At 33.1% G+C, this 72,089-nt stretch overlaps 1 long non-coding RNA gene across 1 annotated transcript; it reads left to right on the top strand.

Moving 5' to 3' along the window:
- The first annotated feature begins 49,980 nt into the window (after positions 1-49,980).
- LOC126264225 (uncharacterized) lies at positions 49,981-58,509 on the top strand. The gene is made up of 2 exons (XR_007546989.1): positions 49,981-50,180; positions 58,208-58,509. It is a non-coding gene; the product is annotated as an uncharacterized LOC126264225 (long non-coding RNA).
- Positions 58,510-72,089: the final 13,580 nt, after the last annotated feature.

Genomic DNA, 72,089 nt, shown 5'->3' with positions numbered 1-72,089 from the left:
ATAAATGTGGTTCCCAAATATTTAAATATAATATAACTTTCCAAATGAAACTACTTTGTTTAAGTTTTGTGGCTAATTTAATTAATTTTAACCTCCAATTAGTTAGTGGAAAGAAGTACTTAAAAGATATATGCGACATAATTTTTTAGGAAACACATTTACTGATTACAGTACAGATTAAATTTTAAGGAAGAATTACTTCGGCACTATTCTAAAATTATAATTATAATAAACAAGCTTAATTCTCAGATGTAGGATGAGTTATAAGGTAGGTCCATACTATCGAAACATGGGACTCGAGATGGCGATCTGTGGTACAAGAATTGAACTTCTATCCAAAGAAAATTTCGACACGAGGCGGATTCAGGTAGAGGCGTAACTTACCAAAATCGATACCTGGAATTTCGTTAATGAAGTATCAAAGTCAGTTAGATGTCAGGGTGACAAAAAAAGTGAATCAGCGCTTAAAGCGTGGATGTAAATAAGATAAAAAGGTAAATGCGGACATAATCCTATACATAAGCCCATCGGACCTCAAGAGTATCAAAGGATGCGAGATTTCCAAAGATGTATGGCACTTTTGAAACAATTATTTTATATATTTTATATATTTTATATATTTTATATTATTTGATTAAGTATAAATAAAATTGGATAACGATAAATTACCCACGTGGTGTGGCATATATCAATGAGGTAAATATGCAAGGACACCCTTTACTGCCAGAGAATTAAAAAGTAAGCAGTTACTGAATATTGTTCATTCAGACATCTGCGGACCAAAGCGAGTTAGAACCAGAGGTGAATCAAGATATCTTCTAACATTTATAGATAATAGTGGATGGTGCAAGGTGTATTTTCTCATGTCAAAAGGAGAATTTCTTGAAAAATTTAAGGAGTTCAAAAGAACTGCTGAAAAACGAACTGGTAATGAAAGTAAGCGAGAATTAGCTGAGAAATTGAAGATCAAAGAATGCTAGGTTTTTTTTTGGAATAGAAATTAACCAAAGTAAGAAAAGAGTAACACTTAAACAAAAAAAATATATTTTAGAAAGTTAACAGAGATTTAAAAATGTTCAAAGACTCCACACGATACAGAGAATTAATTGGTACTCTAATGTACTCTAATCCAGCCGATCAAAACTGGGGCTTTACAATAATTAGCTGTGTCTTTCTGACAATCGAACCTGGATTTGAGCCGCCTTTTCATTTTCTTATTTCACGGTTTTTGTCTCTTAATAGGAACTTCTTCTGAAATGAAACTGGCGATGTGCCGTGTGGCCCCAATAGGACTCTGAAGCACTCAAACTTCTTGCAGGCACGCTTGCTGTTTACTCATTTCATGACCGCTAATTCAGTTATTAAACTGTTTATAGTACGAAAACCTAAACTTAATTCAGTTGTTTCTTGGATTGGTAACCAAGGTTACCAACCAGGTAAACAAATTTTTTTATTTGTCTGAATTTAGTAACTAACTAAATTCAGACCAATTCAGTTACCATATTCGAAAGAGGAGAGTTGTTAATTTGGCTGGTAACTTCGGTTACTAAATCAATAAACTATGTGCGTGAACTATGTGTAGTGTCCGGAAAAGAGACAAGCTAAGTGAAAATCTCAATAAAAACCAAATGTCTGCCGACGTTTCCAGAGGTACCCGATTTCCTTAGTGTTCAAATTTATGTATATTGAATTGTATTAAATCATTGCATATTCTTCAGACAACAGAAGTATGTTTTACTTTTGATTAATAAGCATATCGCCTTCATTGCTGTTGGAACCTGAATATGTACAAAATGTAATTTGATTTCAAAACTGAACTTGAACAATTATTTGGTAACTTACAATTTCGTCGTTGAAAAGATGAAAACTACAAAAGAAATAAGTATTTAGTCTTTACACGTGAGCTGTTTATTTCGTTTTTTAGCTTTCAATGCAAACACAAATTTAAGCAATATCGTTTTGTCATGAGAATATTTTGGTTTATATTCAAAAAATAATAATAATTTTCTCCAGAATGATGTTTTTAATGAACTCAGAAGTCAGATTTATCTACTAATAGAGGTCCTTATGATATTCCTTCTACAGCATTGAATGAATTGTGGATTATCATTAACAAAGCCTCTAAAAATGGAATTTAACTTGTTTTTAAAATGTGCTTTATTTCCTAATGTACAGAAAAAATCATTTATTACACCTACCTTAAAGAATGGAGATAGTTTACTTGTAACAAATTTAGGCCTGTATGAAAAATGTTTTGTATTCCATAATTGTCCAAAAAAATTCATTTTCAAAATAGTTCCAAAATATTATAAATGAGAGTCAACATGGATTTTGCAAATGTAAATCTTCTGCGACCAACCTTCTTATTTATAACAATTCGACAGTTGTTGCTCTTGAAAATCATTTACAGGTTGATGTTGTTTATACAGACTTTTAAAGGGCATCTGATAGAATCTATTTACCTGGAAGAATATCATCATCTAACACATGTCTGATCGGTATTCCAAATAAATGCCTTTCTAAGAAAATTGTGTCTCAATTCTTGACTCTGTTATAGCGTAGGCTTTATTTTCAATAATAAGATGTTTTTTCGCATTGTAAATTAAATTGTATAAGAAGAATGCTTCACTGTTAATTATCACAGGAGGATAGCTCCTCGATTATTATTATAGAATCCTGTGTTCAGAATATCTCGACAATTTAGAATATCATCTTTCTATATTTGGTATCGCCAATATAAAATCGACCAACAAGCAAAATGAAATAACTGAAATATCAGTTGTCAGTTAGTTGTCAAAACTAACGTACAGGACCAGAGTTCTCAAAAACTTATTCTCCTGTTTTAAGAAATTGTTAGTAAATAATTTCATTATTTATTCCATATGGTATTACTCAAGCCTTAACCATTATGTTAAACCCTACACATTTTCCATTTAAATTTAATCCATTGATGTTAATCAAAGTTGACTTTTTTTAGAAATTATGTGTTATTCCTTATGAATTACTTCTGAAATAAATTGATGGCGTGTATGTAGTTGTTGAGTTTTTGAATGATGACCTAGTGTTCTCAAGTTTCACAGCATCTCTTGAATGTTGAAATTGTTAATATTTGAAATTAAGTTGTAGGAACAATTGTAAATAACAGTTGCGAATTTACAATAAGTGTTGTATTGTTTTTTAAATTTGAATTCCCTTAATAATGTCACATAGGGACGATAGGACACATAAATAATCCTTAATCATCAACATACGAACATTGCCCCTAGTGCGATTATTGCTTTCGCATAATGTCTTGATTGGCATTGTCAGCACCAACACATTCCGCTGACTTGCCAAGACTCAGCGGTATATCTGGGTCACGCTTTACTAGTGTCAATAAACTATTGTAATGTTTTGTAATAACAGACTATAAATAAAAGCGCGTCAAAGATGACAGGGGACAGAAGTGTGTGAACTAGAACAGAGGTCACGAGTCGCCCGGTGGATACCAGTGAACCCCAAGAGCAGCCCTGAAGATGGTCCCTTACTTATTACTGTAAGTTAGATAATTCGTAATGTGTTTTTTTTTTATATATAAACTATGAATAAAATTGTATTTACTCTGTACTGGTGTTTATCTGAGCTACTCCCCAACCCCCAATAAGTCACGGGTGTGACATGTGGTGGAGGCGCCTAAGGTTTCGGTTGGGGCTAATTCTCCATAATTAGTTCCCGGCCGGCACACTCGTAGGAAAATTGTGGTTGTGTTGTCTTTCTTACAGGGAAAATAGTAATTTAGGTTCCAGCAGGAGCAGCAGCGCTTCACAAACAATGCCAACTCGCACAATCTAACCTCCCTTTCCTGGTCGGTACTTAACATTTTTTTTTATGGCAAACAAAATAGTAACCCGAGCCACCTCAGCAGCTTTGAAAATACCAGTTCTCATAGAAATATCGTAGCGGAAATTGGCGTACCGCAAAACCCCTTTTGAAAGAAGTTCAAGGCTGTCCCGATCACCTAGTAGGGAAACCGTAAATACTCCAACAACGCGGGAGCGGATTCTCGAAACTTGTGACGAATCAGCGGAGGAAGTAGTCCAGAAGGAATTATCAAAAGGAGAAGGTCAGAACCAACATCCAATAGCATACATCAGCAGAAGTCTGTCCAAGGCGGAAAAGGAATACACAATCACGGAACTGGAAGGGCTAGCAGCGATATGGGCACTAGGATACCTGCGACATCTGATATACGGAAGACCAGTAAAGATAGTTAGTGATCACCACGCGCTATGTTGGATAAGGTCATTGAAGGATCCCACAGGAAGATTAGCGAGATGGTCACTAAAACTTTCCGAGTTCGATTACACCATCGTACACAAAAGTGGCGCTAAACATCAAGATGCGGATTGCCTATCTAGAAACCCGGTCCTAACACCAGAAGAAGCGGAGGAAAACATCGACGACATCCCAACGTTTTTACTAATGCCTACGGACCTGGCACAAGAACAACAGAAGGATGTTGGACTGAAAGAGATTATATCAGCAATAGAGGACCCGTCAAACAGCCCTATAGGAACAGCAAAAAGAGCAAAAAACTTTCGGTTAGTGGATAACGTACTATACAAAATCAACCCCATGTCAACAGGCCAGGAAAATGTGTTGGTTATCCCGGAACACCTAGTGGGAGAAATATTGCATTCCCACCATTCGGAACCACTGTCAGGACATCTAGGAGTAGCAAAAACGCTACATAAAATAAGAAGTAGATACTACTGGGAAACCCTAAGCAAAGATGTAGAAAAGTTCGTCAAGGGATGTCCAGACTGTCAAGCGAGGAAGGGCCTAGAAGGAAAGAAACCCGCAGGACTTTTACAGCCCATACCGGTGGAAACACCATTCGTAAGAGTAGGGATCGACATATTGGGACCATTTCGAAAGAGCAAAAAAGGAAACACCGTAATAATCGTAGCAACGGATTACGCCACAAGATGGGAGGAGACACAGGCACTACCGGATGGTAAAGCAAGGAACGTAGCCAAATTTATAATGGGAAAAAGTACACGGAGCGCCAAGAAATCTTTTAAGCGACAGGGGGACCAATTTTAGGTCAGAGTTGGTGAGGGAGGTAGTCAGCAGATTAGGAACGTACAACCAGTACACGACTGCTTACCACCCAAACTGTAATGGACTGACAGAAAGATTGAATAAAACCCTAGCGAATATATGTATACAAACACACAGCAACCAATTTTAGGTCAGAGCTGGTGAGGGAGGTAGTCAGCAGATTAGGAACGTACAACCAGTACACGACTGCTTACCACCCAAACTGTAATGGACTGACGGAAAGATTGAATAAAACCCTAGCGAATATGTTGTCGATGTATACAAACACACAGCAAACAGACTGGGACGAATACTTACCCCACGTGACATTTGCGTATAACACAGCGATACAGGATACAACAAGGTATTCACCGTTTATGTTAGTTTATGGCAGAGAAGCAATCCTACCGACCGAAGCGAACCTGATGGAACCCTGCAACTCAACTGATGCGGAACAAATTAGGGAAAAGGCTCTTGCGGTGAGGAGTGAAGCGGTGGAAAATATTAGGAAGAGATAGAACTTTGACAAAGGGAGGTACGACAAGGACCACCGACATGTGGAGTTCTCAATAGGAGATAAAGTTAAAGTTTTCACACCGGTTAGAAAAGTCGGTCGAAGTGAAAAACTACTGCTGAGATGGTTTGGACCGTATTATATTACTAAGAAAGTGTCAGAAGTAGATTACGAGGTTAGGAAAGGTGAGGCTAGTAATGCCAAAAAAGAGGTGATACATGTAAGTAGGATTTTAAGCTACCACGACCCATGGACGCCGAAACCGAAAGAAAGGGAAGAGGATAATGGAAAAGAGTAAGTAGAAAACAATAATGGAATATCGCGAGTTAAATACTCTGTACGTTCTAATACCAAAGAACGTGTCGGATAAATATAAATTAATGTAAAGATCGTAAAGAGTATTAGTATAATTAATTAAATAGGTTTTGTTTTAATAATAGTGTATAATAAACAGCAATGTAAAGTCAATCATAAACAACATACTGCGTGAAAAATATTTTGTTCTAGTTAGCAATCCACACTAATCCTAGGGTTCACCATCGTATGGCTACAACACGGAAGCGGAACCAAGCTAATCTAATACACTCACCACAGTACCACAGCCAGTCGAAAGGACAAATCAAGGTGGACAGACCGAGACAGGCCAGGGTAGAGTGACTTGGTGTGAAAGTGTAGAAGAACAATTGTTTGCCCGCGCAATCCGGGAAGCCAGGTGGTAACCCACAGGAAGAATTAGTGTGGAAGGACTTATAATCTTGTGATCACGTGATATGGACCTTGTGAACGTAGAATAGAAATTTAAAGTTGGGGGCCAACTTTAGGATGCCGGGGGGACATGTCACATAGGGACGATAGGACACATAAATAATCCTTAATCATCAACATACGAACATTGCCCCTAGTGCGATTATTGCTTTCGCATAATGTCTTGATTGGCATTGTCAGCACCAACACATTCCGCTGACTTGCCAAGACTCAGCGGTATATCTGGGTCACGCTTTACTAGTGTCAATAAACTATTGTAATGTTTTGTAATAACAGACTATAAATAAAAGCGCGTCAAAGATGACAGGGGACAGAAGTGTGTGAACTAGAACAGAGGTCACGAGTCGCCCGGTGGATACCAGTGAACCCCAAGAGCAGCCCTGAAGATGGTCCCTTACTTATTACTGTAAGTTAGATAATTCGTAATGTGTTTTTTTTTTTTTATATATAAACTATGAATAAAATTGTATTTACTCTGTACTGGTGTTTATCTGAGCTACTCCCCAACCCCCAATAAGTCACGGGTGTGACAATAATTTATTGCAGTTAATCAACCATATTGGAACAGTTACACTAAAACAAAATATATCTATTTTAGAGCTCTGATTTCAAATAGTGTTAATTAATCATGAAATTCTCGGAAATCAAGCCACAAGAAAAATTTCCGTGGGCTTTAATTTTACTGAATCAAAATATTACCAATCATATTAAAATTCATTTAAGTAAAGTTAGGCATATGATATATTATCAAAACACCAAAATGTATTAGAAACTGTAAAAGGGAATCCCGATTTGTATATATAAATATCAAAAGTTAACCAAAGTGATAAAATATTACAGAGTACAGAGAGTATTTAGTGTAAAATATCCTGTTATACAGTATCAAAAATGATGAACGTGTCTACTCGCATATTGAGACGGAACATCAACACCCCTTTGTAAACAAAAAAGAAAGATATACATGCAATTATGTGGGCGGGCCGGACTGACTAGAGGGGATCATTTGGTTTTGCTGAGTTTAGCATGCGGTTCGTCTCCGTAGACGAGTCGGTGTCTTTGAACAGTTTATTTAATTATTTTTAGTTTTTTACTTATGCATTTATTTATTTTATTTAATTTTTGGGATATTTTTTATTTTGAAAAAAGAACTTTATTTTTAGAATACTTATTTTTGTTTTTAATATCGCATATAGAGAGTTACTAAATGCATTCGCTAAGATTAATTTATATTGTGCGCAAGCGCGCACTTGCACTAGCATTTTTGCACTGTATATAGCCCCTTTGGTTGACTGAACCAACGTACTACAACGCCGTATAATCAAATTGAGACATCCCTAATTAAAAATCGCTCCGTTATTTTCCTTCTTTCAAAAAAATCTTTGGTCACTGTGTTTTTCATTCCCTTCTACAATATGATTTATTCAATCAATTTTTGAAGATAATTTTTGCAATACCCTCAAAAATTATTTCTTTTTACAGATTGCAATTTTAAATAAAGTATCTTAAGAACTCCATCTACATCCCAACGCATATGGAAAGTTACTACCACGATTTTAACATATTTTTAAAGCAAGTATGGAGCATATAGGTAAAGCAAGTAAATTGTGTCTCACTTCTTGAATGTCTATAAGAGCATAAACTTTCTTTTCAATTATGATATACCTTATTACAGATATTTTAGAAGAATACTGCTTAATAGGATACAAAGCTCCGCGATGTTTGGTTGTATATAATTACTTCTTTCCATGATCGGTATCGCGATTATATGATAACCGAATAAGCAGAACGAAAATACTACAACTTTAGTTCTCGATGATGTTGTCAGTGTTTTGTCAAAACATGCCTACTCCCAAGAAAATATGGAAACACTAAAAATATATATGCACTAAAGTAGATGAAAGTTTTAAAAAAACTGCAACAGATAAATCTATTAATTATAAATTTCAACCCAACAAAGATTTCAAATCTTTATTTCCCCAGAAAATTGTGAAATAGAAATCACTATTTCATGATTTGGTTTATAAATTGTGTTAATATTATTTGAACTTGTCATCCAGACATGAAGAATCTAAATAATTTGCGACATAAAATTATCAAATATGGAAAGATTGGTAAATTAGTGTTGTTTGAGGGTGATAATTAAAGGTGAAGGAGAAAAATTCAGTGCATAGTTGAAATCTGTCGCTCACTTATTCAAGCTGAAAGAGTCAACTACGTGAATTGATTGATTTAAAAAGGTGAAATATTTAAACAGTTACAAAAATAGCAACTTACCGTCTGAAGGTTTAGATTACGAGCCCTGCAAGTCACTGAAATCATATCAGTTGCAGATCTCTCGTCGACATTTATTTTCGACAGGTAATTAATATGTGATAGGTGAGGGATAGAATTGAAAACAAGATAACTAGCCTGATGTATATACACATAAATAAAATTTTAATTAATTTGTAATTAAAAAATAAAGCGAGTGAGTGTGTGATTGAGTGACATTTTGCAAACAAGTATCAATAGCAACGAATTGTTTGTCAAAAAATAAAATAACATGTCAAATTACGTTTCTTTATGGCATATGTCAGAAGTATGTAATTTATAAAAAAGTTGTCTTCTCTCAAGCATATTTGATTTGATTCTTACATTGTATTAATATAACACCCAATTGTGGTTCAGTTATATCTTTTCTTATAATTCGTTTTAATCCACTGTCTCAGCAAATTGACAGCAGAGCAAAGGAATATCGTGATGATTTTTCAATTTGTTATAATATTTTTGATGGTAGAACTGTTTCGAATCAATCTCATCCTTGTATTTCAACCTACAGTGGATGACCATAAATGATATTCCCAAATATTTAAATATAACATAACTATACAAATAAAACTACTTACTTTGTTTAACTTATGTCGATATTTTAATATTAGTTTGGTGTTATAAAATGGTTTCGACACATTGCCGATTTTTTCAACATCCAATTATTCAGTGGAAAAATATACAGATATACAAAATATAATTATTTATGAATCACATTTTCCGTCATAAATTACAGATTAAAATATAAGCAAAAACTACTACGGCACAATTCTAATATTATAATTACTATAAACATGCTTAATTCTCAGATGTTAGATGAGTTGAAACGTATGCCCATACCATGGAAAACTTTCCATAAAATGAAAGTACCTTCTTTATGCACAGAGAGATATGTGGAACTCCAACGGGAACATTCCTGTCCTCAGCCTTTTTGATAGAACTTTTGAAGACGGTTTCTTGGTATTGCTGTTTTCTCCTTTATTGTGACTTTTTCTTGACCTTTTTTCGGATTTTTTGCATATTTTTTCATATTTCATAGCCTCAGAGAAAATAGCATGCCCTCAATCTCCGGAGATCTATCTTTCAACACTCTAATCCGGAGATTGCATGCTTGCATGATATCCAACCCTGTGAATCCGACAGATACAAGAGACCTTGTCTCTCGGCTGTCCAGACCTCTGCGTCTCTTTTGAACATCTTTTCTTTACTATGTAGCGATTGTTACGTACCTCTTTGGTTTTCCCTTCTATTTTCCTAAACCTTTATGGTTAACTACTCTTAGGTCATGATCTTCGAATCATTGCCCGGAGAGGGGTTTTTAGTCGGTAAAGTCCGGCACTACGTCTTGTAGATTTCCCCCACTTTGCTCCAATAAAAAAAAATCATAATTTATTCTGAAAACAAATCAATGTGTTATTTTATGAAGCCTTATTTTGTGTTTAGTTGGGAATTCCTGTAAATATAAATAATGAATTTAGCCAAAACTATTCCCTAAAAATAACAGTTTGGTACGATCGGTTTCATTTCTAGCACTACTGTACATAAGTATTTCTGCTAATTACAATTCTCAATGAGGAAGAACCTCATTAATAAAGAGAGAATATTTAACTATTAATTTTGAATTGAAGCGTAGGAGCAACTTCAGAAAGATGTGTTTCTTATGAAATAAAAGTCTGAACTGATTAGAGGTTTGTGGTAAACAAATAAAGAAAACTTTTTGGGCTACTTGATTTTATGAAAAATATTGTAATATGTTTATATACAACGAAATTCAAATGTCTACAAGTGAATAATGCATAGAAATTCAAACAAAATGGTCCTGTGTCATAAACAACTAGAGTACCTACATTATAAAGGCGTACAGGATTTGTACAGAAAGCGACTGGTACACGGTAATAAATTGGATAATGATAAATTACCCATGTGGTGTGACAATGTCAACGAGGTGAGCAAGCAAGGAAACCCTTTACTGACAGAGAAGGAAGAAGTAAGCAGTTACTGAATATTGTCCATTCAGATATCTGCGATAGATCAAGATATCTTCTTACATTAATAGACGAATATAATAGGTGGTGCCACGTTTTTTCCTTAAGTCAAAGAGAGAAGTTTTTGAAAAATTTAAGGAGTACAAAAGAACTGTCGAAAATAAACTGGTAATGAAATTAAGAGAGAATTAGCTGAGAAATTGAAGATCATAGAATGCAAGGTTTTTCTTTAGAATAGAAATTAATCAAAGTAAGAAAGGAGTAACACTAAAACAAAAAAAATATATTTTAGAGAAATTCAGAATGGTAGATTGCAATCCAATTAAAGCACCGTATGACTGCCACTCAAAATTTAACAGAGATTTAAAACCATTCAAAGACCCCACACGATACAGAGAATTAATTGGTACTCTAATGTACTGTAATGTAACCGATCAAAACTGGGGCTTTACAATAATTAGCTGTGTCGTTGGATGTGGTACCGCTTTCCTTTCTGCCAATAGAACCTGGATTTGGGCCTCCTTTTCCTTTTCTTATTTCTCGGCTCTTGTCTTTTAATAGGAACTTTAATAGGGTCACTAAATAAAAACGAAAATATCACTACCAACACTTTTCCGTAGTTGCTACCGAAACTTGGTTAAATGACGATCGTTACCTCTGCCATTGATAACGACAGAAAAGTCTCTTATTGTTAGCGACCTTTGTCAATTGTTCAAAGTGTGGGTAGCAACCAGGGAATATTGTTGAAAATTACAATTTTTTTTGAGTTATTCGTCCTTCTTTTGTCTGAATTTAGTTATAATAGTTACCATAATCGAAAGAGAAGAGCTGTTAATTTGGCTTGTAACCTCGGTTACTAAACCAATAAACCATGTGTAGGGTCCGGAAAAAAGAAAAGCTAAGTGAAAAACTCAATAAAACCCAAAAGTCTGCTGACGTTTCCAGAGGTACCCGATTTCCTTAGGAATAAAATTTTGGAACTAGAATGTGAGATACAGAGAGTGAAAGAGTGCTTACACAGCTTTGTCGTCTAAACTAGGGATACTATCGGTAAACTCTGATAGTACCCCTACTCCTAACGCTAATCCAAAATCTTTATCCCAACTAGCCACCCTTGCATCCCCTGCAAAGTCTCCCAGCTCCAAAACTCAGAAGACTTCTTGGAACTCGGTCACTCCCAAGGATGTGATGTCGAAATTGTGAACCAATTATGGTTCAGTGTTGAAATTTATGTATATTGAATTGTATTAAAGTATTTTAGACCAAGTACCCTAAGAATTAGAAGAGCCTTCTCATAGAAAATAAACTCTTAAATTAGTACGGCAGAACTGTGTAGATAGAAATGGAATACAGGTTACAGTACTTTAAATCACAAACATTTATATAACCTTGTTATTAAAGTAATTATTTAACGTTTCTAATTGAATGAAATTATTTGGTAGCGCTTATGGCCAGCCGTCTCAGTCTCAGTTTCGGCTCGTATTTTTTGACAACTCACTGACAATCTTGACAACTGATCTTTGTGTAATTTTGTTTTGTTTGGTGTCCGATCCTATAATGCTCTTTGGCGAATTACAGAAAGAGGATATTTCAGTGCGAAAAATGGGATCATATAAATACTAATCAAGGAGATGACGCAGCTTACAAATTCCGATAATATGCATTCCTCAGTTAATTTAATGCTGTCTTGTTAACCCAAAGTAGTTTACCTGAAGCATTCTTCTCAAAAAAATCTAATTTACAGCGCAATGTAGCTTACGCTATTACATAGAAAGGAAAATTATAACACAACTTAAAACAAATAATGTTTCCTCTCCTCTTGGGAACCCAATTGTAATTGATGCGATGACCTGTAGAAACTACACATAAACTGATAATATTGTAATTTGAATTGTGCGTTTGTAGACAGTTAAGTTGTAATTTTAACACTAAATTCTTAAATATAAGTTTTTCTCCTGAAATAAAAAATTCTTTTAAGAAAAATTAACAGGTTATGGAGCCAGAAAAGCCCAGGGAAGCCGAGAATGGTTTACTTACTGAGAAAAGTAATGAAGTTAACCTAAAACGTCAATACGACAATTGAAAAGTGTTTTCTCGTAACATCTGGAATAAGGGTTCTTAAATTGTCAGCAAACAATCAATTGGCATTAATTGAAAAGTTAACCGGCCGAGATAATTACGTAACGTGGCGATTTGCTCTAAAATCATACCTACAGCAAGAGGAGTTGTGAAACTGCATAGACCCCACCACATGTGTCATTGTGGACACAAAACGAGACACAAAGGCAAAAACTAAGATAAATTTACTAGTTGACTAAATAAATTACGTGCACATATAAGAGAGTAGTACTGCAAAAGAAGTATGGGATACGTTTTCATAAGTATTTGATGACTCTTGGTTGACACGCTGTGATGGGCTGCTGCGTGATCTCTATAATACTTCACTTACTCTATGTCACAACGTAGAGAAATATGTGAGCAAAATTATGTGTACTGCTCACAAGCTGGGAAACATTGGTTTCGCAGTTGACGATGAATGGCTAGTTACATTGCTACTCTCCGGTCTACCAGAGTCCTCCTATCAACCAATAATTATTGCTATTGAAAGCTCCGGCATGAAGATAACTTCAATTTCTGTGAAATCAAAACTATCACAAGATGTTAAACAACCTGAAAGTGACTCACAGTATTCTCAGTCAACAATACCAACCACAAGAAACAAAGTAAGTAAGGGTGATACACTTGTAATAAGTAAGGTCATAAAAGTCCTCAAATGCAAATCCAGGACCAAGGATCATCAATAAAAGAAGAAATGGAAGAAACAAATCAAATTTACTTGAAAGAAGACAACTTTTTTCTAAATTACATAATTCGAATAAGGTTCAATTGGACATTGGATGTTTTGTTTAAATTTTAACGTCTGGCATATGTCACAAGGAATCGTAATCTTAGCAACATAAATATTATTTTCTTTTATTTGATACACAAAATTCCTTCGTTGCTATTGAAACTTGAAAGTTCGTAAAATGTCACTCAGTCCAACACCCACTCCCATATGTTCGTTTAGTTTTGTAATTACTAATTAATTAAAATTTTATTTATGTGTATATACATCTAGTTATCCTGTTTTCAATTTCATCCCTCACGTCGTCCGTATCACATATTCAAACTAAATTATGATAGTTGGAACTTCTCTTAGCAGCAATCTATTCTAATGGAAATATAAAGTTAACAAAGTTAACAAAAACAATTTCTTTTCACATGTTAATTATCTATCAGAATCACAGACAGTTTTTGTATGTCGACGATAGATCTGCAATTAATTTGATTTCCGTGACTTTCAGGACTAGTAATCGACATCTCCACAATAATGGAGGAGTCCGCACGTTTTGACAACTCTGGCAATTTTGACAGCTAATGTGAGAGTATTTCGTTCTGCTTAATTGCTGTACTTATAATCACGATACCGATTATGGAAAGAGGTTATTTTATACGACAAAACATCGCAAAACCTGGGATCCTACAGCAGTATATGTGTAAAAAGCTACTTTAATGTGTGGGCAAACGCATCAAGATATTCTCCAGCTTTTCTTTTACATTTACCCAAATTCAGTTTCCTTGAGCCGAACCAAATTTTCTAGAAAAACTACCGCCCAATCTATTACTCATTTTTAAATTTCAAACACATTAAATTAATATCTTTTATCTAAAGTATAACTTGAGAATATGGTGTTGATTAATTTTTTTATAAAATCTAATCACTTTACATTACAATCGTTATAATTATTTACAGTGGAAAAATTACTTGTCAAATCCAGCCCATTTAGTTTAGCAAACAATAAATCATGGCAGATTCTATCAAATGCCTTTTAAATGTCTGTATAAACAGCATCAACCTGTAAATGATTTTCAAGAGCACCAACTGTCGAGAGTTTATAAATAAGAAGGTTGGTCGCAGAAGATTTATATTTGCAAAATTCATGTAGACTCTCATTTATAATATTTTGGAACTATGGCATAATTATTTTGGAAATGATTTTTTTGGACAATCTTGGAAAACAACAAGTAAACTATCTCCATCCTTTAAGATAGGTATAACAAATGATTTTTTACGTACGTTAGGAAATAAAGTAGATTTTAAAAACATATTAAGTTTCATTGTTAGAGGCTTTGTTAATGAAAATCCACAATTCATTCAATACTGTAGAAAGAATATCATAAGGACCTCTATTACTAGATAAATAAAGACTTCTGAGTTCATTGAAAACATCAATCTGGACAAAATTATAATTACGTTTTGAATATAAACAAAAATATTAGATTTGTGTCTGCATTGAAGGCAAAAAAGTGAAACAAACAGCTAACGAAGTGTAAATACTTATTTCTTTTGTTGTTTTTGTCTTTTCAATGACGAAATTTTAAGAAGTTACCAAATAATTGTTCAAGATCAGTTTTGAAATCAAATGACATTTTGTACATATTTAGGTTTCAACAGCAATGAAGGCGATATGTTTATTAATCAAAAGTAAAACATACTTTTGTTGTCTGAAGAATATGCATCGACAAAAGTGTGTGAATTGTTAATTAGACATTGCTATTCCTAACAAATATCAAAATTTTATATATTTTCTTTGATAAGATAATAATAAAACTTAAACATCTTTTTTAGCTGCTTTTTTTCAATTTTGTTAAACTTATAAATTCACATCACATAATTAGGACCTTCCTACTTTCCGCATATTTTGGCAAATTGAAATAACCTCTCTCAGTAATTCGCCAAAGAGCATTATATTATTGGACACCAAACGAAACGAAATTACACAAAGATCAGTTGCCAAGATTGTCAATGAGCTGTCAAAAAATATTAACCGAAACTGAGATCTGAGACGGCTAATCATTAGCGCTGTTTTTTCCCAAACCAATTTAAAATTTTCTTCTCTATGAGAAGTCTCTTCTAATTCTTAGTGTACTTGGTCTAAAATACTTTAATACAGTTCAATATACATAAATTTGAATACTGAACCATAACTGGTACATCGTAGTTAGACAATTTCGACATCACCTCCTTGGGGGTGACCGAGTTCCTGCGTTTTGGAGCTGGAAGACTTTGCAGGAGTGGGGGTGGCTGGTTGGGATAAAGATTTGGGATTAGCGTTAACAATTTTTCTCTTTCGATTATGGTAACTATTATAACTAAATGCAGGCAGAGGAAGGACGAACAACTCAAACAAAAATTGTTACTATCAACAATATTTCCTGGTGCACTTTGAACAATTGACAAAAGTCGCTAACAATAAGAGACCTTTCTGTCGTTACCAATGGCAGCGGTAACAATCGTCATTTATCCAAATTTGAGTAGCAACTACGGAAAAGTGTTTGTTAAGGAATGAAATTGCACATTGATACTTGGAACACTCTGTATAGATGCCCTAACGCAAGCGTCATGCTACGCAGGGTTTTTAGTTCTTAGTTTTTAGTCTTTGACGTTTCTAGCCGAGTGCACACTTTGTAATAATATAATAAACGATTAGTTTTCTTGTAACATCGACTATTATTCTCATCACACTCACACCTCAGTTTTCAAAAGTGTTTGTAGTGATATTTTTGTTTTTATTTAGTGTCCCTCTTTTGTCTGAATTTAGTTAGTTACCAAATTCAGACAAATGAAAAAATTTGTTTACTTGTCTGGTAACCTTGGTTACCAATCCAAGAAACAACTGAATTAAATTTTTGTTTTCGTACTATATACAGTTTAATAACCGAATTAGCGATAATGAAATGCGAAAACAGCAAGTGTGCCTGCAAAAGGTCGAGTGGTTCCGAATCCTATTGGAACCGGACGGCACATCGCCAGTTCCGTTCCACAAGATGTTCAAACTAAGAGACAAAAACCGTGAATGAAGAAAAGGAAAAGGCGGTTCAAATCCAGGTTCTATTAGCAGAAAGAAAGGTCAACCGCGCGGTAAACCATGAGCACGACTCCGTTCGAAGTTCCGAAAGAGTTAACTATCTAAAGTAAGTAACAACAGCAAAATTCGGCAAAGCGCCACACCGACATTAGACCCCCAAATGGAGTTGGAGATAACGTTCGTCCTTCTGTTTGAATTTAGTTATAAGAGTTGCCATATTCAGACAAAAGAGAAGAGTTGTTAATTTGGCTGGTAACCTCGGTTACTAAACCAATAAACCATGTGTAGAGTCCGCGAAAAAGATAAGCCAAGAGGTACCTGAAAACTAGACGTTAAGATTAAAATCTCGGAACTAGAGGGTGAATTACAACGAATGAAAGTAAGTAATGCATTAAGCTGTCTGCTAAGCTACAGATACCATCGGTAAATCCTGGAAGTACTCCTACTTCTAACCCTAACACCAATCCTTCCTCCCGACCAGCCACCCCACACCTCCAACACGCAGAAGTCTTCCACAAAGTGGGATACGCCTATGGAGGTGTTCTCGAAATCCTGACGACGCACCCCTGTGCTCACCGAAAGGACACGGAAGCACTGGAAGTATTTGTTTCCATTAAGGTCAAAATACAAAAGTTAATAGTTAGAATATGCCTGCTTACAAGGCGACGTGGAATGATAATGCAAGGTACTCAGTAAAACGCTTATTGACTATTTTACAACATTGGTGGGCTGTATACAACTAACTCTGCTCTTACAACTTAACTCTGTTTCTATAACTACGCTCTTCTGTTGTTTTTATTCTCCGTTGTCATCACAACCGTTATACACGATGTCTAGATATTCTAACATAACTTGCCTCGAGTGAATTGGACCAATGATGAGTAAGTATAGTGTTTGCATGAGTACTGAGGTTTACACTTTAAACTATCAATTATCATTGGTTGATTGTGTCTTATGAAATTCTATACAATATGTTCCTACTTTATCTACATGTAAAAAATTAAAAACTAAGTTTCCTAAGTTGTTCTCTAAAGAGCTTATAACATTAACTATTCGTTATTCATTTGTAGACATTTGAATTTCGTTGTCATAAACTAATTTCAATTTTGTTCATAAAATCAGGTAGACCAAAAAGTTTTCTTTACTTGTTTACCACCAAACTTTAATCAGTTCAAACTTTTGTTTCATACGAACCACATCTCTCTGAAGTTGCTCCTACGCTTCAATTCAAAATTATTAGACAAATATTCTCGCTTTTATTAATGAGTCCCTGCCTCATTGGAAATGATAATCGGAAGAAATACTTGTGTATAGTAATGCTAGAAATGAAACAGATCGTATCAAACTGTTATTTTTAGGGAATATTTTTGTCTAAATTCATTAATTTACTTACAGGAATTCCCAACTAAACAAAGAATAAGTACTTTCATGTATATGACGCTCCTTAACACAACACATTAATACCTAATTAATTTGTTTTCAGAATAAATTAAGATTGAAATCTTAAAGTACGATGCAAAAGGCAAATGGTGTAGAGATTCTAGTGGCCCAAGAATTGGATTTAAATGTAAGTATAATTTTCATCTGTATTCAAGATTTTTATAATTAATGACATATTTTATGTTAAAACACAATTAAATTATTTAAATTAAATGAAAAACAAATAAAATTGGTATATATAATAAAATTAATATTTAATATTAATTTTATATATCTTTTTTAAAGTATTTCGACGATTCGTTGGGCACGAGGAGTTACGTTCACATGGAAAGGCTGATTACCATCATATAAATGAAGATGAAATGAGCCACGACACAACCTGACGACATCGGCAAATATTTTCTCTGAGGCTATGAAATATGAAAAAAAATCCAAGAAATCCGAAAAAAGTACAAGAAAAAATCACAATAAAGAAGAAAACATCATTACCAAGAAACCGTATTCAAAAGTTCTACCAAAAAGGCTGAGGACTGGAATGTTCCCGTTTGAGTTCCACATTTCTATCTCTGTATATAGCAAGTACTTTCATTTTATGGAAATGTTTCCATAGTGTGGATCTAGGTTTCAACTCATCTATCATCTGAGAATGAAGCTTGTTTATAGCAATTATAATTTTAGATTAGTGCCGAAGTAATTTTTCCTTAAATTTTAATCTGTACTGTAATCACTAAATGTGTTTCCTAAAAAAATATGTTGCATATAACTTTTAAGTACCTCCACTGAATAGTTGAAGGTTAAAAAAGTCGACAATGGGTCGAAACCATTTGTTAACAACCAAACTTATATTAAATTAATCACATATCTTAAAGGTACACAAAGTAGTTTTATTTGGAAAGTTATATTATATATAAATATTTGGGAATCACATTTATGGTCATTTAGTGTAGGTTGAAATATAAGGATGAATTTGATTCGGAACAGTTCTACCATTTAGTATAACTCATCTCATCTCGATATTTCTTTGCTCTGTCAATTTGTTGACACTGTGGATTCAAACGAATAGAATTATACCAAAAAATATAACTGAACCACAACTTGATGTAATATTAATACAATGCAAGATCAAATCAAATTTATTTGAAAGACGACATCCCTCACCTCTCTTAGCAACAAAGTATATATCGGCATTTAAGTATAAAGTTAACAATGTTAACAAAAGCAATTTCTATTCACATGTTAATTATCTGCAGAATCACAGACAGTATTTCTTTGATTCAAAATAAATGTCGACGAGAGATCTGCAACTGATTTGATTTCAGTGACTCGTAATCGAAACCTTCAGAGAGTAGGTTGCTATTATTGTAAATGTTTAATTATTTCACCTTTTTAAATCAAAAGTTAATTCACGTAGTTGATTCTTTAAGCAAGAATTAGTGAGCGGCAAATTTCAGCTAGGTACTGAATTTTTTCTATCACGTTTGGTTGGATTATTACCCTCAAATAACACTAAGATACCAATCTTTCCAAATTTGCTAATTTTATGTCAAAATTTAATTAGATTCCTCATCTCTAGATGACAACTTCAAATAATGTCAACACATTTTATTTACAAAATCATGAAAAAGTGATTTCCACTTTACAATTTTCTGATTTGCAATCTTTGTTCAGATGAAATTTATAATTAATAGCTGTATCATTTGTAATTTTGTTGAAATTTTCATCTACGTTTGTGCATATATATTTTAAGTGTCTCCACGTTTTCTTGAGAGCTGACAAATTGGACAACTTGGCCTTAGTTGCTGATTTATAATCGCGATTATAGGAACCTGGGATCCTATTAAGTAGTATTTTTCTAAAAAATCTTTATAAACATTCAAGAGGTGAAACACAATTTACTTTACCTACATGCTCCATACTTGCTTTAAAATAAAGTTCAAATCGTGGTGGTAAATCAAAACTTGAAGATTGTGATGCACAATATAAATTGAACTTTGCGAATGTTATTTGATGGGATAAGAACCCTTTAGAAGATAAATAAAAGTTGCTCAAGTTTTTTGTGCTCTTCGCAATAACTAAATGAACAAGTTTAGAAGGTAAATTTACCAAAGAATAGTTTTGTACATAATCTGGGTTCATTAGCAACGAAGGCAGTTTGTTTATCAAACAAAAGAAACACATTCAATATTCATACATTCTTCCTTTCTATTTACCTGGAAGAATATCATCATCTAACACATGTCTGATCGGTATTCCAAATAAATGCTTTTCTAAGAAAATTGTGTCTCAATTCTTGACTCTGTTATAGCGTAAGCTTTATTTTCAATTATAAGATGTTTTTTCGCATTGTAAATTAAATTGTATCAGAAGAATGTTTCTCTGTTAACTGTCACAGGAGGATAGCTCCTCCATTATTATTATTATAGAATCCTGTGTTCAGAATATCTCGACAATTTAGAATATCATCTTTCTATATTTGGTATCGCCAATATAAAATCGACCAACAAGCAAAATGAAATAACTGAAATATCAGTTGTCAGTCAGTTGTCAAAACAAACGTACAGGTCCAGAGTTCTCTTTTTTTTTATTGGGTCAAAGAGGGGAAAATATACAAGACGCATTCTGTTGGATGCAGTGTCGGACTAACCGACTAAAAACCCCTCTCCGGGCATCGATCCGAAGATCATGGCCTAAGAGTATAACCATATAGGTTTAGGAAAATAGAGAGAAGAGACGCAGAGGTCTAGACAGCCAAGAGACAAGGTCTCTTGCATCTGTCAGATTTACAGGGTTGGATGTCATGCAAGCATGCAATCTCCGGATTAGAGTGTTGAAAGATAGATCTCCGGAGATTGAGGGCATGTTTGCGCCGCAGCTCCAAAAGAGAGGAAATGTTGTATTCGAAACAGACTTGTCTGTTACGAATATAGTATGGGACACCAAGGGCCGACCTCACTAGCCACATGTAGGTCCCTTGCAGGGACCTAATGAGCCAAGGGGCGGCGGTGCCCCATATAGGAAAAGCATAAGTGAAAAGAGAGTGGACTGTCGCGTTAAAAAAATACGCAGCTTAACTAAAGAGGAAAGACGTTTAGAAAGGAAGAAAGATTTCAAAGCAACAAAGGCTGCTAGAGCTTTCCACTTTACCAAAGCGACCTGGCGAGAGAAACTGAGTTTCTTGTCAAGTATGACACCCAGGTACTTAGCGCTAGGACTCCACTCAACTTGGTGATCATTGATAAGGAATTTAGGTGGCAACCTTCGTCGATTTGAGAAGAAGATAGCTTCGGATTTAGAACGATTGATCTCCAATCTCCATCGAGAGTACCAACAGAGCAGTTTAGGCAGGAAGTTCCTAATATGGATCTCCGCATAAACTATACATCTGTGGGAGCTAATTAAGGCAACGTCATCGGCATACATTGCTATAGTAACTCTAGGACAAGATGGTATGTGCTACAATAGAGATTGAAGAGAGTAGGAGATAGTTTGGAGCCTTGCGGGACACCAGCGGTAATAGTTCTCGAAGAAGAGAACTCGCTTCCAACCCTGGAACGAAAGGAGCGGTTGGAAAGGAAAGAGCGGATAGTGCCGATCAGATAAGAAGGAAAATTTAACGAAGCCAGTTTGTGTATTAGACCAGCGTGCCAAACCTTGTCAAATGCCTGCTTGACATCAAGGAGCAACATGGTACCATGCTGCCCCTTGTTACGCCTTCCAGCCATGTCCTCGGTCGCTCGCAAAATCTGATGACCGGTACCATGGCCTCGACGAAATCCAAACTGAGCGTTCGGCAGGATGTGCTGGTCAGCCATAAATTCCTCAAGCCGAGTCCGAATATCCTGCTCCGCCACCTTGCTTAGCGAAGAAAGGAGGCTAATGGGACGATAACTGCTAGCAAGGTGGGCAGGTTTGTTGGGTTTTAAAATGGACACTACCGTCGCCACCTTCCATGCCGACGGGAAGTAGTGGAGACGGAGCATCGCATTTATAATGTTAGTAAGCATTACCACCTGAATGGTAGCAAGCTTCTTAAGGGCCACGTTGGGGATGGTGTCTGGGCCGGGACTTTTCCGGTTATTGAGGGCTTTAAGGATACCTCTGACTTCGCTGGGAGAAGTAGGAAGAATGTCACTATCAGGTTTTGGGAAAGTCATAGAGTCCACCTGACGGCTGATGGAGTTGTGCTCTACAACAAACCCAGGAAGACTGGCGTTTGGAGAGCATTGCCGCTCAAGGGAGTTGCAAACACCTCCGCTTTATCCTTGACCAGGACGGCTCTGATGCCATCATGAACAAGGTGCGGATAGCGCATACGCCTCCCTCGGATAGACCTTATGACTTTCCAGGTCCGACGAGGATGGAGTTCGGCCTCTGCTATGAACTCCTGGAACGAGGAGCTCCGGAGTTCAAGCAGGCAGGCCCGGACCTCACGGCTCAGGGCGTTGTACCGGGCCTTGATGAAGGGGTCCCGAGTACGCTGCCAAAGTTTCCTGCTACGGTTTTTCTTCCTGATGAGGGTGACAACCTCGCCAGGAAGACTATGCTGCTTGCAGATGTTAGGGCAAGCATGCGTCGACCGTTCTAAGGCTGTCAGGATGTCATTTGACGGCCTATCCACTTCACCGTCTATATCCCTTTCAGAGTTCAAAATCCTGCACCGCAAATCGGTGGTTTCCATTAAATAACGGAATTGCAACCAGTTGGTTTTCCTCTTACGAGGCTCCCACTGGCAACAATTCTCGTTAAGTGCCAGGGAGATCGGGTTGTGGTCCGAAGACAACACCTGGTGGTTAATGACCTCCGGCACCTCTGTGATGTTTTTGCAGAGGAAAATGGAAAGGATATCAGGTCGGCATGAGGGACTATCAGGGAAGTGGTTTGGCGTCTCGGTGGTTTCCACCGAGAACCGGTAGTCCAGTGACGCCCGCAGCAGGAAACCGCCGTTGGTGTTAGATTTTACACAACCCCACGCTGTGTGCTTACTGTTGAAGTCCCCAGCAATGACTGTACGATAGTTGGGATGCAGGATGGACGGGAGATTGAGTCAGGAAACTCTCTCAGTCGGTCGAACATAAGCCGAGACAATCCTAAGCGGACAACTTTCTAGAGCGAGTTCGACTCCAATCGACTCGCCCAGAAAGAGGCACGTATCGATCCTCTGGTGCCTGATGGAGTTCCGAATCAGAATGCCAACCCCTCCACCTGCTCCAGAAAAACGATCAGCCTGGAGGATAGAGTATCCTGGGATAAAGAATCCCATGTCTGGTTTTAGGAATGTCTCCTGCAGACAAACGACATCGGCTTCAGAGTCTCTCAAAAACTTATTCTCCTGTTTTAAGAAATTGTTAGTAAATAAATTCATTATTTATTCCATATGGTATTTGTCAAGCATTATGTTAAACCCTACACATTTTCCATTTAAAATCAATCCATTGATGTTAATCATCAAATTTGACTCTTTTAAGAAATTATGTGTTATGAATTACATCTGAAATAAATTGATGGCGTGTATGTAGTTGTTGAGTTTTTGAATGATGAGATACCTAGTGTTCTCAAGTTTCACTGCATCTCTTGAATGTTGAAATTGTTAATATTTCAAATTAAGTTGTAGAAACAATTGTAAATAACAGTTACTAATTTACAATAAGTGTTGTATTGTTTTTTAAATTTGAATTCCCTTAGGTACATAATTTATTGCAGTTAATCAATCATATTGGAACAGTTACACTAATAACAAAATATATCTATTTTAGAGCTCTGATTTGAAATAGTGTTAATTAGTCATGAAATTCTCGAAAATCAAGTCACATGAAAAATTCCCGTGGGCTTTAATTTTGCTGAATCAAAATATTACCAATCATATTAAAATTCATTTAAGTAAAGTTAGGCATATGATATATTATCAAATCACCAAGATGTCTTAGAAACTGTAAAAAAGAATTCCGATTTGTATATATATTAAAGGTTAATCAAAGTTATACAATATTACATAGTACAGAGAGTATTTAGTGTACAATATCGTGTTATATATACCGCCCCTTTGGTTGACTGAATCAATGCACTACAACGCCGTATAATCAAATTGAGTCATCCTTAATTAAAAATCGCTTCGTTATTTTCCTTCTTTCAAAAAAACCTTTGGTCACTGTGTTTTTCAGTCTCTTCCACAATATGATTTATTCAATCAATTTTTGAAGATAATTTTTGCAATACCCTCAAAAATTATTTCTTTTTACAGATGGCAAATTTAAATAAAGCATCCTAAGAACTCCATCTACATCCCAACGCATATGGCGAGTTACTACCACGATTTTAACATATTTTTAAAGCAAGTATGGAGCATATAGGTAAAGCAAGTAAATTGTGTCTCACTTCTTGAATGTCTATAAGAGCATAAACTTTCATTTCAATTATGATATTATTATTATTATTATTATACATAATTTAGAAGAATACTGCTTAATAGGATACAAGGGTCCGCGATGTTTGGTAGTATAAAATACCTTCATTCTATGATCAGTATCGCGAATAAGCAGAACGAAAATACTCCATCTTTAGTTCTCGATGTTGTCAGTGTGTTGTCAAAACACGCATACTGTCAAGAAAATATGGAGACACCAAAAATATATATGCACCAAAGTAGATGAAAATTTTAGCAGAACTGCAAATGATAAAGCCATTAATTATAAGTTTCAACCGAACAAAGATTGCAAATCAATATTTACGCAGAAAATTGTAAAATAGAAATTACTATTTTATGATTTGGTTTATAAGTTGTGTTGATATTATTTGAATTTGTCATCCAGACATGAGGAATCTAAATAATTTGCGATATAAAATTATCAAATATGGAAAGATTAGTATATATATACCTGAGGGTGATAACCAATGTTGAAAAAGAAAATTTCAGTGTTGAAATCTGTCGCTCAGTTATTCAAGCTGAGAGAATCACCTACGTGAATTTACTGTTGATTTAAAAAGGTGAAATATTTAAACAGTTACAAAAATAGCAACTTACTGTCTCAAGGTTTAGATTACGTGCCCTGAAAGTCACTGAAATCAAATCAGTTGCAGATCTCTCGTCGACATTTATTTCAAGTTTCAATAGCAACCAATTGTTTGTCAAAAAATAAAATAACATTTATGTTGCTAAGATTAGGTTTCCTTATTATACGTCAGAAGTATGTAATTTAGCAAAAAAGTTGTCTTCTCCCAAGCAAAACTTGATTTGATTCTTATATTGTATTAATATTTCACCAAATTGTGGTTCAGTTATATCTTTTCTCATAATTCTATTCGTTTTAATCCACAGTGTCAGCAAACTGACAGAGCAAAGGAATATCGTGATGATTTTTCGATTTGTCATAATATTGTTGATGGTAGAACTGTTTCGAATCAATCTCATCCTTATATTTCAACCTACACTGGAAGACTATAAATGAGATTCACAAATAATTAAATATAACTTAACTTTACAAATAAAATTACTTAGTTTAATTTAAGTCGAAAATTTAGTTTGGTGTTATAAAATGGTTTCGACACATCGTCGATTTTTTCAACCACCAATTTTTCAGTAGAAAGATTTACAGCTATATATAACATAATTATTTATAATATATACAACATAATTATTTAGGAAACGCATTTACCGTCATAGAGTACAGATTACAATAGGAAAAATTTCTTCGCCACAATTATAAAATTATAATTATTATAAACATGCTTAATTCTCAAAATGAAAGTACCTGCTTTATACACAGAACTCCAACGGGAACATTCCAGTCCTCAGCCTTTTTGGTAGAACATTTGGTAATGCTGTTTTCTTCTTTATTGGGATTTTTGCTTGTACTTTTTTTGATTTCTTGGATTTTTTTTTTCATATTTCCCGATATGTGGCTTTGTCATAGCACATTCCATCCTCATTTATATGATAGTAATCAGTCTGTCAATGTGTCAATTCCTGATGTCCAACGAATCGTCGAAATAGCTTATTTGTTTTTTATTTAAATTAAATAATTTAATTGTGTGTGTTTTAGCATAAAATATATCATTAATTATAAAAATCTTGAATACAGATGAAAATTATACGTACATTTAAATCCAATTCTTGTCCACTAGAATCTTTCCAGCATTTGCCTTTTACATCGTACTTTCAGATTTCAATCTTAATTTATTGTATTTATTCTGAAAACAAATTATGTATAAGAGAGGTAGGTTTCGATATGAACTGAAGTTTTGTGGTAACCAAATAAAGAAATCTTTTTGGGCTACTTGATTTTATGAAAAATATTTAATTTTGCTTATGACAACGAAATTCAAATATCTGCAAATGAATAATGAATTGTTAATGTCATAAGCTCTTTATAGAACAACTTAAGAAACATAGTTCTTAATTATTTTTACAGGTAGATCAAGTTGGAACATATTGTATAAAATTTCATAAGATTTGTGCTCTCAATCATTAACATCCATATTGCTTAAAAGTAAATCCCAATCAACTAATGACAAGTGATAGTTTAATGAGTAAACTTCAGAACTCATGAAAACACCAAACTCATCATTAGTCCAATTCACTCGGGGCAGGTTTCAATCTCCAGTTACTAAAAATATATCCACTGATGCACAATGATTGGAATAAAAATCAGAACCAGATGCTGGTAAACTGTTCCAATTATTCACTTTTGGCTTTTGCCCATAATGGATATAAAGTCTTCCAGTACTTTCATGTCTTTTCGGTGAGCACAGGGGTGCGTCATCATCAGACGATTTCGACATCACTTTTATAGGCGTGACCCACTTCGTGGAAAACTTTTGCCTTTCGGAGGTGTGGGGTGGCTAGTTGGGAGAAAGGATTGGTGTTAGAAGTAGGAGTATTTCCAGGATTTACCGAAGGTGTCTGTAGTTTAGCAGACAGCTTACTGCATTACTTACTTTCATTCGTTGTAGTTCACCCTCTAGTTCCGATATTTTAATCTTAAGGCCTCTTGAAGCGCCGGCAGACTTTTGGGTTTTATTGAGATTTTCACTTGGCTTGTTTTTTCTCCTCAAACTACATATAGTTTATTTATCTGAGTTTGAATCCGAATATAAACGCACACTGGTAAAATGTAATATTTTTCAAGGAAGAGAAAAATATATATATTAGGGCAAATTTTAATATTGATAAGATTTAGATGACTAAGATAATGTTAGAAATTGTTCAGTGTTCAAATTTATGTATTTTGAATTTATTTAAAGCAAAAAGGTCAATACACTAACATTTAGAAAAAAGTTTTCATAGAAAAGAAACACTTAAATTAGTTTGGCAATATTGTGAAGACTGATATGGAATATGGTTCGTATTCTTTGACAACTCCTTGACAACTGATCTTTGTGTAATTTTATTTTGTTCGGTATCCGATCCTATAATGCTCTTTGGCGAATTACGGAAAGAGGTTATTTCAATCTGTGGAGAATGTGTATCGTATAAATATTACTCCAGGAGCTGACCCAGCGTACTAAATTTGATAATATGCTCTCCTTAGTTAACTTAATGCTGTCTTGTTAACCCTAATTAGTTTACTTGAAGGATTCTTCTAAAAAAAAATCTAATTTACAGCGCAATGTAGCTTACACTACTATAAAGAATGAACAATTTTGACACAACTTAAAACAAATAATGTTTCATCTCCTCTTGGGATGCCAATTGTAACTGATGCGATGACCAGGTAGGAGTGCACTGAAACTACACATAAACTGTTAAATTTGTAATTTGAATTGTGCGCCTGTGGACAGTTAAGTTGTAATTTTAACACTAAATTCTTAAATATAAATTTTTCTTGAGAAATAATAAATTCTTTTAAGCTCAGAAAGACTTATTTACTGAGAAAAGTAATAAAGTTAACCTAAAACGTCAATACGACAATTGAAACGTGATTTCTCGTAACATTTGGAATAAGGGTTCTTAAATTGTCAGCAAACAATCAATTGGCATTAATTGAAAAGTTAACCGGCCGAGATAATTACGTAACCTGGTTATTTGCTATAGAAACACATCTACAGCAAGAGAAGTTGTGGACTGCATAAAACCCCCCACATGTGTCATTGTGGACACAAAACGAGACACAAAGGCAAAAACTAAGATAAATTTACTAGTTGACTCAATAAATTACGTGCACATACAAGAGAGTAGTACTGCAAAATAAGTATGGGATAAATCTTGGTTGACACGCTGTGATCGGCTGCTGCATGATCTCTGTAATACTTCAGATACTGCATGTTAAAACGTAGAGAAATATATGAGTAAAATAATGTGTACCGCTCACAAGCTCAGAAACATTGGTTTCGAAGTTGACGATGAATGGCTATTTACAGTGCTACTCTCCGGTCTACCAGAATCCTATCAACCAATGATTATTGCTATTGAAAGCTCCGGCATGAAGATACCTTCTGTTTCTGTGAAATCAAAACTATCACAAGATGTTAAACAACCTGAAAGTGGCTCAACAGTATTGTCAGTCATCAAGAAAATTAAAAACAACCACAGAAACAAAGTAAGGGTCCAAGGTGCTACACTTGTAACAAGTAAGGTCATAAAAGTCCTCAAATGCAAATCCAGAACCAAGAATGTTCAACAAAAAGCAAGTAGTTCATCATATGCTGCTGCGTTTGAGGCAACATCCAGCCAAAATGACCCATGGTAAGTGGCTTCCGATGCATCGTCACACATGACAAGACGTAAGAACATGCTTGAAAATATGACGGCTTCTGTCATACATAAAATCAGAGTCGCAAACTACAAAGTATAATCTGTGCAATGCTCAGAACAAGTGAGGTTGGACCATTATGACGATGAAGGTCAAAACAAAAAGGTGCTTTTTACAAAAGTATTATATGTTCCTAAATTGGCAACAAATCTATTGTCTCTAAGTCAGATTATTTGCGATGGTAGCCAAATAAAATTTGACGGAACGAGCTGTGTTATTATGAAGAGCAGAAGTGAGGTAGTATCTTCCTACTGTAGCTTTATGTTAGGGTCAACTGGAACAGTATTAGGTTCAGCATTAGTCATTTCAATTCTGTTTAAAATTTGTTCCATATAAATACTAAAACTCTTTTCGGTGTAGAGACGAATTTGGCATGCCAGCAGCAAGGGAATTGTTTTAACCCATATAGTGACTTGTTCAATTTACATACCATGTTTTCGTCATGATCCAACCCTTCTTGTTAAGTCATAAATAGGTGTCTTCAAGTTCTCCATATAAAAATGCTGTCTTTACGTCTAGTTACTTGATTTTGTGATTATTTTGTACAGCCAAAGATAGTTACGATCGTATTGAACTGATTGTTTGTGCAAAAGTTTCCTGGTAATCAACACGTGCAATTTGTCCATATCATTTCACACACAGATGTGATTTGTAACGTGGTCATTAAATAAATGAATCACTGTCATTAAAGTTATTATAACAAATCGAAAAATCATCTCGATATTTCTTTTCTCTGTCAATTTGATGACACTGTCAATTAAAACAAATAGAAATATAATAAAAATATAACCACAATTTGATGTAATTTTAATACAGTGAAAGAAACAAATAAAAATTATTTGAAAGATGACAACTTTTTTCTAAATTACATATTTCGAATATGGTTTAATTGGTCATTGGACGTTTAGTTTATATTGTAACGTGTGGCACATGTCACAAGGAAACGTAATCTTAGCAACATAAATGTTATTTTCTTTTATTTGATAAACTAAATTCCTTCGTTGCTACTGAAACTTGAAAGTTCGTGATTTCCGTGATTTTTCAGCACTCGTAATCGAAATCCTCAAACAAAAAGTTGCCATTATTGTAATTGTTTAAATATTTCACTTTTTTAAATCAACAGTAAATTAACGTGGTTGATTCTTTCAGCTTGAATTAGTGAGCGACAATTTTCAACTATGCACTGAATTTTTCTCTTTCACTTTTGGTTGGGTTATCACTCTTCCACAACACTAAGATACCAATGTTTCCATATTTGCTAATTTTATGACGAAAATTATTTAGATTCCTCATGTCTGGATGACAAGTTCAAATATTGTCAACACAACTTTTAAACCAAATCATGAAATATTGATTTCTATTCTACAATTTTCTGCGTAAAGATTTGCAATCCTTTTACAGTAGAAATTTATAAGTAATAGCATTCTTTTGTTGATTTATTACATATATATTTTTAGTGTCTCCACGTTTTCTTGAGAGTTGCTATCGAGTACGCACGTTTTGACAACTTTCTGACAACTTAGTCAACTAATGTTGAAGTATTTCCGTTCTGGTTAATTGCTGATCTTATAATCGCAACATAATTAAAAGGAACGCTTACGAAATTATAGACATTCAAGAAGTGAGACACGATTACTTGTTTTACTTATATGTTCCATACTTGCTTTAAAAATATATTAAAATTGTGGTAGTAACTCTCCATATGCGTTGAGTTGTAAATGAAGTTCTTAGGATGCTTTATTTAAATTTGCAATTTGTAATAAGAAATAATTTTTGAGGGTATTAGAGAGTTTGATGAATAACCCGAAAAGTTTTGACAATGACAGAATATGGAAGGGCGTGACAACTAAGTTGACTTATTAATTACTAGTCAATAATAGTTGATGTTAACAGAGAAATGGAAAGATTAACTATTTCTACACATTATTTCTTCATCAACAATAACGCATACTTTAAGCTGGAATTTATATGCTAAATTACTGTCCATCCCATCTAAAAATTGTTCTGCAATCAGTGCACCAGAATATTCACCTGTTTTTCTTTTACATTTACGCAAATTTATTTTAGTTTGAGCCAAACCAACTTTTCTAGATAAACTACCGCCTAATCTGTTACACATTTCTAAATTTCAAACATATTACATTAAAATCTTTTATGTAAAGTGTAACTTTCGAAAATAATGTTGATTTATTTTTTTTAAAAAACTAATCACTTTACATTACAATCGTTATGTTTATCTACAGTGGAAAACTTACTTGACAACTCCAGCCCAGTTAGTTCAGCAAACAATAAATCATGGCAGATTCTATCAGATGCCTTTTAAAAGTCTGTATAAACAACATCAACCTGTAAATGATTTTCAAGAGCAACAACTGTCGAATTGTTATAAATAAGAAGGTTGGTCGCAGAAGATTTACATTTGCAAAATCCATGTTGACTCTCATTTATAATATTTTGGAACTATTTTGAAAATGAATTTTTTTGGACAATTATGGAATACAAAACATTTTTCATACAGGCCTAAATTTGTTACAAGTAAACTATCTCCATTCTTTAAGGTAGGTGTAATAAATGATTTTTTCTGTACATTAGGAAATAAAGCACATTTTAAAAACAAGTTAAATTCCATTTTTAGAGGCTTTGTTAATGATAATCCACAATTCATTCAATGCTGTAGAAGGAATATCATAAGGACCTCTATTACTAGATAAATCTGACTTCTGAGTTCATTAAAAACATCAATCTGGAAAAAATTATTATTATTTTTTGAATATAAACCAAAATATTTTCATGACAAAACGATATTGCTTAAATTTGTGTTTGCATTGAAAGCTAAAAAACGAAACAAACAGCTCACGTGTAAAGACTAAATACTTATTTCTTTTGTAGTTTTCGTCTTTTCAACGACGAAATTGTAAGTTACCAAATAATTGTTCAAGTTCAGTTTTGAAATCAAATTACATTTTGTACATATTCAGGTTCCAACAGCAATGAAGGCGATATGTTTATTAATCAAAAGTAAAACATACTTCTGTTGTCTGAAGAATATGCAATGCTTTAATACAATTCAATATACATAAATTTGAACACTAAGGAAATCGGGTACCTCTGGAAACGTCGGCAGACATTTGGTTTTTATTGAGATTTTCACTTAGCTTGTCTCTTTTCCGGACACTACACATAGTTCACGCACATAGTTTATTGATTTAGTAACCGAAGTTACCAGCCAAATTAACAACTCTCCTCTTTCGAATATGGTAACTGAATTGGTCTGAATTTAGTTAGTTACTAAATTCAGACAAATAAAAAAATTTGTTTACCTGGTTGGTAACCTTGGTTACCAATCCAAGAAACAACTGAATTAAGTTTAGGTTTTCGTACTATAAACAGTTTAATAACTGAATTAGCGGTCATGAAATGAGTAAACAGCAAGCGTGCCTGCAAGAAGTTTGAGTGCTTCAGAGTCCTATTGGGGCCACACGGCACATCGCCAGTTTCATTTCAGAAGAAGTTCCTATTAAGAGACAAAAACCGTGAAATAAGAAAATGAAAAGGCGGCTCAAATCCAGGTTCGATTGTCAGAAAGACACAGCTAATTATTGTAAAGCCCCAGTTTTGATCGGCTGGATTAGAGTACATTAGAGTACCAATTAATTCTCTGTATCGTGTGGAGTCAGTCAGTTTTTGTTTAAGTGTTACTCTTTTCTTACTTTGGTTAATTTCTATTCCAAAAAAAACCTAGCATTCTTTGATCTTCAATTTCTCTGCTAATTCTCTCTTACTTTCATTACCAGTTCGTTTTTCAGCAGTTCTTTTGTACTCCTTAAATTTTTCAAGAAATTCTCCTTTTGACATGAGAAAATACACCTTGCACCATCCACTATTATCGTCTATAAATGTTAGAAGATATCTTGATCCACCTCTGGTTCTAACTCGCTTTGGTCCGCAGATGTCTGAATGAACAATATTCAGTAACTGCTTACTTCTTAATTCTCTGGCAGTAAAGGGTGTCCTTGCATATTTACCTCATTGATATATGCCACACCACGTGGGTAATTTATCGTTATCCAATTTTATTTATACTTAATCAAATAATATAAAATATATAAAATATATAAAATATATAAAATAATTGTTTCAAAAGTGCCATACATCTTTGGAAATCTCGCATCCTTTGATACTCTTGAGGTCCGATGGGCTTATGCATAGGATTATGGCCGCATTTACCTTTTTATCTTATTTACATCCACGTTTTAAGCGCTGATTCACTTTTTTGGTCACCCTGACATCTAACTGACTTTGATACTTCATTAACGAAATTCCAGGTATCGATTTTGGTAAGTAACGCCTCTACCTGAATCCGCTTCGTGTCGAAATTTTCTTTGGATAGAAGTTCAATTCTTGTACCACAGATCGTCATCTCGAGTCCCATGTTTCGATAGTATGGACCTACCTTATAACTCATCCTACATCTGAGAATTAAGCTTGTTTATTCTAATTATAATATTAGAATAGTGCCGAAGTAATTCTTCCTTAAAATTTAATCTGTACTGTAATCAGTAAATGTGTTTCCTAAAAAATTATGTCGCATATATCTTTTAAGTACTTCTTTCCACTAACTAATTGGAGGTTAAAATTAATTAAATTAACCACAAAACTTAAACAAAGTAGTTTCATTTGGAAAGTTATATTATATTTAAATATTTGGGAACCACATTTATAGTCATTTAGTGTAAGTTGAAATATAAGGATGAAGTTGATTCGGAACAGTTCTACCATTAAAGTTATTAAAACTCATCTCGACATTTCTTTGCTCTGTCAATTTGTTGACACTGTGGATTCAAACGAATAGAATTATAACAAAAAATATAACTGAAACACAATTTGATGTAATATTAATACAATATAAGATCAAATCAAATTTACTTGAAAGAAGACAACGTGATTCCAAACCACATATTTCGAATTAGGTTTAATTGAATTAACCATAACTCTTGCCCATAATTGGACAGGCTGACATACATCATAAGGTGACGTAATCTTAGCAACATAAATGTTATTTTCTCTTATTTGACTAACAATCTTCCTTCGTTGCTACTGAAACATGAAAGATTGCAAAATATCACTCAATACAACACTCACTCCAAAATGTTCGTTTAATTTTGTAAGTACTAATTAATTAAAATTTTATTTATGTGTATATACATCAGGCAAGTTACTTGTTTTCAATTTCATTCCCCACGTCTCTTAGTAGCAAAATATATTTCTGCATTTAAGTATAAAGTTAATGAAAACAATTTCTATTCACATGTTAATTATCTGTCAGATTCACAGACAGTATTCCTTTGATGGAAAATAAATGTCGTCGAGACATCTACAACTGATTTGATTTCAGTGACTCGTAATCGGAACCTTCGGACAATAGGTTCCTATTATTGTAACTGTTTAAATATGTCACCTTTTTAAATCAAAAAATAATTTACGTAGTTGATTCTTTAAGCAAGAATTAGTGAGCGGCAAATTTCAACTAGGTACTGAATTTCTCTCTTTCACGTTTGGTTGGATTATCACCCTCAAACAACACTAAGATACCAATCTTTCTAATTTTGCTAGTTTTATGTCAAAATTTATTTAGATTCCTCATGTCTAGATGACAAGTTCAAATAATGACAACACAATTTATAAACAATATCAAATCACAATTTTCTGTGTAAAAATTTGCAATCTTTGTTGAGTTGAAATTTATAATTAATAGCTCATTTGTAATTTTGATGAAATTTTCATCTACTTTAGTGCATATATATTTTAAGTGTCTCCACGTTTTCTTGAGAGCTCGTAACCGCTACGCACGTTTTGAGAACTTGCTGACAAATTAGACTACTTGGGCATGTTGGGGTATTTTCATTCTAATTAGTTGCTAATCTTATAATCGCGATTATAGGAACCTGGGATCATTTTAAGTAGTATTTTTCTAAAAAAACTACTTTACCGTGCAATAAGGTATAACATAACTGAAAAGAAAGATAAACATTCAAGAGGTGACACACAATTTACTTGGTTTATCTATATGCTATATACAGAATCTTAACATCTACTACATGTCTGATCGGTATGCTAAATAAATGATTTTCCAAGTAAATTGCGTCTCAATTCTTGACTCTGTTATAGCGTAAGCTTTATTTTCAAGAGTAAGATATTTTTTCGCATTGTAAATTAAATTATATCAGCAGAATGCTACACAGTTAACTGTGACAGGAAAATAGCTCCTCGATTATTATTATAGGATCCTGTGTTCAGAATATCTCGACAATTTAGAAGAACAACTTTGTGTACTTGGTAAGGCCATTATAAAATCGTCCAACAAGCAAAATCTCCAACATCAGTTGACAGTTAGTTGTCAAAACACATGTACAGAACCAGAGTTCTCAAAAACTTATTCTCTCGTTTTAAGAAATTGTTAATAAATAATTTAATTATTTACTCCAAATAGTATTATTCAAGTCTTAACCGTTAATTTAAACCACACACATTTTCCATTTAAATTTGATCCACTGATGTTAATCATCAAATTTGACTTTCCTTAGAAGTTATGTGTTATTCCTTATGAATTACATCTGAAATAAATTAATGGCGCGTATGTTGTTGTTGATTTTTTGAATGGTGAGACACCTACTGTTCTAAAGTTTCACAGCATCTCTTGAATGTTGAAATTGTTAATATTTTAAATTAAGTTTTGGGAACAGTTGTAAATTACAGATGCTAGGTTACAACAAGTGTTCTATTGTTTTTTTAAATTTGGATTCCCTTAGATACAGAATTTATTGCAGTTAATCAAGGCGGAATATTGTAACAATTACATTAATAACGAAATATATCTATATCAGAGCTCTGATTTCAAATAGTGTTAATTAATCATGAAATACTCGGAAATCAAGCCACATGAAAATTTCCCGTGGGCTTTTATTTTGCTGTATCAAAATATTACCAATTATATTTAAAGTTCACTTAAATAAAGTTAGGAGATAAGATATATTAACAAAACACCAAAATGTCTTAGAAACTGTAAAAAAAAATCCCGATTTGTATATATATCGAAAGTTAACCAAAGTTATACAATATTACAGAGTACAGAGAGTATTTAGTGTAAAATATCGTGTTATATATACCGCCCCTTTGGTTGACTGAATCAACGCACTACAACGCCGTATAATCAAATTGAGACATCCCTAATTAAAAATCGCTCCGTTATTTTCCTTCTTTCAAAAAAATCTTTGGTCACTGTGTTTTTCATTCTCTTCTACAATATGATTTATTCAATCAATTTTTGAAGATAATTTTTGCAATACCCTCAAAAATTATTTCTTTTTACAGAATGCAAATTTAAATAAAGTATCTAAGAACTCCATCTACATCCCAACGCATATGGAGAGTTACTACCACGATTTTAACATATTTTTGAAGCAAGTATGGAGCATACAGGTAAAGCAAGTAAATTCTGTCTCACTTCTTGAATGTCTATAAGAGCATAAACTTTCATTTCAATTATGATATACCTTATTACAGATATTTTAGAAGAATACTGCTTAATAGGAAACCAGGCTCCGCGATGTTTGATTGTATATAATTACTTCTTTCCATGATCGGTATCGCGATTATATGATAACCGAATAAGCAGAACGAAAATACTACAACTTTAGTTCTCGATGATGTTGTCAGTGTTTTGTCAAAACATGCCTACTCCCAAGAAAATATGGAAACACTAAAAATATATATGCACTAAAGTAGATGAAAGTTTTAACAAAACTGCAACAGATAAATCTATTAATTATAAATTTCAACCCAACAAAGATTTCAAATCTTTATTTCCCCAGAAAATTGTGAAATAGAAATCACTATTTCATGATTTGGTTTATAAATTGTGTTAACATTATTTGAACTTGTCATCCAGACATGAAGAATCTAAATAATTTACGACATAAAATTATCAAATATGGAAAGATTGGTATATTAGTGTTGTTTGAGGGTGATAATTAAAGGTGAAGGAGAAAAATTCAGTGCATAGTTGAAATCTGTCGCTCACTTATTCAAGCTGAAAGAATCAACTACGTGAATTTACTGTTGATTTAAAAAGGGGAAATATTTAAACAGTTACAAAAATAGCAACTTACCGTCTGAAGGTTTAGATTACGAGCCCTGCAAGTCACTGAAATCAAATCAGTTGCAGATCTCTCGTCGACATTTATTTTCGACAGGTAATTAATATGTGAAACGAAATTGTTTTTGTTAACTTAATTTTACATTTCCATTAGAATAGAATGCTGCTAAGAGAAGTTTCAACTACTATAAGGTGAGGAATAGAATTGAAAACAAATAAAATTTTAATTAATTTGTAATTAAAAAATAAGTGTGTGATTGAGTGACATTTTGCAAACAAGTATCAATAGCAACGAATTGTTTGTCAAAAAAGAAAATAACATGTCAAATTACGTTTCTTTATGGCATATGTCAGAACTATGTAATTTATAAAAAAGTTGTATTCTCTCAAGCATATTTGATTTGATTCTTACATTGTATTAATATAACACCCAATTGTGGTTCAGTTATATCTTTTCTTATAATTCGTTTTAATCCACTGTCTCAGCAAATTGACAGAGCAAAGAAATATCGTGATGATTTTTCAATTTGCTATAATATTTTTGATGGTAGAACTGTTTCGAATCAATCTCATCCTTGTATTTCAACCTACAGTGGATGACCATAAATGAGATTCCCAAATATTTAAATATAACATAACTTTACAAATAAAACTACTTTGTTTAACTTATGTCGATATTTTAATATTAGTTTGGTGTTATAAAATGGTTTCGACACATTGCCGATTTTTTCAACCTCCAATTATTCAGTGGAAAAATATACAGATATACACAATATAATTATTTATGAATCACATTTTCCGTCATAAATTACAGATTAAAATATAAGTAAAAACTACTACGGCACAATTCTAATATTATAATTACTATAAACATGCTTAATTCTCAGATGTTATTTGAGTTGAAACGTATGCCCATACTATGGAAAACTTTTCATAAATTGAAAGTACCTTCTTTATACACAGACAGATATGTGGAACTCCAATGGGAACATTCCTATCCTCAGCCTTTTTGATAGAACTTTTGAAGACGGTTTCTTGGTATTGCTGTTTTCTCCTTTATTGTGACTTTTTCTTGACCTTTTTTCTGATTTCTTGCATATTTGTTCATATTTCATAGCCTCAGAGAAAATAGCATGCCCTCAACCTCCGGAGATCTATCTTTCAACACTCTAATCCGGAGATTGCATGCTTGCAAGATATCCAACCCTGTGAATCCGACAGATACAAGAGACCTTGTCTCTTGGCTGTCTAGACCTCTGCGTCTCTTTTGAACATCTTTTCTTTACTATGTAGCGATTGTTACGTACCTCTTTAGTTTTCCCTTCTATTTTCCTAAAACTTTATGGTTAACTACTCTTAGGTCATGATCTTCGGATCATTGCCCGGAGAGGGGTTTTTAGTCGGTAAAGTCCGGTACTACGTCTTGTAGATTTCCCCCTCTTTGCTCAAATAAAAAAATAATCATAATTTATTCTGAAAACAAATCAATGTGTTATTTTATGGAGCCTTATTCTGTGTTTAGTTGGGAATTCCTGTAAATATAAATAATGAATTTAGCCAAAACTATTCCCTAAAAATAACAGTTTGGTAAGATCGGTTTCATTTCTAGCACTACTGTACATAAGTATTTCTGCTAATTACAATTCTCAATGAGGAAGAACTTCATTAATAAAGAGAGAATATTTAACTATTAATTTTGAATTGAAGCGTAGGAGCAACTTCAGAAAGATGTGTTTCTTATGAAATAAAAGTCTGAACTGATTAGAGTTTTGTTGTAAACAAATAAAGAAAACTTTTTGGGCTACTTGAATTTATGAAAAGTATTGTAATATGTTTATATACAACGAAATTCAAATGTCTACAAGTGAATAATGCATAGAAATTCAAACAAAATGGTCCTGTGGCATAGACAACAAGAGTACCTACATTATAAAGGCGTACAGGATTTGTACAGAAAGCGACTGGTACACGGTAATAAATTGGATAATGATAAATTACCCATGTGGTGTGACAATGTCAACGAGGTAAGCAAACAAGGAAACCCTTTACTGATAGAGAAGGAAGAAGTAAGCAGTTACTGAATATTGTTCATTCAGATATCTGCGGACCAATGCGAGTCAGATTCAGCGGTGGATTAAGATATCTTCTTACATTAATAGACGAATATAATAGGTGGTGCCAGGTTTTTTCCTTAAGTCAAAGAGAGAAGTTTTTGAAAAATTTAAGGAGTACAAAAGAACTGTCGAAAATCAAACTGGTAATGAAACTAAGAGGGAATTAGCTGAGAAATTGAAGATCAAAGATTGCTAGGTTTTTCTTTAGAATAGAAATTAACCAAAGTAAGAAAGGAGTAATACTTATACAAAAAAAATATATTTCAGCGAAATTCAGAATGGTAGATTGCAATCCAATTAAAACACTGTATGACTGCCACTCAAAATTTAACAGAGATTTAAAACCATTCAAAGACCCCACACGATACAGAGAATTAATTGGTACTCTAATGTACTCTAAGGTAACCGATCAAAACTGAGGCTTTACAATAACTAGCTGTGTCGTTGGATGTGGTACCGCTTTCCTTTGTGCCAATAGAACCTGGATTTGGGCCTCCTTTTCCTTTTCTTATTTCTCGGCTCTTGTCTTTTAATAGGAACTTTAATAGGGTCACTAAATAAAAACGAAAATATCACTACCAACACTTTTCCGTAGTTGCTACCGAAACTTGGTTAAATGACGATCGTTACCTCTGCCATTGATAACCACAGAAAAGTCTCTTATTGTTAGCGACTTATGTCAATTGTTCAAAGTGTGGGTAGCAACCAGGGAATATTGTTGAAAATTACAATTTTTTTTTTGAGTTGTTCGTCCTTCATTTGTCTGAATTTAGTTATAATAGTTACCATAATCGAAAGAGAAGAGTTGTTAATTTGTTAAACTATGTGTAGGGTCCGGAAAAAAGAAAAGCTAAGTGAAAAACTCAATAAAACCCAAACGTCTGCTGACGTTTCCAGAGGTACCCGATTTCCTTAGGAATAAAATTTTGGAGAAGAAGGTGAGAATACAGAGAGTGAAAGAGTGCTTACACAGCTTTGTCGTCTAAACTAGGGATACCATCGGTAAACTCTGATAGTACCCCTACTCCTAACGCTAATCCCAAATTTTTATCCCAACTAGCCACCCCTACTCCTGCAAAGTCTCCCAGCTCCAAAACTCAGAACACATATTGGAACTCGGTCACTTCCAAGGAGGTGATGTCGAAATTATGAACCATTTATGGTTCAGTGTTGAAATTTTTGTATATTGAATTGTATTAAAGTATTTTAGACCAAGTACACTAAGAATTAGAAGAGCCTTCTCATAATTTTGTTTTGTTTGGTGTCCGGTCCTATAATGCTCTATGGCGAATTACAGAAAGAAGTTATTTCAGTCAGCCAAAATGTGCGGAAAATGGGATCATATAAATATTAATCAAGGAGCTGACCCAGCTTACAAAATCCGATAATATGCATTCCTCAGTTAATTTAATGCTGTCTTGTTAACCTGAAGTAGTTTACCTGAAGCATTCTTCTCAAAAAAATCTAATTTACAGCGCAATGAAGCTTACGCTATTATTAAGAATTAAAAATTATAACACAACTTAAAACAAATAATGTTTCATCTCCTCTTGGGAATCCAATTGTAACTGATGCGATGACCTGTAGGAGTGTACTAAAACTACACATAAACTAATAAAATTGTAATTTGTATTGTGCGCCTGTAGACAGTTAAGTTGTAATTTTAACACTATATTCTTAAATATAAGTTTTTCTCCTGAAATAATAAATTCTTTTAAGAAAATTTAATAGGTTATGGAGTCAGAAAAGCCCAGGGAAGCCCAGAATGGTTTACTTACTGAGAAAAGTAATGAAGTTAACCTAAAACGTCAATACGACAATTGAAAAGTGTTTTCTCGTAACATCTGGAATAAGGGTTCTTAAATTGTCAGCAAACAATCAATTGGCATTAATTGAAAAGTTAACCGGCCGAGATAATTACGTAACGTGGCGATTTGCTCTAAAATCATACCTACAGCAAGAGGAGTTGTGAAACTGCATAGACCCCACCACATGTGTCATTGTGGACACAAAACGAGACACAAAGGCAAAAACTAAGATAAATTTACTAGTTGACTAAATAAATTACGTGCACATATAAGAGAGTAGTACTGCAAAAGAAGTATGGGATACGTTTTCATAAGTATTTGATGACTCTTGGTTGACACGCTGTGATGGGCTGCTGCGTGATCTCTATAATACTTCACTTACTCTATGTCACAACGTAGAGAAATATGTGAGCAAAATTATGTGTACTGCTCACAAGCTGGGAAACATTGGTTTCGCAGTTGACGATGAATGGCTAGTTACATTGCTACTCTCCGGTCTACCAGAGTCCTCCTATCAACCAATAATTATTGCTATTGAAAGCTCCGGCATGAAGATAACTTCAATTTCTGTGAAATCAACATATCACAAAATGTTAAACAACCTGAAAGTGACTCAACAGAATTCTCAGTCAACAATAACAACCACAAGAAGCAAAGTAAGTAAGGGTGCTACACTTGTAATAAGTAAGGTCATAAAAGTCCTCAAATGCAAATCCAGGACCAAGAATGTTCAACAAAAAGCAAGTAGTTCATCATATGCTGTTGTGTTTGAGGCAACATCCAGCCAAAATGACCCATGGCAAGTGGCTTCCGGTGCATCGTCACACATGACAAGACGTAAGAACATGCTTGAAAATATGACGGCTCCTGTCATACATAAAATCAGAGTCGCAGACAACAAAGTATAATCTGTGCAATGTTCAGTACAAGTGAGGTTGGACCATTATGACGATGAAGGACAAAACGAAAAGGTGCTTTTTACAGAAGTATTATGTGTTCCTAAACTGGCAACAAATTTATTGTCTCTAAGTCAGATTATTTGCGATGGTAGCCAAATAAAATTTGACGGAACAAGCTGTGTTATTATGAACAGCAGAAGTGAGGTAGTATCTTCCCACTGTGGCTTTATGTGAGGGTCGACTGGAACAGTATTAGGATTAGCATTAGTCATATCAAATCTGTTTAAAATTTGTTCCGTATAAATACTAAAACTACTACTAAAACTCTTTTCGGTGTAGAGTCGAATTTTGCATTCCAGCAGCGAGGGAATTGTTTTAACCCATATAGTGACTTGTTCAATTTACACACCATGTTTTCGTCATGATCCAACCCTTCTTGTTAAGTCATAAATAGGTGTGTTCAAGTTCTCCATATAAAAATGCTGTCTTTACGTCTAGTTACTTGATTTTGTTATAATTTTGTACAGCCACAGATAGTAACTATCGTATTGAATCTCACCTGACTGTTTGTGCAAAAGTTTCCTGGTAATCAACACGTGACATTTGACCATATCATTTCACACACAGATATGATTTGTAACGTGGTCATTAAATAAATGAATCACTGTCATTAAAGTTATTATAACAAATCGAAAAATCATCTCGATATTTCTTTTCTCTGTCAATTTGTTGACACTTTCGAATAAAACAAATAGAAATATATTAAAAATATAACTGAACCACAATTTGATGTAATATTAATACTATGAAAGAAACAAATCAAATTTACTTGAAAGAAGACAACTTTTTTCTAAATTACATATTTCGAATAAGGTTTAATTGGACATGTTTTGTTTATATTGTAACGTCTGGCACATGTCACAAGGAAACGTAATCTTAGCAACATAAATGTTATTTTCTTTTATTTGATAAACAAAATTCCTTCGTTGCTATTGAAACTTGAAAGTTCGCAAAATGTCACTCAATCCCACACCCACTCCCAAATGTTCGTTTAGTTTTGTAATTACCACTTAATTAAAATTTTATTTATGTGTATCACATCTAGTTATCCTGTTTTCAATTTCATCCCTCACGTCAATTTCATCCCTCGTATCACATATTCAAATTAAATTATAATAGTTGGAACTTCTCTTAGCAGCAATCTATTCTAATGGAAATATAAAGTTAACAAAGCTAACAAAAACAATTTCTTTTCACATGTTAATTATCTGTCAGAATCACAGACAGTTTTTGTATGTCGACGATAGATCTGCAACTAATTTGATTTCCATGACTCTCAGGACTAGTAATCGACATCTCCACAATAATGGCATCAAGTTGCCATTATTGTAATTGTTTAAATATTCCTAACGAGTTCCTAAGGAGTCAGCACGTTATGACAACTCTGGCAATTTTGACAGCTAATGTGAGAGTATTTCGTTCTGCTTAATTGCTGTACATATAATCCGCGATACCGATTATGGAAAGAGGTTATTTTATACGACAAAACATCACAGAACCTGGCAGTATTTGTGTAAAAAGCCACTTTAATGTGTGGGCAAAAGCACCAAGATATGATCCAGCTTTTCTTTTACATTTACCCAAATTCATTGTAGCTTGAGCCGAACCAACTTTTCTAGAAAAACTACCGCCCAATCTATTACTCATTTTTAAATTTCAAACACATTACATTAAAATCTTTTATCTAAAGTATAACTTGCGAATATGGTGTTGATTAATTTTTTATAAAAACTAATCACTTTACATTGCAATCGTTATGATTATTTACAGTGGAAAAATTACTTGACAAATCCAGCCCATTTAGTGTAGCAAACAATAAATCATGGCAGATTCTATCAAATGCCTTTTAAATGTCTGTATAAACAACATCAACCTGTAAATGATTTTCAAGAGCACCAACTGTCGAGAGGTTATAAATAAGAAGGTTGGTCGCAGAAGGTTTTGGAACTAAGGCATAATTGGAAGTTTTGGAACTAAGGCATAATTATTTTGGAAATGATTTTTTTGGACAATTTTGGAAAACAACAAGTAAACTACCTCTATCCTTTAAGGTAGGTATAACAAACGATTTTTTACGAACGTTAGGAAATAAAGTAGATTTTAAAAACATTTTAAATTTCATTGTTAGAGGCTTTGTTAATGAGAATCCACAATTCATTCAATACTGTAGAAGGAATATCATAAGGACCTCTATTACTAGATAAATCAAGACTTCTGAGTTCATTGAAAACATCAATCTGGACAAAATTATAATAACTTTTTGAATATAAACAAAAATATTAGATTTGTGTCTGCCTTTAAGGCTAAAAAGTGAAACAAACAGCTAACGAAGTGTAAATACTTATTTCTTTTGTTGTTTTTATCTTTTCAATGACGAAATTGTAAGAAGTTACCAAATAATTGTTCAAGATCAGTTTTGAAATCAAATGATATTTTGTACATATTCAGGTATCAACAGCAATGAAGGCGATATGTTTATTAATCAAAAGTAAAACATACTTTTGTTGTCTGAAGAATATGCATCGACAAAAGTGTGTGAATTGTTAATTAGACATTGCTATTCCTAACAAATATCAAAATTTTATATATTTTCTTTGATAAGATAATAATAACACTTAAACATCTTTTTTAGCTGCTATTTTTCAATTCTGTTAAACTTATAAATTCACATCACATAATTAGGACCTTCCCACTTTCCGCATATTTTGGCAAATTGAAATAACCTCTCTCAGTAATTCGCCAAAGAGCATTATAGGATTGGACACCAAACAAAACGAAATTACACAAAGATCAGTTGCCAAAATTGTCAATGAGCTGTCAAAAAATATTAACCGAAACTGAGATCTGAGACGGCTAATCATGAGCGCTGTTTTTTCCCAAACCAATTTAAAAGTTACTTCTCTATGAGAAGTCTCTTCTAATTCTTAGTCTACTTGGATTAAAATACTTTAATGCAATTCGATATACATAAATTTGAACACTGAATCATAACTGGTGGGGTGCATCGTAGTTAGACAATTTCGACATCACCTCCTTGGGGGTGTCCGAGTTCCTGAGTTTTGGAGCTGGAAGACTTTGCAGGAGTGGGGGTGGCTGGTTGAGATAAAGATTTGGGATTAGCGTTATCAACTCTTCTCTTTCGATTATGGTAACTATTATAACTAAATTCAGACAGAAGAAGGACGAACAACTCAAAGAAAAATTGATACTATTAACAATATTCCCTGGTTGCACTTTGAACAATTGACAAAAGTCGCTAACAATAAGAGACCTTTCTGTCGTTACCAATGGCAGCAGTAACAATCGTCATTTATCCAAATTTGAGTAGCAACTACGGAAAAGTGTTTGTTAAGGAATGAAATTGCACATTGATACTTGGAACACTCTGTATAAATGCCCTAACGCAAGCGTCATGCTACGCAGGGTTTTTAGTTCTTAGTTTTTAGTCTTTGACGTTTCTAACACACTTTGTAATAATATAGAACAATAAAATAGAATAAAGTATGTTAAAAAACAATAACAATTGACAAATGAAGGCGACCGAGGTTACCTTGGTGATCAAGAAATAGTGAGAGTCAGTTTGAGCTCAGTAGTGGCTGTCTTTTTAGTTGATTCATCCTTTGTATTTCAATTATTTGATTGAATAAATTACTGCAATTTCTTGCATATTCTCTGAGGTTATGTGCCCAGTGCGTGCAGGATAAAGTTATACAATTGAGGTTGGAAGTCAATTGTGGTGAAGGCAACAGACAAAGATGGCGAACCTTACTGTAAATAACATTCTAAAAATTCAACAACTCGATGGCACGAATTTTAGCAAATGGAAATATCGTGTGGGAATTTTGCTTGATGAAATGGAGTTGAGAAGATTCATCGAGGAATCGTTGGAGGTCATTCTTACAGCGGAAAAAGATGTGACAAAACATCCTACGATTAAGTTGAATGAAAAGAAATGTGTTTCGATATTAGTACAGTCAGTTCAGGATAGCCAACTTGAGTATGTTCGCGAAAAAGCTCGGGCAAAGGACATGTTCGACACATTATGCACGATTTTCGAAAGGAAAAGTGTGGCGTCGCAAGTTTTATTACGAAAACAATTGCTGACAATGAAATACAATGAGTCGGATGATATGATAAGTTTACTTTTGCAAGTTGATAAGAGAATTCGAGAGTTAAAGTCAACGGGAGCTACAATGGAAGAGCTTGATGTGGTTGTACATTTGTTGATTACTATGCCATGAGGTTATGATAACCTAGTGACAGCATTGGAAACAATGGATCAATCAAAGTTAACTTTAGAATTTGTTAAAACGCGGTTAATGGATGAGTACAAGAAGCGGACTGGTGAAAATGGTTCGAGTAAATCAATTGAGCCTGGAGCAATGTTTGCTGGGAAAAAGACAATTATATGTCATATGTGTAAAAAATCTGGACACAAAAAGGCTCAATGTTTTCGCAATAAAAACAAAAAAGAGAGGTCAAATAGAGAAAGCGCAAACAGAGCAAGCGGTTCATCGATGTATGCAATTGCTGAAGATGGTACCAAAGAGAATTTGGCAGAATCGAAGGCATTTAACGCTCAATTGCAGCAGAATAGCGGTAATTACGCGGAAATAAAATTTGTTTTATATTCTGGAGCGACTCAGCATATGGTGAATCAGAAGATCTTCGATAAATTTGGAACCAATTGACGAAATAAGCATTTCGGTTGCCAAGAAAAATCAAAGCATTGTTGCAAAGCAACGTGGTGACATTCTCGTTAAAACATTTCACCATGGTGACACATCGGTAAAAACAATGGAGGACGTTCTATTCGTGAATGATTTGAAATGCAACTTGATGTCAATTCGAAGACTAACACAAAAGGGATATCGAATTGTGTTTGAGGGTGATTATGCCTATGTATCGCTGAATGGTATCGAAAAGTTTGTCGGACGCGTAAATGGAAGAATGTATGAAGTGACTTTGTTCGTTGACAACAATGTGTTTGCGGGATTTACAGGAGTGAATAAATTGAATACAATATCACAGAATTTATGGCATTTTAGACTTGGTCATCTCAACCGAAATGACATGAAAAAGTTAGCCAATTGTATGGCTATTGTTATGAGTAACGTAAAAAAAAAGGATACACAGTTGTGCGAATCGTGTGTACTTGGAAAACATGTTCGTTCACCGTTTCCAAGAAAATCAAATACACGTTCATTGCGAGTTTTGGAATTGATTCACAGTGATGTTTGTGGACCGTATCCAACGAATGCATACGATGGGTCACGTTATTTTGTGACATTCATGGATGATTATTCGAGAGCATCCATGGTCTATTGCATCAAGAGAAAAAGTGAAACGTTTGGTAAATTCAAGGAATTTGTTGCAATGGCTGAGGCACTTCATGGCTCAAAGGTGTCAAAATTGAGACATGATGGCGGTGGTGAATATACGTCAAACGAATTTAAAGAATACTGCAAACAAAAGGGTATTCAGATGTTAGTCACCGTTGCATACAATCCGGAAATGAATTCAGTATCTGAACGTTTAAATGAAACGCTGCAACACAAGGCTACGATAATGCTTTTGGCCAGTGGGATGGAAAATAAGTTTTGGAATGAAGCAATTATGTCGGCAAATTATATCAAAAATCGATCGCCAACAAACGCGGGTGGAAAGCAGTTTAAAGACAAGACACCAGCAGAAATTTGGTTTGGAAAGAAACCAGAGCTGTCAAACCTTCGAATATTTGGTTCTGAATGTTACAATCATATTCCACATGAAATGCGGTTGAAATTACAAGCAAAAGCAACAAAATGTATTATGCTTGGTTATGGTGCGACGTTTGGTACGTATTGACTTTGGGATATTGAACAACAGAAGCTAATTTTTAGTCGAAATGTAACATTCAATGAATCATCGGTATTAAATCGATCAAAGTTAGTAGAGATAATCGGTTCAGAGGCGGTTACAGATAGTGGGAGTACGTGTGACGGTAAAGCAGTTCAACCAAATGATGATGAACAGTCGCGTACTGATAAAACTGGAGAAATCCACAGTACTAATTTGGATTGTGTTGGTAACGGCGTTTATTTGGATAACATGGGTATCAGCGTGGTAACTCAACGAAAGAGCGGGAGAGTAAGAAAGGCACCGCTACGTTACGGTAATTATGCACCTGAATGTGATGCGCATGTGGCACTATCATCTATCGAAGGTGAATCACAGCAGAACGATTTGTTGGTGACGATCCGTCCACAATATCGGAAGCAAAACGGCGTAGTGACTGGTCTGAGTGGGAATAAGCAATCAATTGTGAGATGCAGTCGTTAGTAAAGAACAATACTAGGTCTATTTGCGACTTACCTAGAGGAAGAAAAGCAATCACAAATAATTGAAATGTCTTTATGATTCGGATTGCCTTCATTCTATTCTATTGAGAGGCGGTGTTAATATAAACAATAAAATAGAATAAAGTAAGTTAAAAAACAATAACAATTGACAAATGAAGGCGATCGAGGTAACCTTGGTGATCAAGAAACAGTGAGAGTCAGTTTGAGTGAAACAGCTCAAGAGCACAGTAGTAGTTGTCTTTTTTGTTGATTCATCCTTTGTATTTCAATTAATTGATTGAATAAATTACTGCAATTTCTTGCATATTCTCTGAAAAGTAAGTAACAACAGCAAAATTCGGCAAAGAGCTACACCGATATCAGACCCCCAAATGGAGTTAGACATAACGTTCGTCCTTCTGTTTGAATTTAGTTATAAGAGTTGCCATATTCAGACAAAAGAGAAGAGTTGTTAATTTGGCTGGCAACCTCGGTTACTAAACCAATAAACCATGTGTAGTGTCCGCGAAAAAGATAAGCCAAGAGGTACCCGAAAACTAGATGTTAAGATTAAAATCTCGGAACTAGAGGGTGAATTAAAACGAATGAAAGTAAGTAATGCAGTAAGCTGTCTGCTAAACTACAGATACCATCGGTAAATCCTGGAAGTACTCCTACTTCTAACCCTAACACCAATCTGTCCTTCCGACCAGCCACCCCACACCTCCAAAACGCAGAAGTCTTCCACAAAGTGGGATACTCCTATGGAGGTGGTCTCGAAATCCTGACAACGCACCCCTGTGCTCTTCTGTTGTTTTTATTCTCCGTTGTCATCACAACCGTTATACACGATGTCTAGATATTCTAACATAACCTGCCTCGAGTGAATTGGACCAATGATGAGTAAGTATAGTGTTTGAATGAGTACTGAGGTTTACACTTTAAACTATCAATTATCATTGGTTGATTGTGTCTTCTGAAATTTTATACATTATGTTCCTACTTTATCTACATGTGAAAAAATTAAAAACTAAGTTTCCTAAGTTGTTCTCTAAAGAGCTTATAACATTAACTATTCGTTATTCATTTGTGGACATTTGAATTCCGTTCCCATAAACAAATTTCAATTTTGTTCATAAAATCAGGTAGACTAAAAAGTTTTCTTTACTTATTTACCACCAAACTTTAATCAGTTCAAACTTTTATTTCATACGAACCACATCTCTCTGAAGTTGCTTCTACGCTTCAATTCAAAATTATTAGTTAAATATTCTCGCTTTTAATAATGAGTCCCTGCCTCATTGGAAATGATAATCGGAAGAAATACTTGTTGTGTATAGTAATGCTAGAAGTACGATGCAAAAGGCAAATGATGTAAAGATTCTAGTGGCCCAAGAATTGGATTTAAATGTAAGTATAATTTTCATCTGCATTCAAGATTTTTATAACTAATGACATATTTTATGTTAAAACACACACAATTAATTTATTTAATTTAAATGAAAAACAAATAAAATTGGTATATATTATATGATTAATCTTTAATAATTTTATATATCTTTTTTAAGGTATTTTGACGATTCGTTGGGCACGAGGAGTTACGGTCACATGGAAAGGCTGATTACCATCATATAAATGAAGATGGAATGAGCCATGACAAAACCTGACGACATCGGGAAATATATTCTCTGAGGCTATGAAATATGAAAAAAAATCCAAAAAATCCGAAAAAAGTACAAGAAAAAATCACAATAAAGAAGAAAACAGCATTACCAAGAAACCGTCTTCAAAAATTCTACCAAAAAGGTTGAGGTCTAGAATGTTCCCGTTGGAGTTCCACATATCTATCTCTGTATATAGCAGGTACTTTCATTTTATGGAAATGTTTCCATAGTGTGGATCTAGGTTTCAACTCATCTATCATCTGAGAATGAAGCTTGTTTATAGCAATTATAATTTTAGATTAGTGCCGAAGTAATTCTTCCTTAAATTTTAATCTGTACTGTAATCACTAAATGTGTTTCCTAAAAAAATATGTTGCATATAACTTTTAAGTACCTCCACTGAATAGTTGAAGGTTAAAAAAATCGACAATGGGTCGAATCCATTTATTAACAACCAAACTTATATTAAATTAACCACATAACTTAAAGGTAAACAAAGTAGTTTTATTTGAAAAGTTATATTATATATGAATATTTGGGAATCACATTTATAGTCATTTAGTGTAGGTTGAAATATAAGGAAGAATTTCATTCGAAACAGATCTACCATTTAGTATAACTCATCTCATCTCGATATTTCTTTGCTCTGTCAATTTGTTGACACTGTGGATTCAAACGAATAGAATTATACCAAAAAATATAACTGAACCACAACTTGATGTAATATTAATACAATGCAAGATCAATTCAAATTTACTTGAAAGACGACAACGTGTTTCTAAACTACATATTTCGAATTAGGATTAATTGAATTAACCATAACTCTTGCCTATAATTGGACAGGGTGACATGCTATAAGGTGACGTAATCTTAGCAACATAATTGTTATTTTCTTTTATTTGACAAACAAACTTCCTTCGTTTCTATTGAAACATGAAAGTCTGCAAAACGTTACTCAATCCAATACTCACTCCCAAATGTCCGTTTATTTTTGTAATTACTAATTAATTAAAATTTTATTTATGTATACATCAGGCTAGTTATCTTCCTTTCAATTTCATCCTTCACCTCTCTTAGCAACAAAATATATATCGGCATTTAAGTATAAAGTTAACAATGTTAACAAAAACTATATTCTATTCACATGTTAATTATATGCAGAATCACAGACAGTATTTCTTTGATTCAAAATAAATATCAACGAGAGATCTGCAACTGATTTGATTTCAGTGACTCGTCATTGAAACCTTCAGACAGTAGGTTGCTATTATTGTAAATGTTTAAATATTTCACCTATTTAAATCAAAAGATAATTCACGTAGTTTCAACTAGGTACTGAATTTTTTTCTATCACGTTTGGTTGGATTATTACCCTCAAACAACACTAAGATATCAATCTTTCCAAATTTGCTAATTTTATGTCAAAATTTAATTAGATTCCTCATCTCTAGATGACAACTTCAAATAATGTCAACACATTTTATTAACAAAATCATGAAAAAGTGATTTCTACTTTACAATTTTCTGATTTGCAATCTTTGTTCAGATGAAATTTATAATTTGTTTGTGCATATATATTTTAAGTGTCTCCACGTTTTCTTGAGAGCTGACAAACTGGACAACTTGGTCTTAGTTGCTGATTTATAATCACGATTATAGGAACCTGGGATCCTATTAAGTAGTACTTTTCTAAAAAATCTTTATAAACTTTCAAGAGGTGAAACACAATTTACTTTATCTTGAATGTCTATAGGAGCATAAACTTTTTTTTCATTTATGATATTATTATCATTATTACAGATATTTTAGAAGAATACTGCTTAATAGGATACAAGGCTCCGCGATGTGTGGTAGTATAAAATGATCTTCTATGATCAGTATCGCGATTAAATAATCAGCGAATAAGCAGAACAAAAATATTCCATCTTTAGTTCTCGATGTTGTCAGTGTGTTGTCAAATCACGCATACTCTCAAGAAAATATGGAGACACCAAAAATATATATGCACCAAAGTAGATGAAAATTTTAGCAGAACTGAAAGCCATTAATTATAAGTTTCAACCGAACTAAGATTGCAAATCAATATTTACGCAGAAAATTGTAAAATAGTAATCACTATTTTATGATTTGGTTTATGAATTGTGTTGATATTATTTGAATTTGTCATCCAGACATGAAGAATCTAAATAATGTGCGATATAAAAGTATCAAATATGGAAAGATTAGTATATCATTTGAGGGTGATAACCAATGGTGAAAAAGAAAGTGCATAGTTGAAATCTGTCGCTCAGTTATTCAAGCTGAGAGAATCACCTACGTGAATTTACTGTTGATTTAAAAAGGTGAAATATTTAAAAAGTTACAAAAATAGCAACTTCCTGTCTGAATATTTATATTACGTGCCCTGAGAGTCACTGAAATCAAATCAGTTGCAGATCTCTCGTCGACATTTATTTCAAGTTTCAATAGCAACCAATTGTTTGTAAAAAAATAAAATAACATTTATGTTGCTAAGATTACGTTTCTATGTAATTTAGAACAAAGTTGTCTTCTCCCAAGCAAAACTTGATTTGATTTTTATATTGTATAAATATTTCACCAAATTGTGGTTCAGTTATATCTTTTCTTATAATTCTATTCGTTTTAATCCACAGTGTCAGCAAACTGACAGAGCAAAGGAATATCGTGATGATTTTTCGATTTGATATAATATTGTTGATGGTAGAAATGTTTCGAATCAATCTCATCCTTATATTTCAACCTACACTTGAAGACTATAAATGAAATTCACAAATAAATAAATATAACTTAACTTTACAAATAAAATTGCTTAGTTTAACTTTAGTTAGTTTTAATCCACAGTGTCAGCAAACTGACAGAGCAAAGGAATATCGTGATGATTTTTCGATTTGATATAATATTGTTGATGGTAGAAATGTTTCGAATCAATCTCATCCTTATATTTCAACCTACACTGGAAGACTATAAATGAGATTCACAAATAATTAAATATAACTTAACTTTACAAATAAAATTGCTTAGTTTAACTTAACAGCGGCGTTTACTAGACAAGGAATCGCACTTTCGGTCAGAAAAGGACGCAAAACAAAACATAGCCCGTAATGTGGTGCCGCCACGAAATCAAACAAACATTCGGTTTTAAAACGTTCGTGTGCACAATTTTTTTCATGGGACAGGACCGCACTCGAGATCTCATATTTATAACGAATTTATTGGTTATAAATAGATTATGAAATTTATAATAGTAATGAATTCTTAATATATTTTTATTAATTAAAATTATATTAAATTAATATATGATACAATAATATATATGAAAAGTATAATAATGTATACAGTTACTAATGGGGTTTGTGTCGTATAGTTAGTTCTAAACCAATCACATTTTATCATATAAACAAATATAATAAATACGATATACAAATACGGATGTCGATTTACAATCTATTATTAATTTAAAAAAATGATCTCAAAGTTAATCTTTAATCGATTCTTATTGTTTCGATTTTGATTGTGTAGGATAGTGACCTTATCTCTAAATTTGCATTTAGTACATACTCTTGGCGCCACGAAAATTACTTTCGCACCCTTAGAGTGAGGAGTGATTCAAACCAGTGCATGTGACCTGCGTGTATTTTTGTGTCAAAATTTAAGTGAAATGTGATAACATCAACAAAACGGATGGAATTTTTCTGTTCGGGTAGTACTTGTGTTAAGTGGTCAAGGAGAGGGGTGCGATTCAGTATACATTTAAAACGAGCCAGAAATTTTAGTTCAGTTTTGGTGGTTGAAGAAACAGTCACAGTTTCAAACAAAGAAACAAATTAGTCCTATTTTAGTCGTGAGCCAAAGTGTAATTTATTGTAAACTCTTAAAGGTAAGTTTTTTATTCAATTTTTGATTTATATTGCTGTATTATTGTTTAGTATATATATTTGTTAATTCATGTCATCAATTAATTGATTTTTACTTGTATATGTCACAATTTTGATATTATTTCATATTTTTGTGTCCTTGGTTTTCCATTGGTTGCATCTATATTCCATGTTCATTGTTTGTTGTTGGTTTTTCTCCCAGTGAAATTATGAATAAAGAATGATTTATTTGAAGAATGTATTAGTTTATTTCAAATCGAATTTAGTGAATTTAATATAAATATCATAGTTTTAAATTTTTATTACATATATAGTATATAGTCGGCTGTAGAATGGCATTACCACCCCAAGGTCGAGTTTATGTAATTAAATTAACTTTATAAAATTGGAATATCAAGTGACACATAATTATGAAATTTAAAATCAAAGAAGCATGAACCATTGTATTTTATAATGTATTTATATATAATAGTATACAATAATAAAATAAAAGCAATATTAATTGTAGAAAATGCCGAAAACGCGTAGATTTGCTTCTTGGACTAAGAGACGTGGAAAAAAATCAAAAGTTCAAGTAAATGTACAAAGAAAAAGGGAAGTAGAGAAAATAGGATCATATATTGTGGATAAACTTTTAGAACGAGTTGAGAATTATAAAGAATCTACCCAATGTTCCCGATATATTTTAAATGAGATACTAGATAATATTTTCAATTCACGTCCAAACGAAGAAGCTCTTAGTCCATGTGGTACAACAACCCCGTTACGTTCTGTTAGAACTAAGTCTAATTTAACCCCATGCAAAAGTGAAAGAAAAACGTTTTCAGAAATAAATGAAGAATATGAACGTTTTTATTCAAATTGGCAAAATTCATCTTTTTTGGAAACCATATCTGACGGCGACGACTTAATTAGTATTATTTTAGAATTGAAAATTTTCCTTTGGATATAGAAGTTGTTCCTGAAATCAATTCATTGACAGGTTATCGAATTGTAGATATCAGATACTTCCTAAATATAACAACTAAAATTCAAGTACAACACAACAAGAGGTGCACTGGTGGACAATTAGTTTATTTAAAAGAAGTGCGATGTGGGTTAAGAAGCACATTTATTTTAAAATGCAACATTTGTGACAAAGAAGTATCAGTTTCAACAGAAAATCCGAAAACAAGGTCCAAAATTAATAGAGCAGCTGTATGGGGAACATTTTCAGTAGGAAGCACCTACGCACATTTAATGGAATTATTGAAAGTAATGGATATTCCATGTTTATCTAAAAATTTGTATTATAAAATTCAAAATGAATTGGATCAGGTGTGTTATAGTACCATTACTGAAATTTTTATTGTTTTTATACATGAAATATTATAGGTATGGAAAGAATCATTATGGCTTGCTTTGGAAGAAGCTGGAAAATTAGAACGTGAAGCTGCAATTAAGGAAGGACATGTAGATTCACATGGCATTCCATATATAACTGATGGATATTTAGATGGAGGATGGTCTAAACGAAGCTATGGACATACGTATAATGCAAATTCTGGAGCTGTAAGTTTATAATATATTCGGATATGTAACAAATAACATTTTATGTTATAATTTGTAGGCTGTTATAATAGGGAAAACAACAGGAAAAGTATTATTCGTAGGTGTAAGGAATAAATACTGTTGTATTTGCGCTAGAGCCGAAAACAATAATGAAGCTGCTAAAACACATATTTGTTTTAAAAATTGGTCCGGTTCATCATCTTCAATGGAACAGGATATAATAGTATAGAAATGCATGGGTTGAAATACTTAAAATTTATTGCAGATGGTGATTCCTCAGTTTTTAAAAATATTAAAGAAAAGGTACCATATGGACACGAGGTAAACTTGTAATATAAAATAATAGTTAGATAAGTTTTACAAATATTTACACAATACTTTTTAGGTTGTTAAAATTGAATGCATGAACCATGTATTAAAAAATTTCAGTAAAAACCTTTACAAAATTAAAAAAGATACTCAAGGGGTCCCTGTTGATGCCAGAAAGACGTTAAAAAGCGATACTATTAATGAACTAAATAAATCAGTTCAATCTGCAATTTACGCAAATACAGGATCCAGAAAATCTAAGAGCCGATATTAGAAATTCAATATATCACGTTTATGGTAATCACAGTGCTTGCAAACAGTATTTGTGCACCAATACTGGAGACGTTTCTAATGATCGAACAACTCAACTTATATCTTCTGGCCTGCATCACCATCTTTTTGGTGCTATTGAGCAATTATTAATGAAGGCTGATTTACTTCTTGATAAAGAAACCAACAATAAAGCAGAAATTTTTATGAATATAATGGCTCGTTTCAATATGGGAGAAAGATTGAACTTGATTCAAAGAAATTCATTTCAAATACGAGCTCATTTAAGCGTCCTCTCTTACAATTATGGTTCAGATTGGCATACAAAACCTTGGAAATCATATTTTAATGAAAGTCCAGGTAAAAATCTAAAAAAATTTATAAGTACTCAGAGTAATGAAAAAGAGCGGAAGCGCAAAAATCCTTATGATAGGGAATCTGTAAAAAAAAGGATCAAATTTTCAGGAGATTCTAACTATGGTCCTAACATAGCGGAAACATATGTTTCAGATAGTGATATCAACTCAGCAGTACAAAATTTGTGCGAACGTTTGAAGGTGGTGTATGCTTTATGTATATATACATATATACTCCTACTTCTAACCCTAACACCAAGCCTTCCTTCCGACTAGCCACCCCACACCTCCAAAACGCAGAAGTCTTCCACAAAGTGGGATACGCCTATGGAGGTGTTCTCGAAATCCTGACGACGCACCCCTGTGCTCACCGAAAGGACACGGAAGCACTGGAAGTATTTGTTTCCATTAAGGTCAAAATACAAAAGTTAATAGTTAGAACATGCCTGCTTACAAGGCGACGTGGAATGATAATGCAAGGTACTCAGTAAAACGCTTATTGACTATCTTACAACATTGGTGGGCTGTATACAACTAACTCTGCTCTTACAACTTAACTCTGTTTCAATAACTACGCTCTTCTGTTGTTTTTATTCTCCGTTGTCATCACAACCGTTATACACGATGTCTAGATATTCTAACATAACTTGCCTCGAGTGAATTGGACCAATGATGAGTAAGTATAATGTTTGCATGAGTACTGAGGTTTACACTTTAAACCATCAATTATCATTGGTTGATTGTGTCTTATGAAATTTTATGCAATATGTTCCTACTTTATCTACATGTAAAAAAATTAAAAACTAAGTTTCCTAAGTTGTTCTCTAAAGAGCTTATAAAATTAACTATTCGTTATTCATTTGTAGACATTTGAATTCCATTCCCATAAACAAATTTCAATGTTTTATTTATTAATTCGTTATTTATTTGTAGATATTTGCTTTTCGTTGTCATAAACTAATTTCAATTTTGTTCATTAAATCAGGTAGACCAAAAAGTTTTCTTTACTTGTTTACCAACAAACTTTAATCAGTTCAAACTTTTATTTCATACGAACCACATCTCTCTGAAGTTGCTTCTACGCTTCAATTCAAAATTATTAGTTAAATATTCTCGCTTTTATTAATGAGTCCCTACCTCATTGGAAATGATAATCGGAAGAAATACTTGTGTATAGTAATACTAGAAATGAAACAGATCGTATCAAACTGTTATTTTTAGGGAATATTTTTGTCTAAATTCATTAATTTACTTACAAGAATCCCAATTAAACAAAGAATAAGTACTTTAATTAATTTGTTTTCAGAATAAATTAAGATTGAAATCTTAAAGTATGATGCAAAAGGCAAATGGTGTAAAGATTCTAGTGGCCCAAGAATTGGATTTGAATGTAAGTATAATTTTCATCTGTATTCAAGATTTTTATAATTAATGACATATTTTATGTTAAAACACACAATTAAATTATTTAAATTAAATGAAAAACAAATAAAATTGGTATATATAATAAAATTAATCTTTAATATTAATTTTATATATCTTTTTTAAAGTATTTCGACGATTCGTTGGGCACGAGGAGTTACGTTCACATGGAAAGGCTGGTTACCATCATATAAATGAAGATGAAATGAGCCACGACAAAACCTGACGACATCGGCAAATAATTTCTCTGAGGCTATGAAATATGAATAAAAATCTAAGAAATCCGAAAATAGTACAAGAAAAAATCACAATAAAGAAGAAAACATCATTACCAAGAAACCGTATTCAAAAGTTCCACCAAAAAGGCTGAGGACTAGAATGTTTCCATTGGAGTTCCACATATCTATCTCTGTATATAGCAAGTACTTCCAATTTATGGAAATGTTTCCATAGTGTGGATCTAGGTTTCAACTCATCTATCATCTGAGAATGAAGCTTGTTTATAGCAATTATAATTTTAGATTAGTGCCGAAGTAATTTTTCCTTAAATTTTAATCTGTATTGTAATCACTAAATGTGTTTCCTAAAAAAATATGTTGCATATAACTTTTAAGTACCTCCACTGAATAGTTGAAGGTTAAAAAAATCGACAATGGGTCGAAACCATTTATTAACAACCAAACTTATATTAAATTAACCACATAACTTAAAGGTACACAAAGTAGTTTTATTTGGAAAATTATATTATATATAAATATTTGGGAATCACATTTATAGTCATTTAGTGTGGGTTGAAATATAAGGATGAATTTGATTCGGAACAGTTCTACCATTTAGTATAACTCATCTCATCTCGATATTTCTTTGCTCTGTCAATTTGTTGACACTGTGGATTCAAACGAATAGAATTATACCAAAAAATATAACTGAACCACAACTTGATGTAATATTAATACAATGCAAGATCAAATAAAATTTACTTGAAAGACGACATTCCTCACCTCTCTTAGCAACAAAATATATATCGGCATTTAAGTATAAAGTTAACAATGTTAACAAAAACAATTTCTATTCACATGTTAATTATCTGCAGAATCACAGACAGTATTTCTTTGATTCAAAATAAATGTCGACGAGAGATCTGCAACTGATTTGATTTCAGTGACTCGTAATCGAAACCTTCAGACAGTAGGTTGCTATTGTTGTAAATGTTTAAATATTTCACCTTTTTAAATCAAAAGATAATTCACGTAGTTGAATCTTTAAGCAAGAATTAGTGAGCGGCAAATTTCAACTAAGTACTGAATTTTTTCTGTCACGTTTGGTTGGATTATTACCCTCAAATAACACAAAGATACCAATCTTTCCAAATTTGCTAATTTTATGTCAAAATTTAATTAGATTCCTCATCTCTAGATGACAACTTCAAATAATGTCAACACATTTTATTAACAAAATCATGAAAAAGTGATTTCTACTGTACAATTTGCTGATTTGCAATCTTTGTTCAGATGAAATTTATAATTAATAGCTCTATCATTTGTAATTTTGTTAAAATTTTCATCTACGTTTGTGCATATATATTTTAAGTGTCTCCACGTTTTCTTGAGAGCTGACAAATTGGACAACTTGGCCTTAGTTGCTGATTTATAATCGCGATTATAGGAACCTGGGATCCTATTAAGTAGTATTTAAAATTTAAATTTTAAAAAATCTTTATAAGCATTCAAGAGGTGAAACACAATTTACTTTACCTACATGCTCCATACTTGCTTTAAAATAAAGTTCAAATCGTGGTGGTGAATCAAAACTTGAAGATTGTGATGCACAATATAAATTGAACTTTGCGAATGTTATTTGATGGGATAAGAACCCTTTAGAAGATAAATAAAAGTTGCTCAAGTTTTTTGTGCTCTTCGCAATAACTTAATGAACAAGTTTAGAAGGTAAATTTACCAAAAAATAGTTTTGTACATAATCTGGATTCAATAGCAACGAAGGCAGTTTGTTTATCAAACAAAAGAAACACATTCAATATTCATACATTCTTCCTTTCTATTTACCTGGAAGAATATCATCATCTAACACATGTCTGATCGGTATTCCAAATAAATGCTTTTCTAAGAAAATTGTGTCTCAATTCTTGACTCTGTTATAGCGTAAGCTTTATTTTCAATAATAAGATGTTTTTTCGCATTGTAAATTAAATTGTTTCAGAAGAATGTTTCACTGTTAACTGTCACAGGAGGATAGCTCCGTCATTATTATTATAGAATCCTGAGTTCAGAATCTCTCGACAATTTAGAATATCATCTTTCTATATTTGGTATCGCCAATATAAAATCGACCAACAAGCAAAATGAAATAACTGAAATATCAGTTGTCAGTCAGTTGTCAAAACAAACGTACAGGTAGGTCCAGAGTTCTCAAAAACTTATTCTCCTGTTTTAAGAAATTGTTAGTAAATAATTTCATTATTTATTCCATATGGTATTACTCAAGCCTTAACCATTATGTTAAACCCTACACATTTTCCATTTAAATTCAATCCATTGATGTTAATCATCAAATTTGACTCTTTTAAGAAATTATGTGTTATGAATTACATCTGAAATAAATTGATGGCGTGTATGTAGTTGTTGAGTTTTTGAATGATGAGATACCTAGTGTTCTCAAGTTTCACAGCATCTCTTGAATGTTGAAATTGTTAATATTTCAAATTAAGTTGTAGGAACAATTCCCTTAGATACATAATTTATTGCAGTTAATCAAGGCGGAATATTGTGACAATTACATTAATAACGAAATATATCTATTTTAGAGCTCTGATTTCAAATAGTGTTAATTAGTCATGAAATTCTCGAAAATCAAGTCACATGAAAAATTCCCGTGGGCTTTAATTTTGCTGAATCAAAATATTACCAATCATATTAAAATTCATTTAAGTAAAGTTAGGCATATGATATATTATCAAAACACCAAGATGTCTTAGAAACTGTAAAAAAGAATTCCGATTTGTATATATATCAAAAGTTAATCAAAGTTATACAATATTACATAGTACAGAGAGTATTTAGTGTACAATATCGTGTTATTTATACCTCCCCTTTGGTTGACTGAATCAGTGTACTACAACGCCGTATAATCAAATTGAGTCATCCCTAATTAAAAATCGCTCCATTATTTACCTTCTTTCAAAAAAACCTTTGGTCACTGTGTTTTTCAATCTCTTCTACAATATGATTTATTCAATCAATTTTTGAAGATAATATTTGCAATACCCTCAAAAATTATTTCTTTTTGCAGATGGCAAATTTAAATAAAGCATCCTAAGAACTCCATGTACATCCCATCGCATATGGAGAGTTACTACCACGATTTTAACATATTTTTAAAGCAAGTATGGAGCATATAGGTAAAGCAAGTAAATTGTGTTTCACTACTTGAATGTCTATAGGAGCATAAACTGTCTTTTCAATTATGATATTATTATTATTATTATTATTATTATTGCAGATATTTTAGAAGAATAGTGCTTAATAGGATACAAGGGTCCGCGATGTTTGGTAGTATAAAATACCTTCATTCTATGATCAGAATCGCGAAAAAGCAGAACGAAAATACTCCATCTTTAGTTCTCGATGTTGTCAGTGTGTTGTCAAAACAGGCATACTGTCAAGAAAATATGGAGACACCAAAAATATATATGCACCAAAGTAGATGAAAATTTTAGCAGAACTGCAAATGATAAAGCCATTAATTATAAGTTTCAACCGAACAAAGATTGCAAATCAATATTTACGCAGAAAATTGTAAAATAGAAATTACTATTTTATGATTTGGTTTATAAGTTGTGTTGATATTATTTGAATTTGTCATCCAGACATGAGGAATCTAAATAATTTGCGATATAAAATTATCAAATATGGAAAGATTAGTATATCATTTGAGGGTGATAACCAATGTTGAAAAAGAAAAATTCAGTGTATAGTTGAAATCAGTCGCTCAGTTATTCAAGCTGAGAGAATCACCTACGTGAATTTACTGTTGATTTAAAAAGGTGAAATATTTAAACAGTTACAAAAATAGTAACTTACTGTCTGAAGGTTTAGATTACGTGCCCTGAAAGTCACTGAAATCAAATCAGTTGCAGATCTCTCGTCGACATTTATTTCAAGTTTCAATAGCAACCAATTGTTTGTCAAAAAATAAAATAACATTTATGTTGCTAAGATTACGTTTCCTTATGACATATGTCACAAGTATGTAATATAGAACAAAGTTGTCTTCTCCCAAGCAAAACTTGATTTGATTCTTATATTGTATTTCACCAAATTGTGGTTCAGTTATATCTTTTCTTATAATTCGATTCCTTTTTATCCACGGTGTCAGCAAATTGACAGAGCAAAGAAATATCATGATGATTTTTCGATTTGTTATAATATTGTTGATGGTAGAACTGTTTCGAATCAATCTCATCCTTATATTTCAACCTACATTGGAAGACTATAAATGAGATTCACAAATAATTAAATATAACTTAACTTTACAAATAAAATTACTTAGTTTAACTTAAGTCGATAATTTAGTTTGGTGTTATAAAATGGTTTCGACACATTGTCGATTTTTTCAACCTCCAATTATTCAGTAGAAAGATTTACAGCTATATATAACATAATTATTTATAATATATTGTCACACCCGTGACTTATTGGGGAGTAGCTCAGATAAACACCAGTACAGAATAAATACAATTTTATTCATAGCTTATATAGAAAAAACACATTACAAATTGTCTAACTTACAGTAATAAGTAAGGGACCATCTTGGGGTTCACTGGTATCCACCGGGCGACTCGTGACCTCTGTTGTAGTTCACACACTTCTGTCCTGTTACTTGATCTGCGTCACGCTTTTATTTATAGTCTGATATTACAAAACATTACAATAGTTTATTGACACCAGTAAAGCGTGACCCAGATATACCGCTGAGTCTTGGCAAGTCAGCGGAATGTATTGGTGCTGACAATGCCAATCAAGATATTATGCGAAAGCAATAATCGCATAATCATGGTTACCAATCCAAGAAACAACTGAATTGTGTTTTGGTTTTCGTACTATAAACAATTTAATAACTGAATTAGCGGTCATGAAATGCGAAAACAGCAAGCGTGCCTGCAAGAAGTTCGAGTGCTTCAGAGTCCTATTGGGACCACACGGCACTTCGCCAGTTCCATTTCAGAAGAAGTTCCTATTAAGAGACAAAAACCGTGAAATAAGAAACTGAAAAAGCGGCTCAAATCCAGGTTCGATTGTCAGAAAGACACAGCTAATTATTGTAAAGCCCCAGTTTTGATCGGCTGCATTAGAGTACATTAGACTACCAATTAATTCTCTGTATCGTGTGGGGACTTTGAACATTTTTAAATCTCTGTTAACTTTTGAGTGGCAGTCATAGGGTGTTTTAACTGGATTGCAATCCACAATTCTGAATTTCTCTAAAACATATTTTTTTTGTTTAAGTGTTACTCCTCCTTGCTTTGGTTAATTTCTATTCCAAAAAAAACTTAGCATTCTTTGATCCTCAATTTCTCAGCTAATTCTCTCTTAATTTCATTACCAGTTTGTTTTTCGACAGTTCTTTTGTACTCCTTAAATTTTTCAAGAAATTCTCCTTTTGACATGAGAAAATACACCTAAATGTTAGAAGATATCTTGATCCACCACTGGTTCTGAGTCGCATTGGTCCGCAGATGTCTGAATGAACAATATTCAGTAACTGCTTACTTCTTACTTCTCTGTCAGTAAAGGATGTCCTTGATTGTTTACCTCGTTGACATATGTCACACCACGTGGGTAATTTATCGTTATCCAATTTTATTTATACTTAAATAAATATTATATATAAAATATATAAAATAATTGTTCCAATAGTGCCGGTCCATTTGAAGCATGGATTGACTCCAATTTAAGCCATACGTCTTTGGAAATCTCGCATCCTTTGATACTCTTGAGGTCCGATGGGCTTATGCATAGGATTATGTCCGCATTTACCTTTTTATCTTATTTACATCCACGTTTTAGGCCCTGATTCACTTTTTGTGTCACCCTGACATATAACTGGCTTTGATACTTCACCATTAACGAAATCCCAGGTATCGATTTTGGTAAGTAACGCCTCTACCTGAATCCGCCTCGTGTCGAAATTTTCCTTTCGACCGAGGTAGTAAGAAAAATAGTATACACTACACGGGAAAAAAGTTTGGGATTCCTGCCCTGCGCGCCATATTGCCCGAGGCGTAGCCGAGGTAGTAAGAAAAATACTATTGGATAGAAGTTCAATTCTTGTCCCACACATCGTCATCTCGAGTCCCATGTTTTGATAGTACGGACCTACGTTATAACTCATCGTACATCTGAGAATTAAGCTTGTTTATTCTAATTATAATTTTAGAATAGTGCCGAAGTAATTCTTCCTTAAAATTTAATCTGTACTGTAATCAGTAAATGTGTTTCATAAATTATGTCGCATATATCTTTTAAGTACTTCTTTCCACTAACTAATTCGAGGTTAAAATTAATTAAATTAACCACAAAACGTAAACAAAGTAGTTTTATTTGGAAAGTTATATTATATTTAAATATTTGGGAACCCCATTTATAGTCATTTTGTGTAAGTAGAAATATAAGGATGAAATTGATTCGGAACAGTTCTACCATTAAAGTTATTATAACTCATCTCGACATTTCTTTGCTCTGTCAATTTGTTGACACTGTGGATACAAACAAATAGAATTATAACAAAAAATATAACTGAACCACAATTTGATGTAATATTAATACAATATAAGATCAAATCAAATTTACTTGAAAGAAGACAACGTGTTTCCAAACCACATATTTCGAATTAGGTTTAATTGATGCCTATAATTGGACAGGCTGACATACATCATAAGGTGACGTAACCTTAGCAACATAAATGTTATTTTCTCTTATTTGACTAACATATCTCCCTTCGTTGCAACTGAAACAGGAAAGATTGCAAAATGTCACTCAATACAACACTCACTCCAAAATGTTCGTTTAATTTTGTAATTACTAATTAATTAAAATTTTATTTATGTGTATATACATCAGGCAAGTTACTTGTTTTCAATTTCATCCCCCACCTCTCTTAGTGGCAAAATATATTTCTGCATTTAAGTATAAAGTTAATGAAAACAATTTCTATTCACATGTTAATTATCAGGCAGTATTCCTTTGACGGAAAATAAATGTCGTCGAGACATCTACAACTGATTTGATTTCAGTGACTCGTAATCGGAACCTTCGGACAGTAGGTTGCTATTATTGTAACTGTTTAAACATGTCACCTTTTTAAATCAAAAAATAATTCACGTAGTTGATTCTTTAAGCAAGAATTAGTGAGCGGCAAATTTCAACTAGGTGCTGAATTTCTCTCTTTCACGTTTGGTTGAATTATCACCCTCAAACAACACTAAGATACCAATCTTTCTAATTTTGCTAATTTTATGTCAAAATTTATTCAGATTCCTCATGTCTAGATGACAAGTTCAAATAATGACAACACAATTTATAAACAAATTCAAATGACAATTTTCTGTGTAAAAATTTGCAATCTAGCTCTATCATTTGTAATTTTGATGAAATTTTCATCTACTTTAATGCATATATATTTTAAGTGTCTCAACGTTTTCTTGAGAGCTAGTAACCACCACGCACGTTTTGACAACTTGCTGATAAATTAGACAACTTGGGCATGTTGGGGTATTTTCATTCTGCTTAGTTGCTAATCTTATAATCACGATTATAGGAACCTGGGATCATATTAAGTAGTATTTTTCTAGAAAAACTACTTTACCGTGCAATAAGGTATAACATAACTGAAAAGAAAGATAAACATTCAAGAGGTGACAAACAATTTACTTGGTTTACCTATATGCTATATGCAAAATCTTAACATCTACTACATGTCTGATCGGTATTCTAAATAAATGATTTTCCAAGTAAATTGCGTCTCAATTCTTGACTCTGTTATAGCGTAAGCTTTATTTTCAAGAATAAGATATTTTTTCGCATTGTAAATTAAATTATATCAGCAGAATGCTACACAGTTAACTGTGACAGGAAAATAGCTCCTCGATTTTTATTATAGGATCCTGTGTTTAGAATATCTCGAGAATTTATAATAACAACTTTGTATACTTGGTAAGGCCTTTATAAAATCGGCCAACAAGCAAAATGAAATAACTCCAACATCAGTTGACAGTTAGTTGTCAAAACACACGTACAGAACCAGAGTTCTCAAAAACTTATTCTCTCGTTTTAAGAAATTGTTAATAAATAATTTCATTATTTATTCTATATAGTATTATTCAAGTCTTAACCATTAATTTAAACCACACACATTTTCCATTTAAATTTGATTCACTGATGTTAATCATCAAATTTGACTTTCCTTAGACATTATGTGTTATTCCTTATGAATTACATCTGAAATAAATTAATGGCGTGTATGTAGTTGTTGATTTTTTGAATGGTGAGACACCTACTGTTCTAAAGTTTCACAGCATCTCTTGAATGTTGAAATTGTTAATATTTTAAATTAAGTTTTGGGAACAGTTGTAAATAACAGTTGCTAGGTTACAAGTGTTCTATTGTTTTTTAAATTTGGATTCCCTTAGATACATAATTTATTGCAGTTAATCAAGGCGGAATATTGTAACAATTACATTAATAACGAAATATATCTATTTTAGAGCCCTGATTTCAAATAGTGTTAATTAATCATGAAACTCTCGGAAATCAAGCCACATGAAAATTTCCCGTGGGCTTTAATTTTGCTGTATCAAAATATTACCAATTATATTTAAAGTTCACTTAAATAAAGTTAGGAGATAAGATATATTAACAAAACACCAAAATGTCTTAGAAACTGTAAAAAAGAATCCCGATTTGTATATATATCAAAAGTTAACCAAAGTTATACAATATTACAGAGTACAGAGAGTATTTAGTGTAAAATATCGTGTTATATATACCGCCCTTTTGGTTGACTGAATCAACGCACTACAACGCCGTATAATCAAATTGAGACATCCCTAATTAAAAATGATTCCGTTATTTTCCTTCTTTCAAAAAAATCTTTGGTCACTGTGTTTTTCATTCTCTTCTACAATATGATTTATTCAATCAATTTTTGAAGATAATTTTTGCAATACCCTCAAAAATTATTTCTTTTTACAGATTGCAAATTTAAATAAAGTATCTTAAGAACTCCATCTACATCCCAACGCATATGGAGAGTTACCACCACGATATTAACATATTTTTGAAGCAAGTATGGAGCATACAGGTAAAGCAAGTAAATTGTGTCTCACTTCTTGAATGTCTATAAGAGCATAAATTTTCATTTCAATTATGATATACCTTATTACAGATATTTTAGAAGAATACTGCTTAATAGGATACAAGGCTCCCAGAAAATTGTGAAATAGTGTGAATTACTATTTCATGATTTGGTTTATAAATTGTGATAACATTATTTGAACTTGTCATCCAGACATGAAAAATCTAAATAATTTGCGACATAAAATTATCAAATATGGAAAGATTGGTATATTAGTGTTGTTTGAGGGTGATAACTAAAGGTGAAGGAGAAAAATTCAGTGCATAGTTGAAATCTGTCGCTCACTTATTCAAGCTGAAAGAATCAACTACGTGAATTTACTGTTTATTTAAAAAGGTGAAATATTTAAACAGTTACAAAAATAGCAACTTACCGTCTGAAGGTTTAGATTACTAGCCCTGAGAGTCACTGAAATCAAATCAGTTGCAGATCCCTCTTTGACATTTATTGCTGCTGAATAGATTGCTGCTAAGAGAAGTTTCAACTATTATAAGGTGAGGAATAGAATTGAAAACAAGATAACTAGCCTGATGTATAAACACATAAATAAAATTTTAATTAATTTGTAATTACAAAATAAAACGAGTAGGTGTGTGACTGAGTGACATTTTACAAACTTTCAAGTTTCAATAGCAACGAATTGTTTGTCAAAAAATAAAATAACATGTCAAATTATGTTTCTTTATGGCATATGTCAGAAGTATGTAATTTAGAAAAAAGTTGTCTTCTCTCAAGCAAATTTGATTTGATTCTTACATTGTATTAATATAACACCAAATTGTGGTTCAGTTATATCTTTTCTTATAATTCGTTTTAATCCACGGTCTCAGCAAATTGACAGAGCAAAGGAATATCGTGATGATTTTTCAATTTGTTATAAAATTTTTGATGGTAGAACTGTTTCGAATCAATCTCATCCTTGTATTTCAACCTACAGTGGATGACCATAAATGAGATTCCCAAATATTTAAATATAACATAACTTTACAAATAAGACTACTTTGTTTAACTTATGTCGATATTTTAATACTAGTTTGGTGTTATAAAATGGTTTCGACACATTGCCAATTTTTTCAACCTCCAATTATTCAGTGGAAAAATATACAGATATATATATATATATATATATATATATATATATATATAGTTATTTAGGAAACACCTTTTCCGTCATAAATTACAGATTAAAATATAAGCAAAAACAACTACAGCACCATTCTAATATTATAATTACTATAAACATGCTTAATTCTCAGATGTTAGATGAGTTGAAACGTATGCCCATACTATGGAAAACTTTCCATAAAATGAAAGTACCTGCTTTAGTCCTCAGCCTTTTTGATAGATTGTGATTTTTTCTTGTACTTTTTTCGGATTTCTTGCATATTTTTTCATATTTCATAGCCTCAGAGAAAATAGCATGCCCTCAATCTCCGGAGATCTATCTTTCAACACTCTAATCCGGAGATTGCATGCTTGCATGATATCCAACCCTGTGAATCCGACAGATACAAGAGACCTTGTCTTTTGGCTGTCTAGACCTCTGCGTCTCTTTGGGACATCTTTTCTTTACCGTACCTCTTTAGTTTTCCCTTCTATTTTCCTAAACCTTTGTTAATAACTCTTAGGCCACGATCTTCGCATCGGTGCCCGGAGAGGCCTCCTTGTTCCAATAAACAAAAATCATAATTTATTCTGAAAACAAATCAATGTGTTGTTTTATTGAGCGTTATTCTGTGTTTAGTTGGGAATTCCTGTAAGTATAAGTAATGAATTTAGCCAAAATTATTCCCTAAAAATAACAGTTTGGTACGATCGGTTTCATTTCTAGCACTACTGTACATAAGTATTTCTTCTAATTACCATTTTCAATGAGAAAGAACCTGTTTTGTATGTGTAATAGTTTCTGCTCGAAGAACCAATGTTTTGTATGTGCTGGACTAGTAAAACTGCCAAGTTTGTGATTTTTCTGTTTATTTTGCTCGGAGCATCTGAACGTTGTGTGTTGCTCTCGAGCTGACTTAAAAGTAAGTAACTTAAAGCTAATTCACCCTAACTAACTAAGGGGAGGGGGTTTCGCATTAGACGTTGCCAATGTTGACAAATGCTCTAACAGAACCTCATTAATAAAGAGAGAATATTTAACTATTAATTTCCTGTGGCATAGACAACTACAGTACTTACATTGCAAAGGCGTACAGGATTTGTACAGAAAGCGACTGGTACACGGTAATAAATTGGATAATGATAAATTACCCATGTGGTGTGACAATGTCAACGAGGTGAGCAAGCAAGGAAACCCTTTACTGACAGAGAAGGAAGAAGTAAGTAGTTACTGAATATTGTTCATTCAGATATCTGCGGACCAATGCGAGTCAGATTCAGCGGTGGATCAAGATATCTTCTTACATCAATAGATGATTATAATAGGTGGTTCCAGGTTTTTTCCTTAAGTCAAAGAGAGAAGTTTTTGAAAAATTTAAGGAGTACAAAAGAGCTCTCAAAAAACTAACTGGTAATGAAATTAAAAGAGAATTAGCTGAGAAATTGAAGATCAAAGATTGCTAGGTTTTTCTTTAGAATAGAAATTAACCAAAGTAAGAAAGGAGTAACACTTAAACAAAAAAAATATGTTTTAGAGAATTTCAGAATGGTGGATTGCAATCCAATTATAACACTGTATGACTGCAACTCAAAATTTAACAGAGATTTAAAACCATTCAAAGACCTCACACGATACAGAGAATTAATTGGTACTCTAATGTACTCTAATGTAACCGGCTTTACAATAATTAGCTGTGTCGTTGGATGTGGTACCGCCTTCCTTTCTGCCAATAGAACCTGGATTTGAGCCTCCTTTTCCTTTTCTTATTTCACTGTTCTTGTCTTTTAATAGGAACTTTAATAGGGTCACTAAATAAAAACGAAAATGTCACTACCAACACTTTTCCGCAGTTGCTACCGAAACTTGGTTAAATGACGATCGTTACCTCTGCCATTGATAACTACAGAAAAGTCTCTTATTGTTAGCGACTTTTGTCAATTATTCAAAGTGTGGGCAAGGTAGCAACCAGGGAATATTGTTAATAGTAACAATTTTTGTTTGAGTTGTTCGTCCTTCTTCTGTCAGAATTTAGTTATAAAAGTTACCATAATCGAAAGAGAAGAGTTGTTAATTTGGCTTGTAACCTCGGTTACTAAACCAATAAACTATGTGTAGGGTCCGGAAAAATGAAAAGCTAAGTGAAGGTGAGATACAAAGAGTGAAAGAGTGCTTACACAGCTTTGTCGTCTAAACTAGGGATGCTATCGGTAAACTCTGATAGTACCCCTACTCCTAACGCTAATCCCAAATCTTTGTCCCAACTAGCCACCAAAACTCAGAAAACTTCTTGGAACTCGGTCACCCCCAAGGAGGTGATGTCGAAATTGTGTAACTACGACGCACCCCACCATTTATGGTTCAGTGTTGAAATTTATGTATATTGAATTGTATTAAAGTATTTTAGACCAAGTACCCTAAGAATTAGAAGAGCCTTCTCATAGAAAATAAACTCCTTGTTATTAAAGTAATTATTTAACGTTTCTAATTGAATGGAATTATTTGGTAGCACTAATGGCTAGTCGTCTCAGTCTCAGTTTCGGCTCGTATTTTTTGACAACTCACTGACAATCTTGACAACTGATCTTTGTGTAATTTTGTTTTGTTTGGTGTCCGATCCTATAATGCTCTTTGGCGAATTACAGAAAGAGGATATTTCAGTCTGCCAAAATGTGCGGAAAAATGGGATCATATAAATATTAATCAAGGAGATGACCCAGCTTACAAATTCCGATAATATGCATTCCTCAGTTAATTTAATGCTGTCTTGTTAACCCAAAGTAGTTTACCTGAAACATTCTCCTCAATTTACAGCGCAATGTACCTTAGGCTATTATAAAGAATGAAAAATTATAACACAACTTAAAACAAATAATGTTTCATTTTCTCTTGGGAATCCAATTGTGACTGATGCGATGACCTGTAGGAGTGTACTGAAACTACACATAAACTGTTAAAATTGTAATTTGAATTGTGCGCCTGTAGACAGTTAAGTTGTAATTTTAACACTAAATTCTTAAATATAAGTTTTTCTCCTGAAATAATGAATTCTTTTAAGAAAATTTAATAGGTTATGGAGCCAGAAAAGCCCAGGGAAGCCCAGAATGGCTTACTTACTGAGAAAAGTAATGAAGTTAACCTAAAACGTCAATACGACAATTGAAAAGTGTTTTCTCGTAACATCTAGAATAAGGGTTCTTAAATTGTCAGCAAACAATCAATTGGCATTAATTGAAAAGTTAACCGGCCGAGATAATTACGTAACGTGGCGATTTGCTCTAAAAACATACCTACAGCAAGAGGAGTTGTGGAACTGCATAGACCCCACCACATGTGTCATTGTGGACACAAAACGAGACACAAAGGCAAAAACTAAGATAAATTTACTAGTTGTTTAAATAAATTACGTGCACATGCAAGAGAGTAGTACTGCAAAAGAAGTATGGGATACGTTTTCATAAGTATTTGATGACTCTTTGTTGACACGCTGTGATGGGCTGCTGCGTGATCTCTATAATACTTCACTTACTCTATGTCAAAACGTAGAGAAATATGTGAGCAAAATTATGTGTACTGCTCACAAGCTCAGAAACATCGGTTTCGCAGTTGACGATGAATGGCAAGTTACATTGCTACTTTCCGGTCTACCAGAGTCCTCGTATCAACCTATGATTATTGCTATTGAAAGCTCCGGCATGAAGATAACTTCAATTTCTGTGAAATCAAAACTATCACAAGATGTTAAACAACCTGAAAGTGACTCAACAGTATTCTCAGTCAACAATACCAACCACAAGAAACAAAGTAAGGGTGCTACACTTGTAATAAGTAAGGTCATAAAAGTCCTCAAATGCAAATCCAGGACCAAGGATCATCAATAAAAGAAGAAATGGAAGAAACAAATCAAATTTACTTGAAAGAAGACAACTTTTTTCTAAATTACATATTTCGAATAAAGTTCAATTGGACATTGGATGTTTTGTTTAT

Source organism: Aethina tumida, chromosome 1 (genome assembly GCF_024364675.1).
Source record: "Aethina tumida isolate Nest 87 chromosome 1, icAetTumi1.1, whole genome shotgun sequence".
Classification (NCBI taxonomy): Eukaryota; Metazoa; Arthropoda; class Insecta; order Coleoptera; family Nitidulidae; genus Aethina; species Aethina tumida.
Note: the sequence above shows the minus strand (reverse complement) of the source record. Positions and strands in the feature narration are given on the sequence as shown.